This window comes from Equus asinus, chromosome 25 (genome assembly GCF_041296235.1).
Source record: "Equus asinus isolate D_3611 breed Donkey chromosome 25, EquAss-T2T_v2, whole genome shotgun sequence".
Classification (NCBI taxonomy): domain Eukaryota; kingdom Metazoa; phylum Chordata; class Mammalia; order Perissodactyla; family Equidae; genus Equus; species Equus asinus.
The window spans coordinates 29,753,548-29,814,495 of record NC_091814.1 but is presented as its reverse complement, the minus strand read 5'-3'; the positions used below and the strand labels follow the sequence as shown (position 1 = coordinate 29,814,495).

At 39.0% G+C, this 60,948-nt stretch overlaps 2 protein-coding genes across 10 annotated transcripts; one reads left to right on the top strand and one right to left on the bottom strand.

Annotated features, from left to right (window-relative positions):
- The first annotated feature begins 734 nt into the window (after positions 1–734).
- LOC106842727 (membrane cofactor protein-like) lies at positions 735–43,340 on the top strand. Of its 9 annotated transcripts, none has more exons than XM_044758442.2 (11): positions 735–1,171; positions 6,618–6,806; positions 7,139–7,241; positions 13,769–13,854; positions 14,696–14,893; positions 20,480–20,662; positions 28,925–28,975; positions 32,805–32,858; positions 34,376–34,407; positions 34,908–34,968; positions 40,509–42,382. In XM_044758442.2, the coding sequence occupies exons 1-10, from the start codon at positions 1,051–1,053 to the stop codon at positions 34,923–34,925; spliced, it is 1,035 nt and encodes a 344-aa protein (XP_044614377.1). In that variant the 5' UTR covers positions 735–1,050; the 3' UTR covers positions 34,926–34,968; positions 40,509–42,382. The 9 variants fall into 9 exon arrangements, with proteins under 9 accessions (XP_044614377.1, XP_070354050.1, XP_070354051.1 ...); XM_044758444.2 differs by lacking the exon at positions 40,509–42,382 and adding an exon at positions 42,502–43,339 and having other exon boundaries at positions 927–1,171; XM_014859425.3 differs by lacking the exon at positions 40,509–42,382 and adding an exon at positions 37,109–39,391 and having other exon boundaries at positions 927–1,171.
- LOC106842717 (ubiquitin-ribosomal protein eL40 fusion protein-like) lies at positions 11,382–13,485 on the bottom strand. The gene is made up of 2 exons (XM_044758595.2): positions 13,471–13,485; positions 11,382–12,012 (listed from the first exon to the last, which is right to left on the bottom strand). The coding sequence occupies exons 1-2, from the start codon at positions 13,483–13,485 to the stop codon at positions 11,530–11,532; spliced, it is 498 nt and encodes a 165-aa protein (XP_044614530.2). The 3' UTR covers positions 11,382–11,529.
- Positions 43,341–60,948: the final 17,608 nt, after the last annotated feature.

Sequence of the window (60,948 nt, the reverse complement as noted above, 5' to 3'; positions counted from 1 at the left end):
TTTTGTGGTCATACAGGTTTACAACTCTACAAATAAATCTTGCTCATTCTTAATTTTCCAGCACTGAGAGATTGTTTCACCAGAAAATTTCTCCCTGTTATCAATTCCTACCCATCTCAGTAATAATAGCATTCATTGCTGCCAGGAATTTGGACATCATACACCCTTGTCCTTACCTTTTTCATGCACGTATATTCCCTCTTCAAAAAACATTGAGTTGCTCAAGGGCAAGGGCCCCACAGAACTGAGGCCCAGCGTCTAAGGGCCCCGTGTCCCTTAATAATTGACCTTCCCAGGCGTGCTCTCAAGGCAGTGGGGGAGAGTAATTCACGATAGGGGTTGCGAGTGCAGAGGCCGAGTCTTCATGGTTTTGAACTCTAGCAGGCCTGCACGGGATGCAGTAGCAGAGGCTCAACCACGGCTCTCAGGTATTGTCCCTAATTGTGCCTGACTGATGCTGAATACTGAGGGCCCAGGTAGTTCTGACAGCCTGGAGCGCCCCAGGGCAACTGAAGCCCGGAGGCGGCTGGTCCCACGGTGACCCACTGCCTGGGCTCCCGGTTTCTATTTTCAGGTCGAGGCGCTTTATTCTTCGACCCAGCGATCCGGGAAAGGGCCACTGACGACCCGCCAGCTCTTGTTTCCTTTCCGCCCTTCCTGCGTGGGGTGTTAACAGCTTACGAATGCGGCGGTGACCCAGCCGTTTCCCGCAAGCCTCCTCGGGGCTTCCGGGCAGGTCTGCAGAGGGTGCGGCCAGAGAGCGGTCAGGCTCACGCGGGAGGAGCCGGAGCCGCCCGCAGACGCGAGTCCCTTAGATCCCAGCCAGGTTCCGCGGCGTCCTCTCCAGGCCTAACGCGCCTTCCCCGCGCCGAGGCCCCGCCCCCTCGGCCCAGGCGCGTCACGTCACTTAAGCCCTGGGCGCGGCCCAGGCCACGCCCAAGTGCCGTTTGGCTCAAGATGCTCTGCTAGTCTGGGGTTTGTTGCGTCTGGTGACCTGACTCTAAAGGGTTGCTCGCCCGGCTCTCGGGAATCCGGGGGATCTCCCCGAAAATGACGGAGTCTTGCGCGCGGCGCTGGGCACCTCTCTGTCGCCCCGAGAGCCACTTCTCTTCTTGGTGTTCCGCTGGGATCCTTTTAGGGGCCCTAGTGCTCCTGCTACCCATGTCCTCCGGTAGGAGCCTGGAGAGGGCGTGCGCTCCAGCGCGAACGGGAGCGGGTCGGGGGCAGGCCGACCTGAGCCGAAGGCGGGGGAACTTCGCTCGTTGGGTCGTGCAGGTGGCGCGGGGCTGAGTCGACCCGGTCGTGCGGAGTGGGTAGTGCGTGGCCAGCCTTCCTCCCGGGTGGCGCTGAGCAGGGATCCCGGCGGTGAGGACCACGAAGCGCAGGAGGTGAAGGCTTGGTGGTCGGCACCGAGCGGTGCGGCGGGGTGGGTGAGCCGGTGTTGACCGGGCCAGGCTGCGTCCCGAGCGAAGCCGCGGGCGGTGTTGTCGGGTGTGTGCTCCACGCAAGTGGCCAGCCCAGCGGTGCCGAGTGTGGAGCAAGTAAGCCCGCTGCTCGCTTTGTCAGGGAGCTGGGAAGCTCGTGGTGTGCCTGTAGTGCTGGGGTGAGAGCAAGTTCTGGGTGCCTGGGGTTCCGACGGTTTGGCAAGGCGCGCCCTGCTTTTGTACCTGACGTTGACAGACTCCTTCTTGTCCAAGATCATACTAGAATCCGTTTGCAGGCTGTTGCTTTTTTTTTTTTCCCATGTAGTTATCTTCCTGCTCCCAATCAGTACAGACAGTATCCAGTTTTATTACCGAATGGCCTTTTGGCATTCTTCCTTTCTTTTCATTAGGTTGGATCATATTGGAGGGGATACCCGAAGTAACCTAAAAAATATTGGTAGTGAGAAATGATTATCGTAAGAGATGAACGATAAATAATGTGAATTTGGCTTTCCTCCGCAGCTCAAAAACTATGGCTGAAGGCCCATCAGCTAAATTTGTTTCGTGTTTCACTGAATGGAAATGAGTACTTTAGAAATATATTTGGTGGAAAAGATATACTTATTGTATAAAATATACAAATCAAAGGACAACTGTTTTAAATACTTTGGTGTATTTCTTCTGTCTTCATATTCACGTGTGTTCCTTTGCCCAAGTTATTTTCAGGATCCTGTTACATATACCGTTTGTATGCTGCATTCTTTCCTTAGCAGCATTCATTCCACAAAGATTTGCCTTCCCTGTGCCAGGTCCTGTGCTGGTCCGGAGCGTACCCTGCTCAGCAATAACAAACCATTCCTGTTTTCATGATCTTTATTGTCTGTCTGCACACACACCCGAATATAAGCAGAGATTGTGTTTGCTCACTGTTAGATCCCCAGTGCCAAGCACACAGTAGATAATCAAGAAATATTTGCTAAAAGTTGTTGGGAGTGGCAGACAGTAACGAAAACATAATACTAATGAATACGTTATAACCCAAAAGAAGTGCTCTGGAGGAAAGGAGCCTGAGACTGACAGCATTTAGCAAACAAGTGGAGGTGGGGAAGACTTTCCTGCTCATCAAACAGGCCAACTCTGCCACTTTGAGGCTTCTGCACTTGCTATTCCTTCAGCCTTGCAACATGGTCCTCCTGCCTCTTGCATTATTGGCTCTTTCTTATTCTTCAAAGTCAGTTGAGATGTGACTCCCTCAGATGGACCTTCCCTGACCACCTAGTCTCAGGTAGACACACATACACTCTCCAGCTTAAATCCTCCCTGGCTTGTAGTCGCCATTCCTAAACTCTCTTTTCTGTTTGCTCCCCACTAGAATGCAGAGGTCTTGTCTGTCTTGTCACACTTGTGGTTCCAAATGCCCGTTTTTTTTTTTTTTGCATCTATTTCAACAGTCTTGTATTACTATTAAATACTAGAAAATTAAATATACTATTCAGCAGGGGCTTAGATCTCTGGAAAAAATGCCTCAGGAGGAAGGTTCTTCAAGGCACTGTATTTACGAGGGCCTTCCTGCGGTGCCTATAACCTATGGCAGGACAGCTGAGGGTCCAGGAGGCTGTGTCTTCCCCTGTTTGTAGACTCTCCAGGGTCACAGTATTGCAGTCTTACTTGTTACAGATCATTAACAAGTTCATTTCTATATATGAGGGGGTGGGGGATGGAACAGTGGTAGTAAAAAGAAAACAAAAGGAATTTTTAAGAAGAATAATGTTTAGAATAGTGTTAAAGCTAGAAGTTAAAGGAGACTTTGAAAGCTATTTAAAATAGAGGAAAGTAGATCACTAAAATAAGTAGGATGCATCATGGAACGCAACAAAACTAGAAATGAAGAGGAAAAACAAGGTTAAGGTTGAACGGTAAAATCAAAGAGGTAAGAAACTTAGAGGAAGTAAAATGAGAACTTACTATCCCGGGCAGGGGAAAATGTGGATAAAATAAACATTTCACTTTTGAAGCAGCTGATGAGGAGAAGGTTTTGTGAGCAGACACGGTTGTGCCTGGGAGGTTTGTCATCTCAGAGGTAGTTGCCAAATGGTATGACGTCGCAGAAGGGAACATTTGTTGAATTTGGGGACCAGTCTCATTCCTCCAGGAGGAGTCTGCTTTTTTGGACAAACCCACAATCTCGCATAATAGGTGGTTTCTTCTGTCTATTTTAGGTCTTCTCTTTCTTTCCAGTAAAGAAGCCAATATCAACAAGTGCTTACACAGTAGTTACTTTGTGGCCTTATTCTGCATATTACAATGCAAAGAGAACAGTCTTTGTCTGGTCAGTTGCTAGGTTACCAGAATCCTGGGAGACAAGCAACAAGAGAAATTATGTGGCCAGCTCTCTCCAGTGCATAAAGCTTTAAGATGATTATCTTCTTGTCTAGAAGACAAGCGTTGAGCAGGAATTGCTGCTGAGCAGGGAGGAAGGGTGTTCCGAGCAGAGGGAGCAGTGTGAGCAACGGCTCAGAGATGTGACGTGGCTCGGGGATTCATGGACTGCCAAGCTACCCAGTGAGGCAGCAGTAGGGCAAAGGAGGCGAGAGCAATGAGAGGACTAGATCATAGAGTGAAAAATTGTGAAAAGCAACAGGATAGTCAGGAATGAACAGTCACCATCATAAAATTCAGGCATGATGTTATTACCTGTCCTTTTAGGGCACCTTGAGCCATTCTGTTTGACTTGGCACAACGCAGATCTACATTAGGGTTGCTCTAATTTCCCCAGGCTCAGTAGCAGGTCATTTCTTGAGGACTAATTTGCAGACACAGTGTCTTGGTGTAAGCACGCGAGGGTTCCAGATGAGAGACCGTGATGGGAAGTGGTGGTCGTAGTGGAACCAGGCTGCCTGGCTTCACTCCTGGGTCTTTCTACCTATTGGGAATGTTTCTTGGGCAAAGTACTTCACCTTACTATGCTTCAGTTTGCTCATCTTAAGGAGGGGCAAATAGTACCTGGAACTATTATGGAAGAGTAATCTCAACTCATAGGATGATCATGAAGATTAAGTTAGTTTAAAAGCACTTAAAATAATGTTTGGCACAAGTAGTGCTTAAATTTGCTTTTTCTAAAATTATTACTATCATCACTATTGTTGTAAGAACCAACTACTGGAATCTTTCATTAACCCACAATATATAGAACAAATATAACTCACAATCTTTAGAGTTCACCTTTGAGAATGTTAAAACACCATTTCATATAATAGCTGTAGTGAAGAATGGATTCATGATAAAATAATAAACTAAGCATAAATATTTTGACGTGAAAGAAATTAAAAACTCTGGTAAAGGGAAATGTCTGTAACTAAATCAGTGAAATAAATTTGAAGACAGTCAGCAAAGAAAAAAAATCATGATTTGCATATACCTCTGGAACCAGTTGGCTGAACAGTAAAGAATTTGAATTTGGATTTAAAAGTGTGTAGAACTGAGGGGCTGGTCCCGTGGCTGAGTGGTTAAGTTCGCGCGCTCCACTGCAGGCGGCCCAGTGTTTCGTTGGTTCGAATCCTGGGCGCGGACATGGCACTGCTCATCAAACCACGCTGAGGCAGCGTCCCACATGCCACAACTAGAAGGACCCACCACGAAGAATATACAACTATGTACCGGGGGACTTTGGGGAGAAAAAGGAAAAAGAATAAAATCTTTAAAAAAAGAAAAAAGTATAGAACTGATTCCAGTGATCATTCAGCTCTGGCGTTAGGTACTAGAAATGCAGTGATGAACGAGACATGGTTCTCAAGAAGGTGACAGACTCACAAGGAGTATAAATAATAAAGAATTACAATATGAAAAGAGCTATGGTAGAAGTTAGTTGGGGCAGCAGGAGAACACTTAACCCAGTTTTTTGATTGAGAGATGTCAGGAGCTTCAAGGAAGAAGTGGCATCTAAGATGAAACTGAAGGATGAGTGGGTGGGAGGAATGGCAGGGTCCCTGGTCAAAGTTGAAGTAAAGTGATGCATGGAGCCTGCAGTGCTAATGTAATTCAAGTCTCTGAATGGACACTACATGAATTCAAATATGGCTTGAGAATAGTGTGCAAGAGTGAACAGCGTCCTGATAGTGACAGATTTTAAAAGACTGTTAGCCATGTGAAGGGGCTTAGACGTTATCTTGAGGGGAATGGGGAGCCATTGACAGGCATCTGACATGGAAGAACATTGGTCACTCTGTCATATCAATATTATTGTAGTTGCAATGTAAGAAATTGCTGAAGTAGAAGTGACATTATTTTAAGTAGAAAAAATGGCCCCCCCTACAAAATAAATCCAAAGTAAAAAATTTATCTAAAAGCGTAGCAATGTAGTACCTTTACTACAGGGATATATTGGACAAACAGCTACCTCAGGGTGCTTCTGAGGGACTGCATGATCCATTGATCAGTGAAGGAAGATTGAATTATATAAAATAATGTCCATGAAAGCAAAGTGTTTTTCATGTAAGCCTGTCAAAATAGTACACTGTGATATTTAAATGGCTTCTATTCACTTATAAAATTCTCAATTCACCAATATGAAAGATATGAAATATCTTACATTTTGAAGGACTTCAGTCCATCTTTATTTTGATCTGTGAAATCCATGATGCTTATTTAATCACTGCCTCTTAGCGTAGCATTTGTTGAGCACCCGCTGGGTAGAGAGTGTAGTAGAAAAAGAAGGCATGTGATCCCTGAGCTCTCGGAGCTCACCTTCTGAGAGGAGACTGAGCCTGCAGTGCCAAGTGATCATGAGTTTGTGTTTCAAACTGTGGAGGGTAATCTCAGCAGAGTGGTATATACTATAGAGACTTCTTTGAGGAGATGTGAGTTTGGGAATGAATTTAGAAAAAAGTGGGGAAGGATGCATACCTATAAATATATTATAAACCAAAAACATTGATTTTGTCTCTTCAATTTACTGATGAGTGAAAATTAAGCTTATTCCCCAAGAAACCAAAAGCTAATAAGATGTTATTAAAAACAAGCAAGACACATCGTCCACAACTGCCACCAGTTGGGGAAAAGCATGGACAGTCATTTAACATCTTTTCAAGAATCTTTCCTTTGTTCTGTACTTCTTACCTGCTGCCAGGCCACAGGCCCTGTCTGGTGAAAGAGGTGAAATGCTTTATTTTCATGTTCTTATTCTCTTTTTTCTAGATGCCTGTGGTGATCCACTAAGATACGAATCTATGAAACTGAAGGGTGTCGCTCAACCCCGTTACAGCCCTGGTGCCACAGTAGAATACGAGTGTCGTCTAGGCTACCAGCTCAAGAGACCTCCTCTTCCCACCTCTGCCCGCTGTCAGGCTGATAACACATGGACACCACTCCGGGAGGCTTGTACAAGTAAGTAAACAAAACATTTTTTGAGTTTTTTTTTTGCTCTAGAGATATTCACACATTTTACAGCACACATTCCACTACTGAGATGATCATTTTCTCATGTGAATGTAGGTTTTAGAAAGCAAGGTAGTTTTTAGGGCTTTGAAAAATCTCCAGGGAATCTTTTTCTTGGCAGCTGGTTGCCTAGGTCAATGTGAATCTTAAGTTTGGCCTTATCATAGTTAAAGAAAGTCAATAATATTCCCACAAATTGCAAAGAACAATGTAGAATTTTGATTCCGATTAAAATCTTTTGAAATTCATATAAAACAATGAATTTGAAAATTATCTTTTAGGAAAATCATGTCCACATCCAGGAGACCCCATAAATGGCAAAGTAGAATATGTTAATGGAACTTTGACGTTTGGTTCACAGATTCATTATTTTTGTAATGAGGGGTAAGTAAGTTGCTCCTTAGAGGAAATAAGGTAACTGTTTTGAAGTCCATTTTTGTCTTGCTTCTTTTCTAAAGCATGTCCATAAAGTTGATTCCATTTTGCTTTCTATGTGACAAGTTGTGCTTGTAGCCAAACAACTCCTGGGCTTTTTATGGAGGTTGAAAAGATGTGTAATTAATAGGAAGAAATTTGAATTGAAGGAAAGCAAAATTGTATACTACTATTATAATAATAAGCCTATCCCAACAGAGTGCACTCTATTTAAAACGGCCAGCTCTCAGAGTTGAAGTAGGGCTTCTGGAAATGGGAGGTAGAATTGCCATCCAAAGATACTCTTATACTGACTGAGGTAACACTGGAAGGGGCCAGCAGACCAAAATTGACCTGGTCAGTCGGGACCATAATGTTGAGCAAGATGTCTTAGTTGGAAAACCTTATCTTTGAGACTGCTGCGAAGGAATGAAGCATCTCAAAAAGAGGTCCTGAGCACTTAATAATAGCCTTTGTTCGATGGGGCTCTTTTAATAGTATGTATTGGGAATACTGGGCATTTATGAAAAATGTGTGTTTAGAGGGTAAGTGTAATACACTATAGAAATGCAACTGATTTTTTAATATCAACTTTGTATCCTGTTACTTTGCTGAATTGATTTATTCTGATTTTTTTGAGATTGTGTGTGCATGTAATCTTTAGAGTTTTTTTACGTATGAGAACATATCATCTGCAGACAATGATAATTTTACAGCTTCCTTTGCAATTTGGTTGACTTTTATTTCTTTTCTTTCCAAATTGCTCTGTCTAGAACTTGCAGTACTATGTTGACTAGAAATGGTCAAAGCAGGCATCCTTGCCTTGTTCTTCATCTTAGAGGAAAAGCTTTTAGCTTTTCACCATAGAATAGGATGTTTGCTGTGAGTTTTTCATGTATGGCATTTAGTATCTTGAAGTTGTTTCCTTCTGTTCCCCATTTGTTGAGTATTCTTATCATAAAAACATAGTGAATTTTGTCAAATGCGTTTTTTTTGCAGCAATTGAGATGATCATATTGTTTTTTCCCTCTATTCTGTTGATGAGGCATATTACATTGATCGAATTTCCTATGTTGAGGATGTTTCCATTCCAGGAATAACTCCCACATGCTCATGATGTATAATCCTCTTAATATGCTGCAAAATTGTTTGCTAGTATTTTGTTGAGGATTTTTACGTTAATGTTCATCAGGCATATTGGTTTGTAGCTTTCTTTTCTTGTAGTGTCTTTGTCTAGCTTTGGTATCACGGTAATGCTGGTCTTGTAGAATGAGTTTGGAAAACTTTCTTCCCTTCAAATTTTTGGAAAACTTTGGTAAGGATTGGTATTAGTTTTTCTTTAAATATTTGGTAGAATTCACCAGTGTAACCTGGAGGCCCAGGGATTTTCTTTATTGGGAGATTTTTGATTACTGTTTGGGTCTCCTTAGTAGTTATAGGTTTATTCAGATTACTTATTTCTTAATGATTTGGTCTTGGTAGATTTGTGTTTCTAGGAATTTGTCCATTTTATCTAGGCTATTCAGTTTTTTGGCATAAAATTTTTCATAGTACTCTCTTCATATTTTTTATTTCTGTAGAATTAGTAGTAATGTGCCCACTTAATTTCTGATTTCAGTAATTTTAGTCTTCTCTTTTTTCTTAGTCCATTTCACTATAAGCTTGTCAATTTTGTTGATCTTTTCAAACACCAAGTTTTGGTTTCATTGATTTTCTCTGTTGTTTTTTTCTTCTCTATTTTGTTTGTGCTCTAATCTTCATTATATATTGCCTTCTGCTAGCTTTGGGTTTAGTTCTTCTTTTTCTAGTTCTTTAAGTTGTAATGTTCGGTGGCTGATTTCAGATCTCTTGGTTTTTTTAATGTAAACATTTATAGCTGTATGGTCCCCCTTGGCACTGCCTTTGCTGCATCCCATAAGTTTTGATATGTTATGTTTTCATTTTCATTTATCTCAAAGCATTTTCTAATTTTCCTTGTGATTTCTTCTTTGATCCAGTGGTTGTTTAAAAGTTTGTTATTTAATTTTCACAATTTTGTGAATTTTCCACTTTTCTCTTTGATATTAGTTCCTAACTTCATCCCATTTTGGTTGGAGAAGAGACTTTGTACAATATCCGTATTTTTAAATCTATTGGTTAATATTAATTTGTGGCCTACATAATTATGTTGTTATTTTGGTATTATATGTTATATATTATATAATTAATTGTATTATAAATTACATTAATTTGTTTTATTAATTTGTGGCCTAACATATGGTCTGTCTTGGAAAATGTCCTGTGTGCACTTGAGAAGACTGTATATTCTGTTGGATAGACTTCTCTATATGTGTCTGTGAGGTCTAAGTTTATTGTGTTGTACAAGTCCTCTGTTTCCTTATTTATCTTCTGTCTAGTTCTATTCATTATTGTGAATGGGGTTTTGAAATCTCTAACTATTATTGTAGATATGCCTATTACATAGAAATGTGTATTTATCCCTTGAATTCTGTCACTTTTTGCTTCATATATTTTGATAGGCTGTCATTAGGTACATAAATGTTTATACTTGGTATATCTTCTTGCAGTATTGAACCTTTATTAATATATAGTCTTCTTATCTCTTGTAACTATTTTTGATTTAAAGTCTATTTTGTCTGATATTAGTATAGCCACCTCTCCTTTCTCTTGGTTACTATTTTCATGGAATAACTGTTTTCATCCTTTCACTTACAACTTGTTTTTGTCTTTGCATCTCAGGTGAGTCTCTTGTAGACTGCATAGAGTTGAATTGTGTTTTTATCCATTCTGCTAGTCTCTGTCATTTGATTGGAGAGTTTGACCCATTTACGTTTAATGTAGTTACTGAGAAGGAGTGAGTTACTCTGTCATTGTGCTATTTCTTTTCTATATGCCTTATGGGTTTTATTTTTGTCCCTCATTTCCTGTATTACTGTTTTCTTTTGTGTTTAGCTGATTTTTGTAGTGAACTGTTTAAGTTCTTTTGTGTATTTTCGATGTCTATTTTCTTTGTGGTTACCATGAGGATTACATTTAACATCCTATAGTTATAACACTCTAATTTGAATTTATACAAACTTAACTTCAATAAATTAGAAAAACTGCTTCTCTACAGATCCATCCCCAACCCTTCTCGATTTTGATGTCATGCTAGCCTCTACACTTATAATGGTAATACTAGCTTCTACACTAATATTATCTTTATGTTCTTTAAAAAGATTAGTCTCTGAAATCAGATAGAAAATTTGCAGTAACAGTCGATTATCATAGTAATACTAGCTTTCATAATTGCCCATATATTTACCATTGGTGAGATGTTTATTTATCCAAATGGCTTAGAGTTACTGTTGAGTCCTTTCATTTCACCTTTCAGGGGTCCCTGGAAATTTCTTGCAGGGAAAGTCTAGTGGTCACTAACTCTGCCAGTTTATTTTGTGAATGCCTGAATTTCTCCTTCACTTTTGAAGGACAGTTTTGCTGGATAGAGGATTTGGGGGCGACTCTTCCTTTTAGCACTTTGAGTATGTTGGTCAACTGTCTTATGGCTTCTGAGTTTCTGATGAGAAGTCTTCTGATAATCTTATTTAAAATCCCTTGGATGTGATGATTCACTTTCCTCTTGAAGCTTTCAAGATTCTCTCTTTGGCTTCTGAAAGTTTCATTATTGTGTGTCTTAGTGTGGGTCTCTTTGAGTTCATCTTACTTGGAGTTTGTTGAGCTTTTTGGATGTTTACATTCATGCATTTCATTAAATTTAGGAAATTTTCAGCCATTATTTCCTCAACTGTTCTCTCTGCACCCTTCTTGCTATTTTCTCCTCCTGAGAGTCCCACAGTGTTTATGTTGATCTGTGTCTTGGTGTCCTGCATGTCCTTTAGGCTCTGTTCATATTTCTTCAGTCCTTCTTTCTGTTCCTCAGACTCAGTAATTTCCATTCTCGTATCTTCAAGTTCAGCAGTTCTTTCTTCTGCTTGCTCAAATATGCCTTTAATTCCTATAGTGACTTTTTCATTGCAGTCATTGTACTTTTCAATTCCATAATTTACCTCTGGTTTCTTTAAGGTTTCCTGTCACCTAATTGATATTTGCATTTTGTTCACACATTATTTTCTTGACTTTATACAGTTCTTCTGTTAGTTCTCAGAGCATCTTTAAGACAGTTTTTTCTTTTATCTTTCAAATTTTATTGAGACCCCAGGGCCTTGGGGCTCAGTCAGGAGGCCATCCTACAGGCAAAGGAGGAGCCAGTGAAGAGGACTTATCTGACCTTCTTTTTGGGGCACAAGTTGTTGTTGTGGCCATACTTGTTGTGACAGTGGACAGCACAGGGGTATAGGTGAGCATAATACTTGCAGATCATCCTGTAGCAGTTGTTTTTCTGGGTGAGCTGGCAGAGGGAAGGCTTGATGATGCCACCCCACAGGTGAAGCACCAAGTACACTGTAGACTCTGTCTGAATATTGTGCTCTGTGAGACTGTGCCTATCCTCTAGCTGTTTGCCTGCAAAAATCAGACATTGTTGAGATATGATGCCCTTCTTGTCTTGGATTTTGGTTTTGACATTCTCACTGGTGTCATTAGGCTCAACCTCAAGAATGATAGTCTTGCCCTGCAGGTCTTCATAAAGATCTGCATGTCTGCATCTGCTCTTCAGCCCCTCATTGAAGAAAAAGAAGGTGGTGGTAGTGGAAACTTCCAATTTGCCACCGAGAGCACCTGTGCAAGACACGTATTTTAAAGTCTTTATTTAGTAAATCCACCGTGAGGTCTTTTCAGGGACAATTTCTGTTGATTTATTTTTTCTTTTGAATGGACCATACTTCCTCTTCCTTTCTATGTGCTGTGATTTTTTGTTGACCTGGACAGTTGAATCTAATAATGCAGTAACTCTGGAAAGATTATCCCACTTTCCTAAGGCTTGATGTTTTATTGGTTTTGTCTTTTTATTGTTGTAGATTGTCTCTGTGCTGAGCATCAGCCTGATGTGTAAACTGGAAGGACTTCTCAAGTCTTTTCTGAGCCTTTCCGTGGAAGTGCATAGTCACTTTCTAATTTTCCTCACATATGAAATTGTCCTAGTTTTTAATGCCTGGCTCCTGAGGGAGAGAAACTTAAAAATAAAGGGGATAGCAAAGGGCACTGAATCTTTAAATCCCTTGAAAATCACTTCAGTCAGCACAGAAGGGGCTCGTAAAAGTGGGGCTAGGTGTGACAGCAATGGCTGCCCACCTCTCTGTCTGCTTCTCTGAGATCAGAAGTAGCAATCAGTGATAAGAGGACAGATCACTGATAACTACAGGACAGAGTCCTTTTTGCCCAACCTGGCTCCTACAGGCTGCTTATAAGCTGCTCCAGGGACATATGCCTGTTGAGAGTGGGGGATGGGTAGCTGCCACTGCACTAGTTGCTGAAATTGACCAAAATTAAGGCAAATTACCTGTCTAAGTCTTCCCCTGGAAATTGCAAGCTATCAACAAACTCCAGAGTTCCAAAATAGTTACATGAATCAGATTCTACCAGTACAATTGTTGTCTGGGTGGGAGACACTGGGCTTCCATCTCCTAACATATTCTAATATGGAATCAGTGAACATTGGGGTAAAAGTCAGGTGGAAGCATGTACAGGCAGTTTCACTTAATATTTTTTAACTTAATCAAGTGAAAATATTGGAACATCCAGTTAATACTCATAGAGAGTCTGCTAGGCGCTTTGAAAAATACCAAAAGTTTAAGACAGAGACTCTTCTCAAAGAAGTTGTAGCCTTCTGAAGAAACAAAATATATCCAGAGAGATGTCAAAGCAAAATAGTAAATGAGAAGTACCAAATAAATAGAATTATTCATGATCATTGCAATGAGAGTCCGGAAGGAGGAGAGGGTGCTGTGAATTTAAATCATCAGAGAAGAGTTCATCCAGTAGAATTCCTGACCTATTCCTAGAAAGACATTCCGATCTAAAGAAGATTACGAAGAGCCAAAACCTACCTGGCCCTCACTGTGTGCCAGATGCTAACTCATCTAAGCCTCAGAACAGCCCCATGAGGTAGGTGCTATATCCGCTCTTCATCGATGAGGAAGCTGAGCCAGAGAAACATTAGGGGACTCGCCCAAGCTCCAATACAAGTCCCTCGTGGAGCTGGGACTGGCATCCAGGCAGCAAACTCCAGGGCCTCTTCTCTCTACTCAGTCACTGTCCTTACTGCGCAGAATGGCATGACTGAGGACGTAGAAATGAACGTGTAATGTGATTGCCAGAGAGAGAAAAGAGGCCTGACTGACAGGTATGACAGATTTATTTAGACATTTTCCTCCTGGCCAGTGTGCATTTAAATGCAGAAACTCTTTAATTAAATTGCACATTTTGTTAGCAGTTTCATTATTTTAGAAACTTCTCAAACTACATTAGTGCGGAAAAACAACCATATAAGTATTTTCTTCATTATTATTTGCATCTTGTTAACTGTAAAGAACACAGTAAATTTGTCCTTTTTCTTTTAGTTTTAACTTAATTGGAACTAAAATTCTATATTGTGAAATTGTTGGAGAAACTGTGAACTGGAGTGACAATCCCCCACTATGTCAAGGTAGGTATCTTCTCTCTTTAGAATTTACAGCAGCAGTTCTCACACTTTGTGGCCTCAGAACCCCTTACCCTTTGAAATTAACAAAGACCCCAACGAGCTTTCCTTTATGTGGGTTATATCTTGATATCCATTATATTGGAATTAAAACTGAGACTTTTTAAATAATTATTTGTTAACTTTTAAGAACACTGAGCTCACTACATGGTAACATATGGAACAGATTTTTGTGAAAAATCAATTTTCTGAAACAAATAGAATAGTGGCATTGTTTTACATTATCACAAATCTCTTCAGTATCTTTCTGAAAGGATGACATCTGGATTCAGTCTTTTGCCTTGTCACACAGTTTGTAGCCTTCGGAGAATTTCACTATACACTCATAAGGATGAAAGTGAAAAAAGACAATACTATCTTGGTATTGTGAACCACCAATTTAGCAAACAGATATACTTATAAATTCCAAAGCGTTTGTCAACCAGCACTGAATTTTATTTTTAATCACAAGCATATTTTCTCATTTAATTGTCAGCATCTCTTGTGATGAGAACAAAATATAGTGTGGCCTTGCAGATAGATGTAGATATTTCATCTAGATATTTTATATAGATACTTAAGAAAACAAGTTTCATTTTGAAAGTTCATTTCTTTGTTAATGGTTTGAATTTAGGATAATGCAATTTCTCATAGAATCCTTGTTCTAAATGGATATTGGATGCACAGCTAGATTGTACAAATCATATGTTAATGAGTCTATCGAAGCAGTTCCTAGGACTTTACTAATGCCATCTTAATCTTTTATGTTTCCTTTTGCCTTTCATGTCCGTGTTTTTCCCTTTTTAAGTGATGTATTGTAGACCACCTCCAAAAATACAAAATGGAAAACACAGCAGAAGCGACCAGGAGGAATTTAGATACGGTGAGGTAGTAGTTTATACTTGTGATCCTTCAAATGGACCGGATGAATATTCACTTGTTGGAGAGAGCAGGCTTGTCTGTTCTGGGAATGACGTATGGAGTAGTAAGCCTCCTGAGTGTAAAGGTACAAAAAGTTCCATTTATTTTCGTCTTCATATGTAAATACTGTAGAAACACTTTGGGAATGGTTTTACCTACTGGTAAGCAGAACAGTCACATGTGTGTCCTCCTCCTGTTAAATTGATTTCTAATTTAACTTAATATAGGTCAAATTGAGTGAAAAATAGTTCTAGTTGCAGAGTTCCCCACCCCTCACCTCACATGTTCTTGGCATTCCAATTTTACATTGTGAACTACTGCGTATGTACACGAGTAAGGATTTTTTTCTTGATAGCATCAAAAAATAATACATACTGCCTTTAAAAGTAAGAAAGTTTTATCTTGTATTACAAGAAGTCTGAGAGTTTTGGCTGTAGGAAGTGGTAGAGTAAATTGTAAAATATTAGCTCTTTTACTGATAAGATTGATAAATGTGACAAAACATATTTATAAAGAATATTTAAGGCCCTAGAGAGTGACCAACAGCAGGGAGACACTGAGGGGATTGGACTCTTGAAGGAAGGGAACCACTGAATAACAACAAAATATTTACTCTTTTCAAGTGCACACAGAACATTTTCTAGTACCATATTCTAGGCAATAAGATAATTTGTAACAAATTTTAAAAATCCAACATCATTTACAGTACATTATCTGCTCACAATAAATCCAATAAAGATATCTATAAAATCCTCAAATATATGAGAATCATGGAAGAGACTACTAACCAAGAACTGAGTCAAAGAAGAAGTCACAAGGGATATTAGAAAGTGTTTTGAACTGAATAAAAATGAAAACACAACAAATCAAAATTTGTGGGGATACAGCAAAAGCATTGCATAGAGGATATTTATAGCATAAAAATACTTGTATTTGAAAAAGGGAAAAGTCTGAAATTATTAATCTGAGCTTTTACCTTATGAAAATAAAGAGAAGAACCAATTAAACATAAAACAAGGAAACAGAAGGAAATAAATAGGATAGAGAGAAATCAAGGATATGGAAAAGAGGGAAAAAAAGAGAATCAATGAAACTAACACCTTTTTCTTGAAGAAGATCAGTAAAATGAATATACCCATAGCCAGTCTGACACGAAAAGAAGAAGATATACATTACCAATATCAAGAATGAAAAAGAACATCAGTAAATATCCTGCAGACATTTAAAGGATAATAAAGGAATAAAGCAAACAACTTTATCCCTCTAAATTTGACAGCTTAAACCTTCTCCCAAAGAGAACTACAGGCCCCGTGTGCTCACTGGGATGTTCTACCGAACATTTAAGGACAAAATAAGAGCAGCTCTACACAAACTCTTCAAGAAAATAGAAGAGGAGGGAACACTTCTCAACTCCTATCATGAGAATGGCATTTCCATAATACCAAAAGCAGACAAAGTCATTGCAAGAAAGTAACAAACATCATCTATAATGAATATAGAACCAAAACTTCTTAACAATATATTAACAAGTGAAATCCTGTCATATATAAAAATTAGAATATATTGTAGTCAAGTAGGAGTTAATCCATGAATGCAAGGTTGATTCAGATTCAGAAATTAATTAGTGTAATTTGCATTATAAAGAGACTATAAAGGAAAAGTCATGTGATCCTCTTAATAGATGGAAAAAAAAAAAAGCATTTAACAGAAGTCATCATCTTTTCATGATAAAACCTCTCAGCAAACTAGGAATAAAAGGAAACTATCTGAACCTGTTAAAGGTACCTACAAAAATCCCACAGCCAACGTTATATTTAATGGTAAAAAACTAATTTATTTCTGGCTAAGGTAGGAAGAAGACAAGGATGTGTATTCTCTCCACTCTATTCAGCATTATATTGGAAGTCCTAGCCAGTACAATAAGGTGAAAGATAGAAATAAACATGCATTTCAGAAAGGAAGAAATAAAATAGACTTTGTTTACTTAGGACATGATTGTGCAGACAATTTGAAAGACTGAAGTTTTATTAAGGTTGCAAGCCATAAGATCAACATACAGAAATCAATTATATGTCTATACACTAGCAATAAGCCATTAGAAATTGAAATTTTTTAAGTAGCATTTACAACAGCTTGAAAATACACAAAATACTGGAATATAAATCTAACACATGTGCAAGATTTGAATGGTAAAAAGAACTAAACACTTATGAAAGAAATTAAAGACCACCTTGATAAATAGAAATTCAGTGTCTTCAATTGGAAGACACAATATAATAAAGGTGTCAGTTCTCCTTAATTGATCTATAAATTCTACACAATCCCAATAAAACTCCCAGCAGAAATTTTTGTAGAAATTGACAAACTAATTGTAAATTTTGTATGAAAAGCCAACAGAAGTGGAATAGTCAAAATAATTTTCAAAAATATTAGAAGACCCATTCTACTTGTGTCAAGACTTACAAAATGTACTATAAAGCATATAATCAAGAAGATGTGCTGTTGGTCAAAAGATGACCAGATGGAGCAATGGAACAGAACAGAGAGCCCAGAAATAGACCCTTTCAAAAGTGTCCAGTTGGCTTTGTCACAGGCATACAAATTTAGTGGAAAAATGGTAAAATACAGGCACAATTGGACATCCATATGCAAAAAAAAAAGAACTTCAACCTACGTTAGCACCATATATGTTTACTCAAAATGCATCATAGAGTTAAATGTAAAACCTAAAACTATAAGACTTTTAGTAGAAAACATTTGTGACCTAGCCAAAGATTTTTTAAATACAACCCTAAAAGCATGATCCTTTAAAGAAAAAAATTAATGTTAGACTTCTAAAAAACTCAAAACTTCTGCTCTCAAAAGACACTGTTAGAAAAATCAGCAAACAGAGCCACAGACTGGGAGAAAATATTTGCAAAGCACATATCTGATAATGGCCTTCTATCTACAATATATAAAGAACTCTCAAAACACAATAATAAGAAAACATCTTAATTCTTAAAAAATGGGCAGAATGTTTGAATAAACCTATTTCACTACAGGAGATGAACAGATGGCCAAAAAGTACATGAAAAGTTGCTCAATATCCCTAGTGACCACAGAAATGTAATTTAAAGCCATAGTGAGATACCCCTATGCACCTCTTAGAATGGCTGAAAGTAAAGACAAAAACAAAAAAGTAAAAATACCATGTACGGGCAAGGCATGGAGCAATTGGAACTTGCATACATTGCTGGTAAAAATGCAAAGTGGTATGACCATTTTGGAACACAGTTTTTATTTCTTATAAACTTAAACATACACTTAACACACAACTCAGCAATGCAAGTAAAATGAATACATGTTCACATAGAAACCTATATGAGAATATTCATAGTCACCTTAGTCATAATCACCCCCTGCTGGAAAGAACCCACATGTTTTTCAAGTGTTGAGTGGATAAACAAACATGATATATCCATACAATGGAAAAGACTGCAATAAAACAGAATGAACTTCTAATCCATGCAGCAACAGGAGTGAATCTCACATGCATTATGCTAAGTGAGATAAGCCATACTCAGAGGCTGTGATCCCATTATGATATTCGGGAAAAGCAACACAATAGAGATGGAAAACAGATCAGTGGTTGGCCTCATTGGGGCAGGTGGTTGGAGGGTGGAGAAGGTTGATTATAAAGTGGCATGAGGAAATATTGGGGGCTTATGGAACTTTTCTGTCTTTATTGTGGTGGTAATTGCATGATTATTTGCATTTGTTAAAACTCATAGAGCTGTATTCTTAAAAGGATGAATTCTACTGTAAGTTATATCTAGTACATCTAACTTAAAGAAAATCATTAGTGCAATTAACAGCAGTTTAGCACAACAGAGAAAGGATCAATGAACCAGAAATCAGGACAATAGAAATCCAACATGCTTTGAAAAGAAACAGTAAAGAAAGAGAGAGAGAGATTTTCAGCTGTGGGAGAGTAACAAGCAGTCAAACATACATCTATTTGGAGTTTCAGAAAGAGAGGAGAAAGAACAGTATAGACAATTGTTTGAATAAATATGGGCCAAAAATTACCAAATTTGATCGAAAACAACAACCCTACAGCTCCAGGAAATTCAGTGACCTAGCAGGATAAATAATTTTTTTTAAGATTTTATTTTTCCTTTTTCTCCCAAAACCACCTGGTACATAGTTGTGTATTTTTAGTTGTGGGTCCTTCTAGTTGTGGCATATGGGATGCTGCCTCAGCATGGCCTGATGAGTGGTGCCATGTCTGGGCCCAGGATTCGAACCAGTGAAACCCTGGGCTGCGGCAGCAGAATGCACGAACTTAACCACTTGGCCACGGGGCCGGCCCCTGGATAAATAAATTTTTTAAATTTTCCTAGAAACTCATTGAACTAAACATATCCTGGTAAAACTAGTGAAACAAAAGATAAAAAAGCAGCCAGTGAGAGGAAAAAAATCCATTACCCCCCCTACCTCTCTTGCCACCTGCAAGCATGAATGACAGATGACTTCCCTTAAGGAACTATGGACACCAGAAGACAATAATATCTGCTAATGTGCAGAATGAGAAAGAAAACACTTAAGCTAGAATTCACTGTCAAGGAGAAATCTTCAAAACTGAAGGTGAAATCAATAAAAAGATTTTCAAATAAACGAGAGCTAAGAGAATTTGTCACTAGCCAACCTGCACAACAAGAATTGCTAAAGGAGGTCGCTTGGGCTGAAGGGAAATGATGCCTGATGGAAATTCAGATCCACGGGACAGGGGAAGAGCGCTCTTCTGGCTGGAGAGACTCAGCATCCTGCAGCCCTTGGCTGCTGCTCCGATTTGATCTCACACGATGTTCTCTTATACTCAGTGCCCACGCCAGCGTTTTTTTTTTTTTTTTTTTCCCAAATTCTGCCAAACCCATTAGTGGATCCTGAAATCAATCTAGAGGAACTTGAACAGCATTTTACTTCTTCAGAAATAGAGCGGAAGGGGAAACACCAGAGTACACTGGTGTGGAGGCTGGAGTACTAACTTGATTTCAGGCCCATGTGCTTGTGTACTGGTTTACAACGTAAAATGTGTTTCTTGATCTCTGGGCTGCAGGCCAAAATGTTCAGAAAACACTGCCCTAACTCCATTGGCCTTTCTGTTTCATGAACAGCCCAGTTCGCGTATGTTGTTACTACCTCTGAACTTTCTTTTTGCGTAACTTTGCATGGCTAGTAGCTTCTTTTCAACTATTAAATTTGAGCTCAAGTATAAAAACTCTTTCCTAACTTTCTCAAAAAGCAGGGTACTGTAATCAGTGTTTGCATGACCTTCAAAGAAATCCCTGGAGCTAAAGAGTATTAAAAGTTGCTTTTGAACTTACCTACAATTTGTATCTGGTAGTTACACCTTTCTCAAAACTTGTCAGTAATGGAAAAAAGTGTAGCAAAGCCAGTAAACTATAATGGCAGTTTATTCTCAGTGGAAAAAATGTTACTAGATTTCTCTAAATCTGTTTGCCTGGAATTAAAATGCCCACATAAAGCTGTGGGTTTTTTTTAACTTAACATCTTGCCTTTCATTCTTTTTCCTTTATTCCCACTGGAAATTACTACTTTGTACTAGTTTTTCTGGTGCTCTGTTAAAGTGACTTTCTATTAATTCTGTAATTTCTCCACTTTTCAGTGGTCAAGTGTGAACCTCCAGTACTCAAAAATGGAAGAGTGGTGTCAGGATTTGGAAAAAAATTTTACTACAAAGCGACGGTTGTATTTGACTGCTTACCGGGTTTTTACCTCAGTGGCAACAATACAATTGTCTGTGGCGCCAACAGTGCTTGGGAGCCTGCGATCCCGACGTGCATTAAAGGTACGGGGGTGTCTTTCTCCTTCTTGTTTTTGTTCTTTCTCAGATTTTGTTTCTTTGATGTTAAATATCAGTGATGCAGAATAATTGAAAAGAAGCAATTTTACTATTTTACTCCGCCTGGTATGCTCTTCCATGAGACATGTATGACATCAAATTCACAAGGAATTCTTCTGTTGTGATTTTGTTTGTTTTCATAGGGTCTTAGCACACTATGTACATCATAGAGGTGTATAAATTTCTATTGTTCAGCTTTTTTAGGTGTAAAAATGGATAACAACCATTTTGGAGAAAATTGAAGCATGGGAATTTTTAGCTAATTAAGTCAAGAATAAAAAGCATAATTCATATAAATGAAAAGAAAGCAATCATTCCCAAGTGGGTGATCCAGTCTACATTATTTTGTTTTCCAGTGATGATTCCTGTCAGTACCGCACCTCTGCTTTTGCATCATTCGAGTTTAGTAACTTTCTGGTTATATTTTTCAAAAATCCTTTCAGTTCCTGGTGCAAATGCCAGCAGTAACTCCCAAGTGTTTGATCCAATCCACATTATTTTGTTTTCCTATGTTGACTCTTCTCGGTACAAAACCTCCAATTTCCAGTGACTCAGGTTGAATACCTTCTTGCTTATCTTTTTCAAAATCTTTTAATTTCCTGGTGATTTTTTTCAAAATTCTTTAAATGTCTGGTCCTTTACACTCATTTATCATTTTAGTATTTATCCTGTTGGGGAGTCTAGCACACCCAGCTCATATTCTTTGTAGTTATGTCTGGTGATAGCCCTCTTCCTGGAGCAGGCCCGCTATCTAAATTCTGATCTTGTTTATAATATTTTATTTAACTATTCCCCTATCAGTGCTCATTTGTACATGTAGAAGTTTTACATTAATGGGTAGTTGGATGTATTGGCGTTTTCCCTAAAGGCTATGAGTGTTGTTTTTTTCTTGTAAAGTTTTAGGTCTTCCCCATGCTAAGTTATGTAAACATTTCAACCATGTGTTCTGATTGCGTTCTTTGCGTTTAAATCATTGGTGCATCTGAAAGTCCTTACGGTATGTGGAATGAGATAGGGTTCCTCTCGACTCTCCCCACCCCCATCCAAAGGCTAAGTGCACACACATTGCTGAATAAGTTTTTCTCTCCACCTGTTTTGAATTGCCAATGTTTATTGTACATTAAATTCATAGGTGTTCCATTCATCTTCCTGTTCCCTTGAACTCTGTCCAATCCTGTGCCAACACCTAATTCTTTTTTTTCATTGTAGTTCTATGATATGTTTTAATATCTGCTAGAACACTTCCTTTTCAGAAATGGTCAAGCTACTTTTCCATGTTCATTTTTCAAGATCAACTTTTATTTTTTTTTACCATTTTAACCCTTTTAAGTTACATTTCAGTGGCATTAAGCAAATTCACGTTGTTGTTCAACCATCACTACTATCTCCAAACTTTTTCATCATCTCAGACTGAATCTTTATACCCATTAAACAATAATTTTCCATTTCTCCAAACAGATAACTACTATTCCACTTTCTGTCTCTATGAATTTGTCTGTTGTAGGTACCTCATAGAAGTGGAATCACTTCTGGCGTATTTCACTTAGAATAATGTGTTCTGGTTTATTTCATTTAGTGTAATGTTTTTAAATTTCATCCATCTTGTAGTATGTACCAGAACTTTATTTCTTTTTATGGCTGAATAATATTCCATTGTTTGTATATACCACATTTAGTTTGTCTATTCATCTGTTGACAGACAGTTCGGCTGTTCCCACCTTTTGACTAGTCTGGATAATGCTTCTCTGAATATTGGCATTCCAGTATCTGAGTCCTTGTTTTCAATTTTTGGGTCTATATACGTAGGAGTAGAATTGCTGGGTTATATGGTAATTCTGTGTTTACTTTTTAGAGGAAGAACCATCCTGTCTTCCACAGTGGCTATGCCATTTTACATTCCCACCAGTGATACACAAAAGTTCCAGTTTCTCCACCTCTTTGCCAACACTTGTGATTTTCTGTTTTATGTTAATAACCATAGTAATATATGTGAAGTAGTATCTCATTGTGGTTTTTATTTGCATTTGCCTAATGATTACTGATTATTTTTTCATGTATTTATTGGTCTTTTGTATACCTTTTTTTGGAGAAATGTCTGGACAAATCCTTTGGTCTTGTTTGAATTGGGTTTGTGGTTTCTTTTTTAGTTTTAGGAGGTCATTATATATTTTATATAATAATCCCTTATCAGATATATTACTTGCAGATGTTTCCTCTCATTGTGTGGATTGCCTTTTCACTCTATTGATAGTTTCCATTGGTGCACAAACTTTTTAATTTTGAAGAAGTCCAGTTTATCTATTTTTTCTTTTGTTTCCTATGCTTTGGTGTCAGATCAAAGAAATCATTGCCAGATCCACCTTCATGAAGCTTGTCCTCTGTGTTTTCTTGTAAGAATTTTAGTTCTAGGTAAAATTTTGTTTTAAAATTATAGTTTTAGCTCTTAAATTTAGTGCTTTGACCCATTTTGAATTAATTTTTGTATGTTGTGTAATGTAGGGATCCAACTTCATTCTTTTGCCTATGGATATCTTGTTTTCCAAGAACTATTACTTGGAAAGACTGCCCTTTCCTTGTTGAGTGTTTTTAACACCTGTGTGGACAATCGTTTGACCATATATGTGAGGTTTAATTTCTGGACCCTCTGTTCTATTCGATTGGTCTGTCTGTCAGTCTTGTGTATCTTGTTTGCGACTCTCTGTGCTTCCTGGAGCTGTATATCCGTTCCGTTCCCCAAGTTAGGGAAGTTTTCAGCCATTATTTCTTCAAATACTTTTTTTGCCCTTTTCTCTCTTTTTTTCTTCCGGGACTCCTATAATGTGAATGTTTATCCTTTTGATGTCATCCCAGAGGTCCCTTAAACTATCCTCATTCTTTTAAATTCTTTTTTCTTTTTGTTGTTCTGATTGGGTGATTTCCACTACCCTGTCCTCCAGCTCACTGATCTGTATTTCTGTGTCATCTAATCTGCTGTTGAGTCCTTCTAGTGTGTTTTTCATTTCAACTATTGTTTCTTCAGCTTTGATTGGTTCTTTCATATATTTTCTAACTCTGTTGACATTCTCCACTATGTTCATCTGTTCTCCTCCTGAGTTCTGTGAGCATCCTTACAACCATTACTTTGAATTCTTTATCAGGTAGATTACTTATTTCCATATCCTTTAGGTCTTTTCCTGATGTTTTTGTCTTGTTCCTTTGTTTGGAGCATATTTCTTTGTTTTTCTATTTTGCTTGGCTCTTTATTTCTTTGTATTAAGGGCAAGTGCTACCTCTCTCAGTCGTGAAGTTGTGGCATTGTGTAGGTGATGTTCCTTCCCATTCAACCCTGTCCTAGCTCTTGGTTGGCTCTTGAACCTATGTGGTTGTCTAAACTGCCTGATTTGTTCTTGATGTGCTCCTGTTGTTGAGGGTGTGCCATGACCTGTCAGTGTGCCTAGGGGAGCAGTCTCACTTAGCACCTAGTTTGAGTCAGATTGAAAGCCAGGCCCTTGGGCAGCAATTTTTAAAGTATGAAAATATATATAGTCGTGTGGGGTCACAGTCATAGTCTATGCTGGCCTCCAGCCCAGAGATTTGGAGGTGTACCCTGGGCGACAGTTGCAAACATCAGGGCTCCTGACAAGTGTATAAGTTCCTTTCTGGGGAGTCTCATTGAGCTTTAGTGAGGCCAAGGAGGTGTGTAAGGATAGTGTCTACCTGCTTATGTTCCCTAGGAGCTCCTCCTTAACCTCTAGAAATGTAGGAAACCTGAAGCCTGTCCCTCAGGATTATGCTCCAGGCTAAGTAAATATACCTTTTACACAGGAAGGCTGGGGTTGTGTTTCAGTCTGCTGTATGTGCAGTGTCCTGTGGTGATGGCCTGCCAAGAACTGTCTTTCCGATTGTTACAGTCCCCTGGAGCTCAGGAACGCCAACCCCCTGGCCACCAGGGCCAGGTAACCAAGGAGTTTCCATTGTGTTGATGGCACATGCCCACTGACTTTAGCTAGGCCAGTTGAAAGTGTAGGGGGCAGGGCTTGCTCTCTGGCTTCAGAAAAGGCGGTTGGAAAAAATGACTTGAATGCACGTGCCTGCGGGCTTCAGCAGTGCACCAGGAGGGCGCCTTGTCTCTGCTCTCATGTTGGGTTGAGGCTGGGAGCCAGAGAATATGGGGCAGGGGAGTGTCACATCAGCTTTTGGCTGGTAGCCTGGTAGCCAGGTAATCCCTCTATGCTTGTACTCTTCAACTATAGCCAGGGGGACAGGGAGTGTCCTAGCCACCCAGCTTGCAGACTTCAGCTAGGGAGCAGGAGAATGCTGCATTCCTTTTCACCTGCCCTCCCCAGCCAGAGAGCAGGGGAATGCTGCAACCACTGTATTTCCCCCTGCTTAGCAAGGCAACAGCATGGTGCCACAACTGCTCGCCCCTGCATCTGGGCTCACCTCCCTGTGCTGGCAGGTTAGGCAGGGAGCACAATGGCCTCCAGAGCACCTCTGTCCCCAGCTGGTGTTTCCACTGTCCCCCACCCCTCCACTCATTGCTTTTAGATTTGCAAATGACTCTCTTTCACATATAGTCTTGGCACTTTTAAAACTGCTATTTCCCAGTGTCTCCAGGTGAGTGAGATTGCACATGAGCCCTTAAAGAGGGGAATCTCCATTTCCTATAGCACTTTGGGACCCTTGGTCATTGGTACCATTGGTTTCCTAAGCCAGACGTTTTGGGGGCTTTTCTCTCCAGTGCAGATCCCCAGGGCTGGGATGCCTGATGTGGGCCACTGACCCCTCCCTCTTTTAGGAGAAGCACCTGTCTGGTGAGAGACCTCCCTATTGTGTGCTGCCACACTGCAGTAGCGGTATTTGGCAAGAACATTTCTCTGCCTCTCCTGGGCGTCTCAATGTGGTCATGTTTCTCCCGTGTTGTGGAACAGGTGCTCCACTAGCTCTGTTTCTTTCAGGTAGAATTGATCCATATGTAGTTTATGTTTTGTGCCCATGGGAAAAGATAAGTTCGGGCTCTTCCTTTACGCCATTTTGAACCCCCACCTCGGATATATCTGCAAAAGGACATTGCATAGGAGGGCCTGAAGCTGGCAGAGCGTAATTATAGAGCCCAGCAAGATGAGCCTTATGTCTGAGCCTTATTTTCTGTCCTTGGTGCTTCTGTTAAGTTTATTTCCTGGCTTTTAGTATTTACGTGTGTAACCTGTATATTCTGGGCTTAGAGATGAAGCCGGAGTGCTCTCTATAAATGTTGTATGAAAAGAGAAGCTAAAATAAGCAGCTGGGTGTTTAAAGAATTTTCTGGGGAGAGTGGAGGAGTTTTGGGAGCTGAGGGAGTTTGCTGAGGAGATGGGGCCAGATTTTAAGAAGGGGAATTTATGTTGGATGGGGACTTTAATTTTTCTTCTAAGTCTAATTTGTGGTCTTCATCTTATTAAGTGAGTTCTTAAGGCTAGCCTTTACACTTCTTTGTATCTACCTTTCAATTTGGACTTTGTGTAGGTACCAATAAGACAATTGCTTAGGATGAGAGCTCTCTAAAAAAAATTTTTTTTAAATGTAGAAGTTTTTCCAGTTCAAATGATTCATCTTCTGGCCGTTGATGAATAGGATCTATTAACCTCAATAGCAGGTAAAACCAGTAAGCCTTTTATGGCTTATCCATGGATGCAAGAGGCGTCCCAAACTAGGGTAGAAAAGATGCAGCCCTCACAAGATCCAGAAAGTTCCTTCTCAAAATTAGCTTAAGACAGCAAAGACCTTTGTTGCTATAGGCAGTAAGAATGGTGTATGAAAATGGTGTCTGGTTTCCCATGAAAATGTGAGACGTGTCCAATCACAGACCTGCTGATGTGGGACACGGGGCAGACACTACTGGAATGAGACTTTTTCCAGCACTAACAAAACAATGAAGTTTGAGACAACAAAACCTCTTATGGATGGGACCCCTTATGACAAACTCCCCTGAGAACTGGCACAGAGAGTGCCGCTTGTAACTTCATGTCTTGGAAGCCCTCTATTTGACTAGCTACCAAGATACACATTGGGGCATGCACCTTCCACCTGGTGGAGACCAGAGAGAATATTCTCACTGATCAGAAAGCCAAGCTCTCAAGACATAGAACAAGACGAAAGGAAAACCTCATCTTGCATGCACATTAACAGCTTTAGCTAAGCCTTGGGTTTCTTGAAGTCAAACTAATGTTTCCAAGATATCCCTTAGCAACAGTATTTACTTCATATGCACATTAACCCATAGCAAAGTTTGTCTAAATAGACACCAGTCTGGGGAGAACTGGGAACTCACCAGTCTGTGAGGCTGGCTGGAACAGCAGGCTTATAGGACCTATGCCTGTGTTCTGCCTTATTGTTTCCATTCTTATGGCAAACACCACAGCAGACAGAGATAAAGAAAAATAGTGACTGTCTCTGGGAGGAAAAGGATCAATAAAAACTGAGAATACTTACAGCAAATCTTTACCTCAGTTGCTCTACCCAAGAAACTAGTTCCAAAAATATTTTCTCCTGCTGCTCTAAATGGAGAAAAGGCAAAAGCACTGACCACTCTTGTTTGCACCAGACCCTGCAGGTAGAGATCTGGGAGACTGACATGGTAAGAATTCTTACGTTCTGCCATCGCTTGTCAGAGGTCCCAGGATCTCTCAGCTGCAGCAGCCCCAGAGTGAGCATCGCCCCACCAGTGAGGTATCTCCTGCCAACTACACCAACTGTTGGGGAGGAATAATTTTGCTTATACCCTTCTAGGTTCTCTGGCTGGTCTGATAATCAAATAAACATAAGACAGATTAACAGGAGAAAAATAAATTTAATTACATATGTACGGGGACCTCATAGGAATTGAGACCCACAGGCAGTCAGACAATTGAGGCTCATGTGCCATCCTGAGCTAAGAAGAAGCGGGTAGGGGACTGGGACTGCACCAGGGAGGAGGACAGTTTACAGGAAGATGGGAAGGGCACATGCTTGCAAACCAGTGATTGCCGTGCCACGCAGAGACTCAAGGACACACGGAAGGCTTTGAACAAGCAGGCCTTGCTCAGTGCCCCGGTCTGCCACACCTAGCTCACATTCTTTGGAGTTATCTCTGGTGACAGCTCTCTTCCTGAAACAGGCCCTCTGTCTAAATTCTTTTAAGCAGTTAAGGGGCAAGTAAAAAGAAAAGTTTCCCACATCTTCTGTTTCTTAAATTAATTAGCCTAAAGTAATCCTCATGCCAAAGAGACACATTTTGGGGTGGCAAATTTTGCTCCCCCAGGCTACCCCCCACCCCTCCCCACTCCATGTAATTATTCTTTGTCTCTTTACTGGACAGTTTACTTTGGCAACAGAAACTGAATTTCATAGCACTTGAAAGGCAGGAAAAGTCCTTTTTTGTTGAAGTGAAATGGAGGCTTTCTTGCAGGGACTCTGATCAACTGCTGTGCTTCAGAGTTGAGAGATGACTTTGAGGTGGTGGAAGCAGCCCTCTTCCTGACTGCAGTGCTGCTGTCTCTGGCGTCTCCTTGGTTGCAGCAGAAGCAGGAGACAGCAGGGGCAGTGGGCGGAGCCGTGGCCTGGGCAGATCTCGCTCAGGCTCCTAGTCTGGCTCTGCTTACTCAGGGAACACCATTTCTGTGGGCTGGAGTTGCCCCTTGTTTAATAAGACTGTTGAACTCAAACAAATCTCAAGTACTGGATTCTAATTTGTGTATTTCCTATGGCCCTGATATTTAAAGGATTGAGGGGAATTACGCATGTCAATATGGTAATTAGAACGCCTTTTTATCATTCCTGTAACCTAGTACCTGGCAGCCCCCTGGAGTACTAGGTAGATCTGATTGTGCTGATATCAAAAAGTGTCCATGAAATGCTAAGTGGAAAAGAAAAGGCTATAAACTAACTAGTATGATACTACTTGGGTGGGAATTTCTTTAAAAAACTCACACGTTTACTCTGAACGCATTAATTTTATGATTTATTATTAGTTAACTGGTAGGCTTTCCATCATAAAATACAAAGCTATAGTGAACATTATTATGCATACATTCTTATGTGCTCGTGGAAATATATGTTTAGGTTAAATTCCCAGAAGTGGAATTGCAATATTAGAAAGTATGTGTATTTTCCGTTTTGAGAAATAATCTCTTTAAAAAATCAAAAATCAAAATTAAATTCCTAATTTTGTATCAATAAGGGTGGTGAATTGAATCAAATTTATTTTTCCAGGTTCCAAACCTGCTGTTACAACCAAGCCACCTCGGGTGTCGAGTTCTCCAGGTTCAATAACTTTCTCCTACTTCTCTCATTAAGAGCTTGATAAGATGATGACTGAAAAATGATGTCGTATATTCATCTGCATTTCTTTATCAAGGAAGCTGAACTTTTTTTGGTCTACGTTTATTCATGTCCTTTGCTCATTTTTCTATTTAGTTTCTAAAATATTTTTCTATGATATGGATTGCTTTTTATAACTTTTAATTATGTAAGTATATGAATATAGATTTGTAAAATTTTAAACTTTACAAAAGTATACAGACCAAAAGATGAGTTCTCCTTCTCTTTCTCTCGTCCTTTACCCGAGTTAATCACTAAATAGTTCAAGGTGTCTTTTTATGTATTTGTGTACATCGACATCCTTATATGTGTAGTTATACATATTTTGGCATTTTTTCTTTTTTCTTAACCAAAAGTGGCATCATGATGTTCATATTTGTCTGAAACTTGGACTTTTTCAACTTAATGACTTGGGTTGTATGTAGATATATTCCCATCCTTTTTAGTGATGACTTTAATATATATTATATTTCATTTAACTATTCTCCCATCTGTGGTCATTTGTATATGTAGAAGTTTCACGTTAATAAGTAGTTGGATGTACTGATTTTTCCCTAAAGGCTATGAGTGTTGTGTCTTTCTTATTAAAAGCTGTAGGTCTTCCCCATGCTAAGTTATATGAACATTTCAACTGTGCATTCTGATTATATTCTTTGCATCTAAATCATTGGTACATCTGAAAGTCATTATGGTACACGGAATGAGATAGGGCTCCTCTCCACTCTCCCCACCCCCATCCAATGGCTAAGTGCACCATTTGTTGAGTAAGTTGTCTTCTGTCCAACTGTTTTAAAGTCCCAATTTTTTTTTGTAATTAAATGAAACAAATTTTTTCAGGTTTATTAAGATATAATTTCCAAATAAAAGCTGTTTCTATTTCAGTTGTACAGCTTGATACCCTGTATCACAATGTTGTATACATTGTGACATAATTAAGCTAATTGACACATCCATCAACTCACAGTTACTATTTTTTTGTGTGTATGTGGTGAGAACACTTAAGATCCTCCCTCTAAGCAAATTTCAAGTCACAATAGTGTCTTGTTAACTGTAGTCACATGTAAAGTCCCAATTTTTATCATGCACTAAATTCATAGGTGTTCTAGTCATCTTTCTGTTCCCTTGAACTCTGTCCAATCCTATGCCAGCACCTGTTTTCTTTTTTTTTCTGTAGCTCTATGATATGTTTTAATATCTAGTAAAACAGTGCCTTTTCAGAAATGTTCAGGCTACTCTTCTATGTTAATTTTTCAAGATCAACTTTTATTTTTTTACCATTTTAACCCTTTTAAGTGTACACTTCAGTGGCATTGAGTACATTCATGTTGTGCAACCTTTGCTGCTATCTCCAAAACGTTTTCCTCATCTCAAACTGACCCTTTACACCCACTAAACAATAACTCCATTCCCCAAGCCCTGGTGACCACTGTTCTGCTTTCTGTCTCTATGAATTTGACTGTCATAGGTACCTCATACAAGTGGAATCACTTCTGGCTTATTTCACTTGTTTTTAAATTTCATCCATCTTGTAGCATATGTCAGAACTTTATTTCTTTTTATGTGTGAATAATCGTCCATTGTTTGTATTTAGTATTTAGTATTTAGTTTATCCATTCATCTGTTGATAAACAGTTGGGTTGCTTCCACCTTTTGGCTATTCTGAATAACACCTCTCTGAATATTGACATTCAAGTATATGAGTCCTTGTTTTCAATTTTAGGGGGTATATACATGGGAGTATAATTGCTGGGTTATATGGGAATTCCGTTTACTCTTTGAGGAACAACCGTGCTGTCTTGCACAGTGGCTGCACCATTTTACATTCCCGCCTCCCACCAGTGAAGCACAAAGTTTCCAATTTCTCCACCTCTTTTCCAACACTTATTATTTTCTGTTTTTTGATAATAACCATCCAAATATATGTGAGGTAACATCTCATTGTGGTCTTTCTTTGCATTTCCATAAGGATTAGGGGTTATCTTTTCATGCACTTATTGGTCTTTTGTATGTCTTGATTGGAGAAATGTCTGGACAAGTCCTTTGCCCATTTTTGAATTGGTTTGTTCTTTTGTTATGGAGTTTTAGGAGGTCATTATATATTTTGGATATTAATCCCTTATCAAATATATGATTTTTGGATGTTTCCTCTCATTCTGTGGATTGCCTTTTCACTCTATTGATAGTTTCCATTGGTGCACAAGCTTTTTAATTTTGAAGAAATCCAGTTTATCTATTTCTTCTTTTGTTGCCTGTGCTTTTGGTGTCACATCCAAGCCAAGAAATTGCCAGATCCAACATCATGAAACTTGTCCTATAAGTTTTCCTCTAAGAGTTTTATGGTTTTAGCTCTTTTAAGTTTAGTTCTTTGAGCCCTTTTGAATTAATTTGTGTGTGTAGTGTAAGATAAGGGTCTAACTTCATTCTTTTGCATGTAGATATGCAGTTTTCCCAGAACAATTTGATGAAAAGACTGCCCTTTCCTCATGGAATGTTCTCAGCAGCCTTGTGGACAATCGTTTGACCACCTATGCGAGGGTTCGTTTCTAGGCCCTCTCTTCTATTCCATTGGTCTGTCTTATGCCAGTACCACTCTGTTTTGAGTACTGTAGCTTTTTAGTAAGTTTTAAAACCAGAATGTGTGAGTCCTCTCAACTTCACTCTTCTTTCTCAAGATTCTCTTGACTATTCCTAGTCCTTTGAGATGTCATATGAATTACAGGTTGGATTTTTCTGTTTATGCAAAATTCATATTCAAGATGTGATAGGGGTTGCATTTACTATAGATTTCTTTTTATGGTATTAACATCTTAACAAAACTAAGTCTTCCAATCCATGAACACAGGATGCCTTTTCACTTATTTATGTCTTCAATTTCTTTCAGAGTGTTTTGTAGTTTTCAGTATATGAGTCTTTCACTTTCTTGGTTAAGTTTATTCCTAAGTATTTTATTCTTTTTGATGCTATTATAAATGAAATTGTGTTTTATATTTCATTTTTGGATTGTTCATTGTTAATGTATAGAAAAGCAACTGATTTTTACGTGTTGATTTTGTAGCCTGCAACGTTGCTGAATTCATTTGTTAGTTCTAACAGGTTTGTGTGTTTGTGTGTGTGAGTGAGTGCACATGTGTATCTCTAGTGTTTCCTATGTAAAAGAATGTGTCATCTGGAATAGGGATCATTTTGTTTCTTCCTTCCCAATTTGGATGCTTTTTATTTCTTTTCTTGACTAATTGCTCTGACTAGAACTTCTATTATTATGTTGAATAGAAGTGACAAACACAAGAATCCTGTCTTGTTCCTTATCTTAAGAGGAAAGCTTTCAGACTTTCACCATTAGTATGATGTTTGCTATGGGTTTTTCATAAATGACCCTTATTATGCTAAACTTTCCTTTTATTGCAAATCAACTTATCAAGCCCTCCTTTATCTTTTAATTTTAAGGAAAATCACATTGAGTCCATATGCTAATTTTGGCAGTACACTAATGATAAATTTGCTGGCTGTACAGCAGAATTGTCACAAGAAATGTTACTGCATAGGGAGAAGAGTGCTGGTGATGTTAAATGAAACTTTATAATACTTTGTGATACTACTTTTGCTAAGAAGCATTAATATAATTTATATATGAATGTGAAGTTATAAGGGTTTTTGTACAAAGGCAAAAAAAATCAAACCTATGAATTTTGCAGTCTTAAGCCTCATTATTTTTTCTTCTTCTTCTTTTTTTTTTTTTACTTATTTCCATTTCCACTTTTTTCTTTTTTTCTAGGACATCCCAGTTGCAGTTTTGAATCACCACCGCTTCAAAACATGAAAACTTTAGGTATTATTCTGGTTATGATAACCTGCATTATGAGACCTTAAAGTTCTTCATGGAAATACCATATTTCAACTTTCTGTAGTTAAGGAAGTAACAACATGTCACAGATTGATGATAATTGACCTTTGTAGTTATTTTAATAGTGCAAATACCATGACAAATGGAAGCAGTAGTATGTATAGCCACATGTAGATGATACATTTCTTAAGAGCTGCCCCAAATTAGGATTCCTAGCAGGTGAGGTAACTTTCTTAAATGCAAGGGTTGTATGTAGGTTAAAATATATAAAACATAACTTACTTTCCATGTGATAGTGTTATTTGGGGATGGCAATTTGTAGATAAATTTTCTTTCTAGTCGTACCTTATATCCACAAACCATAAAATACTTTAAGTTGGGTGAATTTTTTTCTATAACAGGCTGGTGTAGCACACGTTATGTAGGCTCACATAGTTCACACAATTTGTGTTATAGAAAATAATGAAGTGTAGTTGTGACAGTTAAATAAAATACAAAGATTTCTTGATAAAGAAATGAAGAAAAATATCTATTACTGTTATTTACATTAGACAAATTTATTAGTAAGATTAATCCTTTTATAAAATGCACTGTAGGCTTGTTATATTTGCCCTCTGAACACTGTGGTCAAACTGTGCCTGTCACTACAGTGCCATCTTAAGATGTGAAACACTTGAAAATTTTTTCTTAAATGAAAACAGCAGAATTAAACATGACATTTTATGCTTCAATTTAGAGAAAATTAATAGAATAATGGCAATTTAGAAGCAGTGGTACTACTGACAAACATTTCTATGAATTAAGATTTTGTAGTAGTATTTATTGCTCTCTGGATAGTTAGAACATGTTCACTTAAATGCATGTTTAAGTTTCTAGGCACAGTTTTTACCCACGTGCCTGGTGTTTCATTTACATTCTTAGAAAGAATTGCCTTGGTAATTTGGACTATATCTTAATTTTTTTGTTGAGGGGAATAAGGAGGGGTTGATGATATGATAAAGTATTGTTTGTGAAGACACTGCAGATTGCATCTGTGTGTTCAATTAATGGAACTTTATTTATGATTTATTCCACAGACTCACTTTTGGGGAAAAAATATAAATTTAATTCCTAACAAAATCATAAGAAATGATGGAATGACTACTGAACTAAACCAACTATAATGGGATAATACATTTTTAAACCAATTTTCCTTTAAACTAGTGAATTCTAGTTGTTCTGATAACCTTTACTAAATATCCTGGTGTGGTAGCTACAGCGTAAAACCAGGAAAAGTGAGGTTCCTATGAGGAGTTTCACAAGGTGGATCTTAAACCTGAAATCTGATTAGAAATGTTCTGTGATCAAAATGACCCAGATGCATTAGCCGTCACCCTAAAACTAGATTGATAAACTTCTCTTTGCTGTAGTTTTTAGATGATCTCATGAAAAGTAAAATGCTGCTACTGTCTGGAGACCCATATGTACTAGATTATCTTCAGACTGTTTTCGTTGTTTTTCAGGTGGAGGAATTGTTGCTGTGATTGTTGTTACTGTACGTATCCCAAACTTTGATACTACTCAAATCAAAATATTACTGTGAAGAAGTGCATTATTTTCTTAATGATTTTTCAGTTTCTGTAATTCTTATAGCTTGACATAAAGTGAACCAGAAACGTGAGCTTTTTTATGTGATATACTACCTTGTGTTGGTCACTGTATATTCTTTCATATTCTAGATGTCCACTTAGTAACAAACCCTAAATAACACATGTTTTGTCAAGATAATCGGTCATATGAGTTTGCTCCCCAAATATGCTCTGGGTCACCTTCTCAGTTAAGCAGGGGCTCTTCTCCGACCTACTGTGGACGGTCTAAGTGATTCCAGGGGACTGGGCTGAGATCGTGGAGAGTCCAGATGGAATAGAAACGTTCATGTGATTTAAAAGCTTTTCTGACCACTGAAATGTAACCAACATTTCTTTCTTCTGCTAGATTTTGATTCTTGGTAATTAGTTTTCACTCACATGTCACTTGTTTCCTGGTTTGTTGTAGCTGTTGATGTTGCAGTAATTGGCGCCAGCCTGTGTAAATGTCTTCGCACCGGGAAGAGACGGTAAATTAAAGCATGCTTTTCTAACTTACTAGTTCTTCTCATTCTTGACATGCTTTTTTGCAGCTTTTGTTTGTACTCTGTATTGCATGCCTTCTCTTTTAAAAATGTGCCTGCATGAGTGTTCCAGATGAATTGCATTTCTTTACTAAAAATATGTTCAGCTGCTTTTAATATAATTGTAACAAGCGTAACCTGTGCAGAGTTGCTTCCACTGTTTTCTGTGTAAGAACAATTTCTTTGGTATTTAAGGTTTAAGTTCTGCAGAAATCATGGACCATTATGGGGCCTTGCCTACCCTAGGTATCGCCTGTTTCCTACATGGAGTAGTGGCCGAGCTTAAATCTAAAATAACTCACTGGGGAGACTTGGAGAGTTGAAGTCACGGGAATTTTCATGAGGAAAGTTCCATTTGACTGTGTAACGTAGGTAGTTGTAAGGAGCTCTGTAGTTGCCTCATTCAAATACACAATTTGATTTCTTCCCACATAGAGTTGTTATTTATCCATGTGAAACTGAGGAATTAAAGCAACACTGTCTGATTTCCCTCTTATGTTCTCTTAATTTACTAGGTTACAGTAAAACTGATGGGGTAAAACTTAAAGCTGCTGAGAAGAGTAAGATTTACAAGGCACATTAACTTTGTCTTTTTATCTATAGAAATGAAAAGGGGGAGGGGCTTAGAATGGAAAAAAGGTGCAAATACAATTCTTCTAAGGGGAATAGAGTTTTTAAACAGCAAACTTAAATTTTAACGAGACAATTTACAATTTAATGAAAGACTTAGAATAAATCCTGGAGCTCAGACCAACATTAGGGGCTTTGGAATTTCTGGGTTTTAGTGAATTTTTTTCCCCTGTTACTTTAGATATAGCTTTGGAATCAAACCCAGAAGGTTTAAGACTTTTGGTATTTGTGGTTTTATGGTATATTTTCCTTTTATATTACTCACTGGGTTTGGACTATGTAATAAAGGTATCTTCTTCACTCAAAGTGCTCAAACTTTTTTTATATTATGTGATTGTTTTTGTAAAATACCCATGATTCCTTCATTTGAACCTTAAATCTTATATTTGTGGAACACATGATATGCACATTTGATTTCTCTATCACTAGTATATTTTTAAAATTACATATACACAGCAGTCTGACTAGGAAATACTATCAGTGGAATATTTTTACAGGTCCAAAATGTTTGTGTAGAAATGACCTCTCAAGAAAGTAAAACAAAATAGCTTTCTGCTCCTCACTTTCCTTCTTTGTTTAAAATATCACTGGGTCAAAATCCTTAAAGCTTCCTTGAGAATATGAATCAGACTCTCTGGCTCCCAGTTAAAGGATCCTTGAAAGCTGAGCAATGATCTGAGCTCTGTACCCCAGATTAAAGACTCAGCAGCGTCAGTGAGCTGAGGTTCCGTTTCTAATGCGCTCCGAGCGCTGCTGCTGCTGGGCCTGGACGACACTTGAAGTGTCCCGGGTGTCGACTGTTACTGATGTGCCCACATTCTTGAAATTTGAAGAAACACCGTCAGGTTCATTGTCAGTTTTTTCTCCTGCTTAAGATAATTGGATTTTTTAAAGAATCCTGATCTATGTGTATGTTTTTTAAAAAGGTATGGGCTAATTAAACTTAGCTTTATTTGCTTTCCTTTAAAAGAAGTCAAGATTTTTATTATATTCTTTGCACTATTTAATTCCAGGATCCTCCCCCCAAATTGGCTGTTGCCTGAGAAAATCCTTTACAGGATGATAGACTATGTGCAATTCCTTCTCTATTTCTGGGGTGCCTCTGGAAGCAGGCAGGGTCCCAGGTACAGATAATCCCCAGTTGCTGTTAAAATTTGGTACAAAATGGATCTGATGTAAAGTATATTTATGATGATTTGGGAACACACTTACCCTGATACAGCCTTCATACCACAGTACCAAAATAGTATAAGTATTCATTTTTAAGGTCATTCGACATATTTAAATTACTTGATGAAAAATGGCCACAAGGTTAAAGTATTCTGCCATAGTTTTCTGTTTCTTGTTCTTCAGCTAAGAATGGAATAGGATCCCAATTGGTCTGAAATGCGCCCATCTACATGCTCCTTCCTTTCCCTTCCAGTGTCCTTTCTTATGTTTCTCCCACACTTTCCAGGCTTAGACTCCACAGCGCTTCCCCATCCTTTGCTGTTTCTTGAGTCCTGTTCTGCACGTCATGACCACGTGATTCCGAAAACAGATGCCTTTAGTTTACATTAATGTTTTCACTTGTTTGCAGTTATTTCTTTCCATAAACGCATGGTTAAATCATCCCACTAAGTTCTTTAGAATTATTTGCATTACTTATGTATTTTATTACCTGTGACTAAATTGTTTTCTTTTTTTTTTTGCGTTAAGGTTATTTATTATTTGTTATAACTTAAACCTATTTTTAATGTTATATTAATAATGACTAATTCAATAACCTCATAATTTTTTAGCTGTCTGCGTAAATGAATGTTACACAAGTTTTTTGGATTTAATATGTATAGTGGCCAGTTGAGGTGGGGGCAAGTATAATGACATACGGTAAAAACTTGAAGGATTAAATTAACGGGAACATTTTTCTACTTGGCTCTCAAATTCATGAGCATTGAACAGACTCTTCAAAAAATTTTAAACAGAAAATTAATAGATAACAGATTTTTGTAATTAGTTTCGATAGCACATTTATCAAATTTGGATCATATACTAAGGAGGTCATATACTAAGTTTTACAGGGATCTTCTCAGGATGAAAACAAATGTGCCTGGGAAGAAACTGCACTCGCTGCAGAAGTCCAGCTGCAGCTGAGAATATATGCCTTGTCATAAAAATGATGTCCAAGACAATATGACATGGATTAATATATGCTCCATGTATTCCCTCAAAATAAGGACCCCTTCTCCTCACAGAGTCGGTTTTCTGTGAGAAAGAGTTTACATTATTCTCTTCAGGCTAAATGGTTTCAGAGGTAAACAGATTGCACAGAAATTGAGATTCTGTTCATCTGCTGGATGATCTGTAAGACTCCCAAGTTAACGTAGCTTCTTGTGCAAACTTCCTGTTTCAATTTCCTAAGTGAGAATCAGAGAACTCTCAATCTATGAACCTCATGATCGGGTTTACCTCCATTCTCCTCTGTCATTGATTTGACCCCACTTATTAGGCCACTCTTGCTGCCTTTGGGTTTGATGTCACTATTGTATTCAGCCCCTTTCCCTTCCTCTGTTCAGCACATATCTGATTGATGAGAGCCGCAGAGAAGGAAAATTTATTTCTCTCTGAGAAGAAATGAGACAGATTTGCTTTTATTGTTAAATGGTGTCTGCCTCCTTTTGTGTTTCTTTTCAGAGATGTCCTTTCTTTTGAAAAATATTCAGTGAATGTTTAGACAGCAATAACCTGAGCTAAGATATGTTAGGAGGAAACATCAGAGGACACTTAGAATCCCAGTGCCTTTGCTCAGTTATTGATGTTTTCTTCTACCATTCCTTTTCTAAATGTAACATGAAGTGTCTTGATGGGTTTTGCTTTGCCTTACGCTCCAGTAATGTCTCCTCATCCTTTTATCAGACTCTACCTTCTAGCAGCTGTGAATCCAGAAGTGAGGACATTGTTTAGCAAAATCACAGAATCTGTTCATTGTAAATAGAGGGCGAAAAAAATGTCCTTTTGCAGAAACCAAAATATATTTTACTTAATTTTGTAAATGTATTCATTGTCAACTTGTAAATAACTCAGTGAAGGCATTTATCTGTTTCTCTTGACCTGAATATTTTTAGCATATGAAAGAGAAACTAACAAAAATATCCTCAGATTTTGGAAATTATGAATTGCACTGCCCTAAACCCTTTAATCCCATCCACCTTCTGTCTTCGAATGAAATGAATTGGAAATCTTCCTCTACTTGTGCCAAAATGCACGTCTACATAGCTGGGAAGAGAGGGAGATGTGTATCCCACCACTTACAATGTGAGGCGCTACCCAGGTTCCAATCAAGAGTTTCACAGCAGATTCTACAAAGGCCAACAGGAAGGGCAGTTTCTTGGTAAAAGCCAAGCGGTGTCTTTGATCGCAGGGGCAAAGGGAAAGACAGAACATACCAGCTAGAGTGGCAGAGCTAGAGACACCCGGCCCTGTGTGTCTGCCTGGGCTCCTAGCATTTTCTTTGAGGCTAAAGCCAAACAGGAAAGTTGTTTTCACACTGTCGTGAGCTTCAAGATGTCTGTAAAGATTTGAAGTTAAATTAATCCTGAAGTTAATATAAAATATCAGTAGTTAGTGATTGTTTCAGATTTTTATCTTCAAGTAGGTTCGTTGTTATATCAAATAAATATTTATATTAATGCTTACTTATCTTTCTCATATATTGGGTTTATATTTAAAATTCTAATTAAAGAAAAGGATTCCACTACTACAGCACGAAAAAAAACTACTGACTTTGAAAAATAGAAAAATATAGTGGTCCTGGAGAAATACTGACAGGCCTAATTATTACGTCACTCACCACAGTATTCCTTAGAAATCGCCATATTGCAAGAATAGTGCTGTGACAGTGGTGGTTCATAATGATGGCTCCCCCCAAAGAGAAACAAAGTACCCGAAAGTAACCTGGTTGGCTCTTACATTGGTAGGCATCCCTGAAGTGTCTGCTGTGGCAAGCATAACTGACTGGTCCAAATTTAGTTTTAGTCTATTAGAGTCAATTTACTAAGGCAGGGACCAGAACCGCATTTTCCAGTGCAATAGTCAATAGCCACGTGGGGCTACTGAGGACTTCAAAAGTGGCCGGTTCCGAGGAAGGTGTGCTGGAGGTGCAAAATACACTCCAGATTTCAAAGACAGTGTGAAAAAATGTAAAATGAACGGCAAAATGTTAATATTTTGGCCATCCTGGCCTAGGTGACATATGTTAAAATTAATTTTTCCTGTTTTTTTAAATACTTTTTTAAATGTGGCTTCTAGAAAATTTAAAATTACCTATGTGATTTGCATTATATTTCTCTGGGCAGCACTGGACCAGAATAATAGATTTTAGAAAGATATATTGTTACAATAAAAGTGTGATGGAAACTTCAGTTATTTAGGAAAATCTCTTACTGGAACACGGGATTTCCTTGACAGTCAGGGGTAAATGAGGCGTCATTGAACTTGAACACTGTGGGAATCATTACCTTTTTAAAAGTTTCATCTTAGAATGGAACTTAAAATTGTGACATTAGGAAAACAGTCTTTCCCAATGGCCCTAAATTAAAACGAGGAAATATTTACTATGTACTTCATATGTGACTGCTCTGTTTCTTGTTTTGGAGAGGGTCAAAAATATAATAATACATGGCCAGAAGAAATGTTTCTAGAGTGAGATAAGTTGAATATTTGAAATTACTTTAAAAGAATTAATTTCCTAGTTCAGAAATTCTTGATACTATAAATACAGGTTTTTAAAATTCTGTTTTCTAAGTGGACTTCCGGAACTGAATTTCTGTACCTAATTGTGTTTGTGTGTGATGGTGTCTGTTTATCTTGCTTTGTAGGAAAGCAGAGGTTAGCGCTACATACAGCACTTACCAGAGTAAGTCAACCACGCGACCAGAGGAGAATTAAATGGTTTCCACAAACCAGTGCCTCAGTTTACATTTTGATTCTGTTAAAACGTTAAGGTCTACACTGAATTCCTATAGCCACTATGGAAAACAGTATGAAGGTTCCTCAAAAACTTAAAAACAGAACTACCATATGATCCAGCAATTCCACTTCTGGGTATTATCCAAAAGAAACTAAATCACTGTGTGGAAGAGGTACCTTCACCTCTCTGTTTATTGCAGCAGCATTTACAGTAACCAGACATAGAAAGAACCCGAGTGTCCATTGACGGATGAATGGATAAAGACAATGTGGTATGTGTGTGTCTCTGTGTGTGTGTGTGTGTGTGTGTGTCTACAGTGTGTATATACACAGTGAAATATTCAGCCATAAAAAAGGAAGGAAGTCCTGCTATTTGTGACAAGATGGATGGATCCTGAGGGCATGATGTTAAGTGAAACAAGTCATATAGAGACAAATACTGTATGACCTCACTTATATGTGGAATCTTTAAAAACCAAACTCATAGGAAAAGAAATTAGATTTGTGGCTGCCAGAGGCAGTGGAAGGGTAGGGGGGGACTATGAATTGGGTGAAGATGATCAAAAGGTACAAACTTCCAGTTATAAACAAGCACTGGGATGTAATGTACAGTAGGGTGACTATAATTAGTAAGACTGTGTTGTATATTGGCAAGTTGCTAAAAGAGTAGATCTTAGAAGTTGTGATCACAAGGAAGAAAAAAAATTTTTGTAACTATGTGAGGTAATGGATGTTAACTAAATTTACTGTATTAGCCATTTTGTAAACTATACATTACCAACTCTTTATGCTGTACAGCTTAAACTCATAGAATATGTCAATTATATCAATAAAACTGGAAGAAAAGATTTACAAAAGTTATACCAATAAAACAGGAAGAAAAGATTTACAAAAGTTATTCTCTAGTTTCTCTCACTCTCATGAATGCAATTGTTAAGAAATAATGACAACATTTTAACATGACTTGAATGTAGTCACCATCCTTTGATCCTTCTTTGAAACATGTATGAATTTGGGTATGAACATCTTGCCTGTTTTCCCTTAAACAACATTTGCATTTATAGAGCAAGTCAAAACAATATCCCTGGTAGTATGAAGATGAGGAAATGATTTTTTTAAATAAAATCTCCAAAGTTAGGAAAATATAGTTCAAAATGAAATTACATGTCAGTCATAAGGAAAGTGATTTTGAAATCTTTTTTGTTGAAAGATAAATGCCAACTCTTCAACAAGGCTAAAATGGATTTTATATATAGTTTATTGTAAAAAGTCTTTACAAATATGTGTATACTACTTCAGACCTTAAACATTAAAAATAACACTGAAAATTGGGATTTTGAACAAGTTTGACCTCCCTAAGAGTAGTTTCAGAAAATACTCTTAAAGTTCATAGAGTAAAATTCCACATTTTAAAAACTTATTTTAACCTCTTGGTAATTTAAAGAAACTATAAAGTTTATGGATGGCATTTGTCCTTCACTTTTTTTCATGTCAATAAACCAGTCTAGGGAATCGATAAGGATTTAGAATCAGTTGCTACTTCTGTAAAAAGTTAGGGAGCTCTAACACCCATAACAAGGATACCAGGTTCGTGGTACAGAGTGAGCGCTGCGGTCTTGTCGTTTTCTTAAAGAGAATTCCATCTTTAAGAGAATTAGAATCCGCTCTAAATTCTGGCTATAGGTGGTTTTCTGTCCCTCCTTGGATAAGGAGATGTCTTACTGTAATATGTCATCTAAAAGTAGACAGTTTCATTGGGAATAAATTCATCAGATAACCTTCAGTTGTATCAGAATCTTGGTCTTTCTGTGCATCTCACCTCATCTGCCAAAAGTCAGAGTAAAAATGAAGCTGTTTATTTCAGGAAAGAAAACTTAATTGTGTAGTTGCTGTCTGTTGTAGGAAGAGACTGAAAAAGGAAACAGCTCAGGCAGCACGTTATGCTCAGGTGAAGTAGATCCCGCCTCTTCTGAGCCCTCAACTGGCAGCGTCTCTCAAGCAAGCCAGTGGGAGAAGAGGAGGGACGCCACGCTGATTCAGATTACATTTCTAAAGTTTGGTTTCACGCTGTTATATTTAGTAGCACAAATTGGGCCGAAGAAACGTTGCCGAGAAGGATATGAGTTGGGGACTCAACAGTGGCCTGGAGTGAACATTGTTTCACTCCTAAAGACAGGTTAATAACGCGCTGGACGTGTTCCTTCCCTTTGTCATCTCTGATGAGGCACTTCAGGAAGATAAGTTTGGGCAGAAGAAACAGGAATTCTGAATTCAATATAAAGCTGGAGGTTTACTGTGCCCATTTTCACATGCTCTTCAAGAATGTAGCACTTGCTTAGAAGCAAGGCATGGCTGTACTATTTACTTTTTTAAAGCCAAACTGAGGCGCTTTTCAACCAAAGATTAGATCAACCAAAAATAGACTTTTTATAATACTTTTGCTTCAAATTTACTGTTTTCAACTTGGTATATTTATATGTGAGATTGATATATTTGTGCAAATATAAATTATGTTGTTTGTCAAATTATCGATTACTTAAATATATAGGGAAACCAGTTTTCTCTAGAAAAGTTTGTTTAAATGACAGAGAAAGCAGCTTTTTGTACTGAAAAGTTTATTAAAACTGCAAGAAAGTATCTGAAGTGAAAAGTCCCATGTATAGTGATCTTTACTGTTCACTTTTTGAAAATTGGGTCTTCAAATCTGGCATAAAATAAAATGTAGGTTTGGAGAAGTTTCATTTGTGATGGTGCGTTTATTTCCAGTGTGTTTTATCTGAAAGCAGAGTGTGCTTTTAATTGGGGCCCATCACCAAGCTTTCCACTCCCACTGTCATCCCTCCTGCCCCTCGCATCTCAGAGCCTTCAGTACATCAGGGCTTCTCCGCTCCATGGCTAGAGGAAGGGAACAGCTGAGGAGAGGTGCTCTATTCCCACTTGGCGCTCCAGCCTCACGATCCAGCCCCACATTCGCCAGGAGAGCGGCACAGTGAGAGAGGGGCCAGTTAGAGGGAGAGCTGGGAAGAGGCACTCTGTTCCTGCCTGGCACTCCAGCAGTGTGCTCCAGTCACATGATTGCTGGGAGCACCACACAGAGAGAGAAGCAGTGGCAGGTGGAGCCCCATGAGCATCCAGAGCACCACACAGAGAGACAAGCAGCAGTTGGAGGAGGCATGCAAGGATACGAAAGTGCTCCTTTCACAACCTGGCATGCCAGTCCTGCTATCACCCGGAGCTCCGCACAGAATGAGAAGTGGAGGCTGGGGGAAGCACAGGGGAAGGAGAGCACCCCTCCCCCTGCCAAATGCTCTAGATCTGCCATCAGCCAGAGCATCACACAGTGAGAATAGCAGCCTGTGGCCAGAGCTGGGGAGCCCCAGATCATGCTTGGGCCAGAATACGCAGTGCCTGATCATCACCCAGTGGAGGCACACAGCGGCAGTGACCGGATAATAACGCTATGTGGAGGGAACAATACACACAATAAAGCAAAGTATATAAATAAAGAAAGTATATTAAATCTCCAGACCAGAAGGAAGATGACAAGTACCCAGAAACCACCCCTGAAGACACAGAAATCCATAACCTAAATGACAAAGACTTCAAAATAGCTATCATAAAAAAACTCAAGTAGTTACAAAAAAACAGAGAAAGATAAATTAACGAATTCAGGAACTTCTTCACAAAAGAGATTGAAACTTTAAAGAAGAACCAGTGTGGAGATGAAAAACACAATGCATGAGATTTTCAAAAATCTGGACTCCCTAAACAACAAAACTGACAATATTGAAGACCAAATTAGCAATTTAGAAGACAATACTATAGAAATCCTTCAAAGGGAGGAGAAGAGAGAACTAAGACTAAAAAGAAATGAAGAGGCTCTCAGAGAAATACCTGCCTCAATGAGGAAATGCAACATAAGGATTACATAAGGGGGAAGAGAAGGAGAATGGAGCAGAGCTTGTTCAAAGAAATAATAGCCAAGAATTTCCCAAACCTGGGGAAGGAGATGGAAATCCACATAAAAGAGGCTACCAGAACTCCCAACTATGTTAATGTAAAAAGACCTACTGCAAGGCATATAGTAGTAAAGCTGGCAAAAGTCAATGACAAAGAAAAAATATTAAGGGCAGCAAGGCAGAAGAAAATGACTTACAAAGGAACCCCTATTAGGCTTTCAGCTGATTTCTCAGCAGAAACCTTACAGGCTAGGAGACAGTGGAATGATATATTCAAAATCCTGAAAGACAAAAACTTCCAGCCAAGAATACTCTATCAAGTGAAAATCTCCTTCAGATATGACAGAGAAATAAAAAGTTTCCCAGATAAACAAAAGCTAAGGGAGTTTATTGCCATAAGGCCTCGCTACAAGAAATCCTCAAGAAGGCTCTCACACCTGAAAGAAAAAAAAGGAAAAACAGGAAAGGGGCTACAAAGCCCTGAGCAAGGAGTTGAATAGGTATGCAACAATCAGAAATCAGCAGCTCCCTATCAGATCAGGTTGGTAAACACTTAACTCTTACATCAAGGATAAAGAAAAGGAAGACACCAAAATAAAAATTATATCATCACCTTAACCACAAACTCACAACACAAGGTGGAATAAGATATGACAAAAATAACTTAAATGGGAAAGAGGAAAGGGACAGAATCAGTATAATCTAAGAAATAAAAGGCAATCAGAAAATGGACTATCTCATCTTCAAGACTTTTTATACTAACCTAATGGTAACCACTAAACAAAGAATTAGAACAGAGACATATATGATAAACAAGGAGAAAATGAAGAAAACCAACATAGAAAACTACCTAATCAAATTTGAAGCCCAGTATACATGGGACAAGAAACAAAGGATATGCAGAAGAACCAGAAAACGTGCAATAAGATGGCAGTATTAAGCCTTCATATATCAACAATCACTCTAAATGTAAATGGACTGAATTCTGCAATCAAAAGACACAGAGTGGCAGGAATTAAATGAAAAACTAGACTAGATGAACTTAATAGATACAGAGAGAGGCTCCATCCAAAAACAGCAGAGTATACATTGTTCTCAAGTGCACATAGAACATTCTCAAGGATAGACCATATATTGGGAAACAAGGCAAACCTCAATAAATTTAAGAAGATTGAAATCATATCTACTATCTTCTCTGACCATAATGCTATGAAACTAGAAATCAACTACAAGAGAAAAGCAGGGAAAGGAACAAAAATGTGGAGACTAAACAACATGCTGCTGAACAACCAATGGGTCATTGAAAAAATAAAAGGAGAAATAAAAAAATATTTGGAGACAAATGATAATGAAAACACACCATACCAACTCATATCGGATGCAATGAAAGTGGTCCTAAGAGGGCAATTTATAGCAATATAAGCCCATATTAACAAACAAGAAAAAGCTCAAATAAACAATCTTAAACTTCACCTAACAGAATCAGAAAAAGAAGAACAAACAAAGCCCAAACTCAGTAAAAGGAGCAAAATAATAAAAATTAGAGAAGAAATAAATGAAATTGAAACAAGAAAGACTATAAAAAGAATCAATTAAACAAGGAGCTGGTCCTTTGAGAAGAGAAACAAAATTGACAAACCTTTAGCCAGACTCACTAAGAAAAAAAGAAGGCTCAAATAAATAAAATTAGAAATGAAAGAGGAGAAATTACAATCGATACCACAGAAATACAAAAGATTATGAGAATATTATGAAAAACTATTTGCCAACAAACTGGACAATTAAGAAGAAACGGATAAATTCTTAGACTTGTACAACCTCCCAAGACTGAATCAAGAAGACACAGAAAATCTGAATAGACAAATCGCAAGTAAAGAGATTGAAACAGTAATAAAAAACCTCCCCCCAAATAAAAGTCCAGGACCAGATGGCTTCTCAGGAGAATTCTGCCAAACATTCAAAGAAGAATTATTACCCATTCTTCTCAAACTATTCTAAAGAATTGAGGAAGTTGGAAATATTCCTAACACATTCTACGAGGCCAACATCATCCTGATACCAAAGCCAGACAAGGACAACACAAAGAAGGAAAATTACAGGCCAATATCACTGATGAACGTAGATGCAAAAATCCTGAACAAAATATTGGCAAACTGAAGACAGCAATACATTAAAAAGATCATACACCATGATCAAGTGGGATTCATACCAGGGACACAAGGATGGTTCAACATCTGCAAATCAATCAACCTGATACACCACATTAACAAAATGAGGAACAAAAACCACATGATAATCTCCATAGATGCAGGGAAAGCATTTGAGAAGATCCAACATCCATTCATGATAAAAACTCTCAATAAAATGGATATAGAAGGAAAGTACCTCAACATGATAAAAGCCGTCTATGACAAACCCACAGCCAACATCATACTCAATGGGGAAAAAGTGAAAGCCATCCCTCTGAGAACAGGAACAAGACAAGGGTGCCCACTCTCACCACTGTTATTCAACATAGTACTAGAAGTTTTGGCCAGAGCAATCAGGCAAGAAAAAGAAATAAAAGGAATCCAAATAGGATCTGAAGAAGTGAAGCTCTTGCTGTTTGCAGATGACATGATTTTATATATAGAAAACCCTGAAGAATTCATCAGAAAACTATTAGAAATAATCAACAACTACAGCAAAATTGCAAGGTACAAAGTCAACTTACAAAAATCAGTAGCATTTCTATACTCAAATAACGAACTAACTGAACAAGAACTCAAGAATACCATTCCATTTACAATCACAACAAAAAAGAATAAAATACCTAGGAATAAATTTAACCATGGAGATGAAAGCCCTATAAAAAGAAAACTATAAGACATTACCGAAAGAAATCAAATAAAGAAATCGAAATATGTTCCATGCCCATGGATTGGAAGAATAAATATAGTTAAAATGTCCATACTGCCTAAAGCAATCTACAGATTCAATGCAATCCCAATCAGAATCCCCATGACATTCTCCAAAGAAATAGAACAAAGAATCTTAAAATTTATATGCAGCAACAAAAGACCCTAATAGCCAAAGCAATCCTGAAAAACAAGAACAAAGCTGGTGGCATGGCAATCCCTGACTTCAAAATATATTACAAAGCTATAGTAATCAAAACAGCATGGTGCTGGTATGAGAACAGACACACAGATCAATGGAACAGAATTGAAAGCCCAGAAATAAAACCACACATCTATGGACAGCTAATCTTCGACAAAGAAGCCAAGAACATACAATGGAGAAAGGAAAGCCTCTTCAATAAATGGTGCTGGGAAAACTGGACAGCCACAGGCAAAAGAATGAAAGTAGACCATTATCTTTCCCCATGCACAAAAATAGACTCAAAATGGACCAAAGACTTGAAGGTAAGACCTGAAACCATAAAACCACTGGAAGAAAATATAGGCAGTACGCTCTTTGACATCAGACTTAAAAGGATCTTTTTGAATAGCATGTCTACTCAGACAAGGGAAACAAAAGAAAAAATAAACAAGTGAGACGTCATCAGACTAAAGAGCTTCTGGAAGGCAAAGGAAACCAAGATCAAAATGAAAAAACAACCCACCAACTGGGAGAAAATATTTGCAAATCATATATCCGATAAGGGGTTAATCTCCATAATATATAAAGAGCTTACACAAATGAACTACAAAAAAACCCAAACAACTCAGTCAAAAAGTGGGCAGAAGATGTGAACAGAAATTTTTCCAAAGAAGATGTATAGATGGCCAATAGGCACATGAAAAGATGCTCAACATCACTAATCATCAGGAAAATGCAAATGAAAACTACACTTAGATACCATCTTACATCCATTAGAATGGCTATAATCACTAAGACAAAAAACAACAAATGTTGGAGAGGTTGTGGAGAAAAGGGAACACTCATCCACTGCTGGTGGGAATGCAAACTGGTCCAGTCACTGTGGAAAACAGTATGGATATTTCTCAAAAAATTAAAAGTAGAGATACCATATGATCCAGCTATCTCAGTACTAGGTGTTTACCCAAAGAACTTGAAATCAACAATTCAAAGAGACTTACACACTCCTATGTTCATTGCAGCATTATTCACAATAGCCAAGACGTGGAAGCAACCCAAGTGCCCATTGACAGATGATTGGATAACGAAGATGTGGTTTATATATACAATGGAATACTACTCAGCCATAAACAAGATGAAATCATCCCATTCACAACCAGATGGATGAACCTTGAGGGCATCATGTTAAGTGAAATAAGTCAGACAGAGAAAGACAAACACCATATGATTTCACTCATATGTGGAATATAAACAAACTTACGGACAAAGAGAATAAATTCGTAGTTACTAGGGGAAGGGGGTGGAGTGTGGGCACAAGGGTGAAGGGGCATACTTATATGTTATATGACAAATAGTAATGTACAACTGAAATCTCATTATGTTGTAAGCTATTATGACCACAATTTAAAAAAAGAATAAAATACTTAGGCATAAATTTAGCCAAGGGGGCACAAGACATATACAGGGAAAACTATAAAACCTTGCTTAAAAAAATTAAAGAAGCCCTAAATAAATACAAAAACATCCGTATTCATGGATTGGAAGACTATATATATATGTGTGTGTGTGTGTGTGTGTGTCTGTATTTATATATTTTGTTGAGGAAGATTAGCCCTGAGCTAACATCTGCTGCCAACCCTCCTCTTTTTGCTGAGGAAGACTGGCCCTGAGCTAACATCCGTGCCCATCTTCCAGTACTTTATATGTGGGACGCCTGCACAGCATGGCTTGACAAGTGGTGCACAGGTCTGTACCCGGGATCTGAGCCGTGAACACTAGGCCAGTGAAGCAGAATGTGTGAACTTAACCGCTGTGCTACTGGGCTGGCCCTGAAGACTTAATATTTTTAACATGAAAATACTGCCCCAAATGATATATGAATTCAATGCAATCCCTATCAAAATTCCAATAGTATTTTTTGCAGAAATGGAAAAATGATCCTAAAATTCATATGGAATTTCGAGGAATTCAGAATAACCAAACAATCTTGAAAAGAACAAAGTTGACATTGCTAGTGAGAATGTAAAATGGTGCAACTGGTTTGGAAAACAATTTGTCAGTTCCTCAGAGTTAAATATAGAGGTGATGTAGACATAGCAATCCCACTCCTAGGTATATACCCAAAAGATCTGAAAACATATGGTCCAGACAAACTTGTACATGAATATTCATGGCAGCATTCTCCATAGTATCCCAAAGTAGGAACAACCCAAATGGCCATCAACTGATGAATGAATAAACAAAATATAGGTTAGTCATAAAATGAAATAATTCAGGCAGAAAAAGAATAAAGTACTGATACACGCCAAGACATGGATGAACCTTGAAAACATTGTGCTAAGTGAAGTAGCCAGACACTAAAGGCCACATGTTGTATGATTCCATTTAGAATAAATGTCTCTAATAGGCAAATCCGTACGGAAAGAAATTAGATAAGTGATGGCCAAGGGCTGGGAGAAGGTAAGGAACAGGGAGTGACTGCCAACAGGTACTTTAGGCTTGCTTTTTTGAGGTAATAAAAATACTCAGGAATTAGATAGTGGTGATGGTTTCACAACCTTGTAAATAGACTTATGGTCACTGAATTATACTCAAAATGGTGAATTTTATGATGTCTGAATTATGCTGTCATCATCATCATCATCATCATCATCATAACAATAATATTAATAAAGCAATGTGTCTTGCACATTTCCATACCTTGTATTTTCATTAAGCAACGTGTCTCAAATTAACAGCCAGTGGCCAGAACAGGATGCTGTTAGCCTGTTGTGAAGAAATATATCAGATGAAAACATTAAATTCAGGAAGTTTTCGGTAGAATTGAGGTACAGGCAAAGGAAGCACCTCCTTGGACAGACCTGACACAGAGCGAATTGGAAAATGTGGGAAGGGGGTTTGGGGTAGAGGGGGACCCTGACACCTGGCGCCAGCACTTAGAGCAAGGGACCTTGTGTTAGTTACACAACCTCTCTGTGCCTTGGTTTCTTCATCTGCAAACCAGGGAATGGTAACGCTTTCCTCACAAGTCAGTTGTGAAGATTAGAAGTAATAATATATATGAAATAATCAGGCACAAACCCTTAAGGAAGATTGATGATATCAACGGGTCCCCAAATTGACTTCACATTTGAGTAACAGATTCCAGGCCCCCTCTAAGCCCACAGAATCAGAATTGCTACAAATGAGGATTATGAACTTGAATTTGTATTAACTCTCCCAGCTGATTCTAATAATGACCCACCTGGGGTTAGGAAACACTGAGCTATATAACTTTTACCCAAAACACAAAAATAGGACAAAGCAGAACAAGCAGCATATTTTCCATCTAGTCTCTAAAGCAGAGGAGAAACTGTTGGTGGACCCCAGAATTGAAGGGGACCTAGCCCATCTGACCCCATTTTAACCTTATCCCAGTTCAGCAGAGAGGCAAGCCATTGGGGACATATGCCTGAGAAGCTGACAGCCCACCTTGAAAACAGTGAGAGCCCTAACTTCAAATTCAAGCTTGCTTTGAATGGAAGTTAAATTTAACCTTTTTGTTCATTGATGGGACCAGTCTTCTCCAAACCTCTTATCTTACAAAAGTAAATCATATTGCTAAATTCAAACTTCAACAGAGATGTTTAAGTAAGAAAATCTTCTAAATATTCTAGCCACTTGACAGGAAACCAGAAAGTTAGCAAGCCCGTTCAAGTTCAGGAGAGTTCAACCCAGTAGATTACAGTCACTGAGACATGACTCCTGACTCAAAGGGACGTTATCCTTTCCTGTCATTTGACATCATGCCAACTTCAATGAGGTGGGAAAGCAGCTACCCATTCACAAATATGGGTCACTCTTGACTCCAGACTGTAACGGACGACCTAACCCATCACCTCCAGAAGAGCCCAGCCACCACGCCTGCTCTTGGACAGTGTGTGGAGACGGTTTCGTAGCACAACGTAGGGCTCTAGAAGCAAAGCCAGGTCACAGAAAGAGCAGCAATAAATATGACAAATGCAGGATGAAGATAAAACAGGTTTCTCTTACTGTTGCAAAACACACAGTAATCACCTACTGGCTCTTGTGAATAAAAAGTGTTTTTCCTATTTTAATTTGGCCAAATAAATTGTTTAATGTTTCTCTTCTTCAGACTTCTTACTTTTTATTTATGGACAATAATATTACCTCAAATGATTATGATGAAAATAAAATGCCATAATATGTGTGTAGTGCTTAGCAAAATGCCTGGCACAATATCACTCAATGAACTGGTACTTTTATTATGATATTTTAATTAGCACTGCAAAAAACTCATCCCTGAGTGACTTCAAGCAAGTCATGTTACTTTTGTGAGGCTTCAGTTTCATCATTCTTCTTTCTTTTCTTTTTTTTTTTTCTGAGGAAGATTTGCCCTGAACTAACATCTGTGCCAATCTCCTATTTTGGGTGAGGGTCGCTGCCACAGCATGGCTGCCAATGAGTGGTACAGGTCCGTGCCTGGGAAGCGAACCTGGGCTGCCAAAGTGGAGCCTGCCGAACTACCACTATGCCACAGGGCTGGCCCCCTTATTATTTTTAAAGTGAAGGAATTTGACAAATTTTTCTTTCTCCCACAGAATATCAGGTCCCACACACACCAGAAAATACATTTCTTTAAAGCTTTTGATGGATCTCACATACCAATATCATTACACAGTGCCACAGGAGGATGGCATGGGAAGGGGAGAAGATAAGCTTCAAAAGTTGTTGATGCAGTCCTCTGTCCTTTACCTTAACTGAAATGCTCAGTAGTACAGGGTCACACCTGTTGCTCCCTCAACTCAGGCAAGTCCAGCAGCTAAACTGGAGACCAGTGCTAGAGCGGTCTCCCAAGTCTCAGACTCATAAGACCTGGGTGGAAATGGATGCCAAAAAGTGAGAGGGGGTTCAGGACATCACTTTCTCCTGCCTGCCTGACCCTCTCTTCTCAACCTCAGCTTCTATGTCTCCAAACCCCACTGCACACATATGCTGTGGATCATCAACCGTCCCTGACCCATGAGCTTGAACGTACCATGTTCTGTTAGAGGAGTACAGCCACAGGTCAATGGCATCAGAGAGATCTATCAAGCAGTGTTCCATATAAACTGCTCTCAATCCTGTCTGTTCAACATGTCGGTGGACTGAATAAACATAAAGAAATATCATCAGGTTTGCAAGTCTTTCCAAAATAGATGGTTACTACATGTATTCAAGAATATATATATATATAAAATTTTGACAGCTTGGAAAGAGCTCTTGTGGGACTAGAATGATATCCATAATTGACAAGTATGAAATGTACTGTTTAGTGACATTTAAAAAAACAACCAAAAAACAACCCACACATAGAGGAGTTTAGAAAGTAGAGATGTCACACTTGACTTGTTTAATGAAATGCCAACGTGCCGTCCCAGTGAGGGATAAGAAGCCAATGTAACACAAGGATGGAGGAAGAAGCACATTGGGAGAGTCAGGATAGAAAACATTTTTTAAAAAATAATTATTCATTCACTTAGTATTATACTCTGCTTTTTGTCCTATGCTTTTTAATGGATATAGAAACAAGTGGGAAGACCCAGAGAAGAACATTACGAGAGTCTAAAAGTTTGACATCTTTCACGAGTGTAAAAGCCTTGAGATCTGTTTTAATTTAAAGAGAAGGTAGGGTGACTTCATGACAACCCTTAAGAAAATAACGCTTCCTGGGAAATTATTTCTGCCTTGATGTTTTTGTATACGTGCAGGAATGAACAGTGAGAATTATTATTAGATACATTTTGGAAAGAGATAGATCAGTGGTATCAGCACAAGGGCAGACAACTACTCAGAGTGGCTGCTGAGGGGTAATCACCTTCGGAAGAGACCAGGCAGCCTTGTGTATCAGCCTGGCCTAGGCAACAGGAAGGCATGGGCTCCTAAGATTCCTTGACACCCCCCACCTTCCAATTCTGTTATTGCAACTCCAGACTGTTAACTGGAACACCGGGTCCTCTCTCCATTACTCCTGTCTGACTCTGAGCTACAAGCAGTGCCTTCAGCTCTGAGCTCTGGCATCTTGACCCTTGTTTTTGCAGTTATGGACTGTCAAGTATTGTGAGGTATTGATCAAGTCGTTCCCAACAGTAAGTTAAGAATTCCTGCATCATCACTCCTCTGGCTGATGACAGCTATTTTATTACACTTGTTTTTAACCTGTTACATGTTTGGATTTCTTACCCAGTCACTGGCTCTACCTCTTCTGCCACATGTCACCATGGCAGTATGTCTTAGTGCTTTGCCTGATCTGAGAGCAGAAATGACCACCCATGAAATCAATCAGGAATTGCCTCCCCAGCTGGCAAAAAGCAAGTAGGACTTTCATGGAGAAATTCCTTGTATCCTAAGCTACTGCCTACTCCCTGGCCACCAAACTGCAGAAATACACTAAGTCCTACAGGGTCATGGCCACCAAAGGGATAAATGATCACTGCCATCCCTCTAAGGAACTGAAAACTCTCCAGACTTGATCTTCTATTCCCCTTGTCAAAATAAATTTCATTCTGACCACAATCCAGGAAAGGTAGAAGTGGGTATTTTACCCTCAGTTTTCTGGAGATAGAGAAACTAAGGCACAAAGAGTTTAGCAACGTTTTCAGGTTTGCAGTGAGGTGAAGGGTGTGATTAGAGTTAAAGTCCCAGATGTTGATTCCTGGTGCTGCCACACAACTGCCTGTTCCTCTCAGGAAAGGGCTAAACTGTTTCTCTCAGCATCCTCTCTGTACTGTATCAGATCCTGTGTCGCTATTGGCCTCAGTGTCTGGGACTAGTGAACTCCATCAATTCAAGCTTCTCTGAGGTCCCATTGGTAAAGCCCTGTGGTAGTCACACTGAGGAAATGGGATGATAGTCCACACTGGGGAAAACAGGTGATAGTACCTGCTTTGAAGGAGCTTAAGGATGAGTCTGCTCCTCACTTAAACTGTGGTATCCATGAGTGACAGCATCAAGACAGGGAATACCCTGGTGAGAGGGAAGCCTTGCTTCCAGGACACAAACTCTTATTCCTGAGTCCAAGGAAGCCATTTGACATCTGTGGTGAGGTTGAGGGTGTTTCTGTGGAAATTAGAGATCCTGTACAATGCCGTCTGTCTCTCTCTTAGCTGGTGAACCTTTGGGGATGCAGGATGCTGGCTTCAGGGCCAGTAGGTCAAGGTGACCCTGGGAGTCTGGGCTATGAGACAAGGCCAAAGTGAAACTGAGGATAAGTCGGGGAGACTGCCAGCCCCAGGAAAATCCCAAGCCAGTGTGTGTGGCACGTCCTTCCCTTTCACAGTCAGCCTCACAATTGGAGCTTGATTGCCTGTTCAGTAAGAGGATGCTGTGGTGACGAATCGTGAGAATGGAGGCACATGCACAATAGAGTGATTAAAAGGAGTCTTGACGACTCGGAGCCTGAATTTGTGTCATTTTCTTATGATTGTTTTACAATGAGCCATGGTGGTGGTGGTGGTGAGGGGTGGTAATTAAAAACGACTGACACAGAGAAGAGTAAAAATTGAAGAATACCATTTAAGAGAATGAAGAGATGAGCTTTCAGGAAAGGACAAACTAAGTTTTATTTAAATCTTTCCTTGTAATCATAGCATAAATGTAGGAAACGAATTTTGGAAATGATGAAGAAGAAAGATACCACTTAAGACCTTGGTGTCGAGGTAACATGGCGCAGTGGTGAAGAGCATGGACTCTGGGCCGGTCTTCCTGGGCTCAGATCCAAGTTGTGTGTCTTTCTGTGCCCCAGTGTCCTCCTTTGCTAAGGTGGTGCTCTCATAGTACCTACTTCTTTGAGTTTTTGCAATGAATCACATGAGTTATTTCTGTAAAGCTCCTAGAACAGTTCCTGGCACAGAGTAAACAATATTTATTAGTTCCTCCTTCCACTGCTTTTAATTTAACACAAACTTTATTAGTATCTGTGCATATTCCCTTCAGGAATTTGGGGTCTAATGCATTATGTTTTACAGAATTGATCCACATCGAATTTTTTATCTTTGATGTACTTGACGTTGAATTTCTGAGCTCAAGGGAACCAACAGTCGGTATAGTCCACAGGACCTTCCCAAGCACACAGACAATCGCTACTCCATGTGCCTGCTTAGCGTTCACTTAAGAGGCTGCAAGGCTTGGTAAAATTTTCCTTGACTTGGGGTCAGTCTCAGGGAATATGAACTCTGACCTGGCCAAATACGAGTTAATCTGTCTAGTTACTTTCTGTGCCTTAGAGCTTCTCTTTCCTCAGCTTTAAAATGGGAAGTAACTCAATGCCATTAGTAGTTGGGAGGCTGAGGAATAAGATATGGAAATCCCAGCGTAGAGCCTGGTACTGGGGTTATGTCTGTCCTAGGGATGGACCCTGCCTCTTCCCTGGAAGGCAGTGACCACAGAAGCATGGCCAGCTTTCCACTGAGGCAGGGCTCTCTGTCTTTTCTCAGAGTGTGGAGAGTGCAAAGACATCATTGAATCCATGCTGGGGGACAAGCTAAATTTTGAGGAGGGAAGCTGGCAGAGAAGTCAATCCTGGCTGAGAAGCTCAGGTAAGGAGGGCTATGTGGGAGGAGGCTGGCAGGAAGGTGTAGGAATCTCTGAAGTAGGGCAAGGAGCAGCTTTGGGCCAGGAGAAGGCAGAAATGTACATGGCAGGCACATGCACACAAATATTTATAAAACAGAGAAAAGTAATTGGAAAATTATGGACTCCATTTATTCAGAGGATCACTCATTCTTTTTCAGAAATATAAATTATTAAGCTGAAATTCACATAACATGAAACTCACCAATTCAAGTGAAGAATTCAGTGGCATTTGGTACATTCACAGTGTTGCACCATCATCACTTCATTCGCCTTTAATCACAATCACCTCCTGACTCTCTACAGTTTGTCATTTTTTCCTTCAGAAGAATGCTGTCTCCTTGACCCTGTCATTCTCGTGTTCTTTCCAGCATTCTTGAAAATCTTTAGAATCTATCACTCATCCCTTTGGACTCTCAAATTTTCTCTTCTGTCCCACCTTAGGGAATACAATATCTTAATTCAAGATCAGGAGCAGCAGCTGACTCATTTATAGCACAAGTTACAGGAAGGGAGAGAAGTGTGAGCCCTGCTCAATCAGCACCTCAGCGACCTCCTCACACGCGATGACCCTGACCACCACCAGGGGCAGGGCTTCCCAGAACAACTGGCTGAGGGATGCAGACTGGCCAAGTGCCTTGGTAAGGTGGCCACAGGCCCCGAGTGCACTGAGCTGCTCTCCAAGGTGGCTGGCTCATGAGACATTCCACACCTCCCCTCAAAATATTTTGGCAAACTGTCCTGGTTTGCACTCGCACTTGGGGCCATGATAGGAACAGGACTGGCAAGGTGGGAGCGGAGAGGAGAAATATACAGGGTGGAGCTCATAGTGGTCCAAGTGTCTACTTCCTTCCTGAGGGACTGTGACCTTTAGGGCAGGAGGCAATATCTGCCTACTGTTAGAAGACAGAAAGGAGCACATGACAGGAGGCAGCTTATTAGAGCGAAAAGAGCCCTGGACTAAACATGGACTTTCCCAGCCTCCAGCCCGAGTGCTGACTTTACTGACAGTGGGCAAGAGATTGATTTTTCCTTCTTCCATATCGATCTCCTCACCTGTAAAATGGATCCAGTAATCCGTTCATGGTAGCTGTAGTCATCAAATGTGGTAATATTTATGAATGTGCTTCAGAAAAAAGAAAGGCCCTCACTGTGTGCAGTTGGACAAGTTGGTAGTGGGAAAGTTGTTAGACTAGAGAACTTTCCACAGAAAGAATTTCCCTTGATGACATACAGAAGCCAATTTGGAGGGTCCATGAAATCCCCAGATGAGGGATGTGGACCACGGTTGTTTTTCCTCTCCTTAGAGAAAGAAGGCGATTCTATGTGAGAGCTGTGAAGGGACATAGAGTCTGTACCTTTGGCAGGATTTGTGACAGAATGGAGGACACAGTAGAAGTGTCAAGATGAAGGCTGGACATGTATCCAGTGAAATGAGAAAAAAAGACAGTTTAAACTTTTGCCCAGTTTCAGGCTGAGCATGCCATGATGGTGATCCACCAGATCAGAGACGCACTGCCTGATGGATCAGAAATCCATGCTAGGGCAATCCTTTAAAGGCAATTCATTAGGACCTCAGGACCATACTACCTTAAGCATAGATATTTATGTCTCTCTGGCCATTGAAGCCACTGTGTTTATAGTGGGTGAAGTGGGAAATAGCCAACTGGACCTTTCTGAATTTATTTGCAGAAAATTGTGAAGATGAGGAAAATGAACAAGCACAAGAGACACTCAGTGTGCGTACCTGTGGGTACAGGTAACATTGAATAATCTGGAGCTGGTAATGGGTGGGTAAAATATGGAGAAGGTCTCAGAAAGAATAGTAAGTGAGGTCAAGAGAGTCACAGATGCCAGATGCAAGGAGAAGCAAAGCTGTAGATTCTATTGATTTAATTCACTCAGCCAACAATGAAATGGTCCTATTAACTTGGGTGTCTGTTGTCTCTGTATGTATGTATGACCCAAGGTGAACTCACCAGCCTTAAGATTTCCTGCACACACAGAAAATACCTATTCTCTCCTGGAACTGGACATCAGGATGAGATGCACATCTGCTTCCTATAAGTGGTCTTAGGTCCTTGGTAGGAAGCTGACTAGCAAGGGAATTAGTAAAGAAGTAACTAGCAAAATTAAACATGAAAGGAACTGAGACAAAAAAATTTACTTGTCATGTGACAAGTAAGAGAAAGAAGCCTAGAAGGCACACCATCTCTGGGAGTCTACAATGCCTCAAGAGCTGTATTCACTTGCATCCTATGTTAAATTCAGCGTGATGAGGCATGTTGTGGTAGCACCTGGTGTGGTTCTCCATTTGTGCTTCCTGTTGTGACTGTACTATACTGGGGTGGTTGAGTCTCATTTCTCATTGGTGGTTATGTGGCCAGTGCACTCAGCACCTGTGCTGGGTCTCTCTCACTCCCCACCACTTTCTCTTCCTCACATAGGAGGATGGTTGCTTCCCTCTTAAAGGGAGCTCCACCTTTGCTTTCTGTGACCACTTCCTATACCTCCCATCAAAACCAGCTAAGATGCCATGGTGTCTGATCCTCCTAGTTTAATCTTCTGTCATCCCTATCCCACCTGGCCCAGCATGGAGCTGCAGGAGGTTGAAAAGAAGGAAGTCCGGCAGGACTCAGAAGATGAATGTGTTTTGACTCCTCAATTTGCCAAGAGTAGTATGCCTGCTACCAGCCTTACAGTGATGGCAAATTGGCATTTGATGAACAGGAAGTCAGTTCTGCTCTGGATATAGCCTGTGAATTCTCTCATTCAAATGGGGGTGAATCTCCAACTTGTCTCCCGGGTAGCCTCCACATTCCTTGTTCCCCACAACCTGTCTAGACTGTGAGATGTAATCCCCATCAGCAGACCTTATACTTAAATACTGGTTTGAACCAGGCTCTAGGATTGAGTTTGAGATAAAGCATTCCATGAGTCGGTGAATTTTGTTCAATTCCTAGTCTAAGGCCACACTTCTTTCATGTTTGTCCCACTGGGAAGTTACTGGACCCAGGGCAGTCCTGCCAGACTAAGATATACCTCTATAACTTGGGCACAGAAGGTGACTTTCAGAACCTCCTAATTTTGATGAATCTCTTCTTGCACATGCAATGCTCTGATTTTAACTCCTGAACCATGTCCCTTGAGTTTCTATGTCTGTCCAAGTCTGTTGGCAGCCTTATCTACATCTTTGGAGATGTCACTACCTTGGTTCACTTCTCTCAATCAAGTCTAGCTCTTTTCACTTGTCTTACCTTATCTCATCTCAGAAGTCATCTAAGAACGAGACATAAGCATCACTGTCATAATTTGTCTGTTTCTTTGAAGCAAGCAGGGCCCTGGGACTTCCCTACTCCATGAATGGCCACTGTTTCTTTAGAGCACTGAAGATTCTTTTGAAATGATGGTGTGTAGATTTTACTCATCAGTCTAATCTCAATGTATAATTCCTCTAACTATTAACAAACGGCATTTCCGATGACAAACCCTCTAGAAAGCAGCTAGGTAGTTCCCCCAGGATCTCTGGAAAAAAGGATATGTTTAACTATTTGCACATTCAGGACATAAGATACTGTGATGATGACCATCACATCAGGGAGATTTGTCCAATGGCTAAAGAAAGCCAGTCCAGTGACTTCCTACAAGACCCTACCTAAGGCCTCCTGGAATATTTTTCACACAGTATGTGTAATTATCCTGCATATATTTATGTTCCTGTGCTAGGATTGGAGACAGAATTGAGCACTTGTGAAGGGGGATTTGCTTAATGCAACAGTCCTTCTCTTAATTTATTTGCAGAAAACTGAAATGACCATGAGGGGGTGAAAGGATAAGAGCCAATTGCCTACAAGTAACTCTGAATAATTGTGGGTTTTCATTTCATGGTGACATCTGCAGACCACAGATCCAGAGGAAAGCAGAAAGTTCTGGATATAACTATATCATTCATTCTGCCACCCGTGAATTATCCTTTTTCATAATGTTTTCTGTTTTCATTGTGGTACTTGTATTGTTTCCCATTTCTTATTAACTTCTGAAGTTTACCAACCCACGGTCAGTTTACCAGGGTGAACTAATAAGTCACAATGTTTTCCTACACTCGTTTGTTCTCTCCTGTGTGGTTTAGAGAGTGCAAGGCATATCTGCTTTCTACCTGTCTGGCATTAGCATGTTTGCATGTATCTTGTTTTTAGAAATGTAATAAGTACACAATAATATTATATCATGCCATAATAATGAGAGAAAGAGGGCTTGATGGCACGAGAGTTCAAGGATACTAGAGTGTCCCAAAAGTTATATGCATTTGGTCACTACATGGAAAACTCAATGCAATTTAAATGAAAGACCAAAAGCTGGTGATACACGACTCTGTATGTTATGAGTCATGACTGAACCATACAGAGATAATTCAGTCTCTTTCCTCATCACCTTGTTATTTGGCCAGTGTACTGTGCACCTACTGTCATTTCCATCTCCTGCACTGTGACAAACACACTCTGTACCACAAAAAAATAAAAGACTTTTCCCTCTTTAATAGGTTAGCTCCTTTGCTTTCTTGACCACTACCTGATGCCTTACACCAAAACCAGATAGGAAGCAATGATTTCATATCACTCTTGGGTTAATTATAAGTCGTCCCTACCCTGACAGGCTCAGCAAGGAGCTGCTACAGATGGCAGAGCGTGCCATTCCACAG

Bases quoted from the DNA above. Each gene is read 5' to 3' on its own strand.
- LOC106842727 (XM_044758444.2), top strand. From the start codon at position 1,051: ATGACGGAGTCTTGCGCGCGGCGCTGGGCACCTCTCTGTCGCCCCGAG. The intron at 1,172-6,617 runs GTAGGAGCCTGG...TCTTTTTTCTAG, and splicing joins CCTGCTACCCATGTCCTCCG to ATGCCTGTGGTGATCCACTA. The intron at 13,855-14,695 runs GTAGGTATCTTC...TCCCTTTTTAAG, and splicing joins CAATCCCCCACTATGTCAAG to TGATGTATTGTAGACCACCT.